This window comes from Physella acuta, unplaced genomic scaffold (genome assembly GCF_028476545.2).
Source record: "Physella acuta isolate Inbredline_101_S28 unplaced genomic scaffold, ASM2847654v3 ptg000132l, whole genome shotgun sequence".
Classification (NCBI taxonomy): domain Eukaryota; kingdom Metazoa; phylum Mollusca; class Gastropoda; family Physidae; genus Physella; species Physella acuta.
Window position 1 is genome coordinate 129,352 of NW_026731651.1, and position 72,089 is coordinate 201,440.

The 72,089-nt window shown below is 39.9% G+C and overlaps 2 protein-coding genes, 4 non-coding genes and 1 pseudogene across 9 annotated transcripts; 4 read left to right on the plus strand and 3 right to left on the minus strand.

The window, feature by feature from the left end:
- Positions 1-14,222: 14,222 nt before the first annotated feature.
- On the minus strand, positions 14,223-43,297 carry LOC131935124 (thiosulfate sulfurtransferase-like; annotated as a pseudogene).
- Trnal-uaa (transfer RNA leucine (anticodon UAA)) lies at positions 28,994-29,076 on the plus strand. The gene has a single exon. It is a non-coding gene; the product is annotated as a tRNA-Leu (tRNA).
- On the plus strand, positions 29,338-29,420 carry Trnal-uaa (transfer RNA leucine (anticodon UAA)). Its single transcript has one exon. It is a non-coding gene; the product is annotated as a tRNA-Leu (tRNA).
- Trnal-uaa (transfer RNA leucine (anticodon UAA)) lies at positions 30,257-30,339 on the minus strand. Its single transcript has one exon. It is a non-coding gene; the product is annotated as a tRNA-Leu (tRNA).
- On the minus strand, positions 30,846-30,928 carry Trnal-uaa (transfer RNA leucine (anticodon UAA)). Its single transcript has one exon. It is a non-coding gene; the product is annotated as a tRNA-Leu (tRNA).
- Positions 43,298-61,490: 18,193 nt separating the features above from the next.
- LOC131935121 (mediator of RNA polymerase II transcription subunit 8-B-like) lies at positions 61,491-62,369 on the plus strand. Its single transcript, XM_059291457.1, has one exon. It carries the CDS (start codon positions 61,519-61,521, stop codon positions 62,299-62,301), a length of 783 nt encoding a protein of 260 aa, XP_059147440.1. The 5' UTR covers positions 61,491-61,518; the 3' UTR covers positions 62,302-62,369.
- Positions 62,370-65,563: 3,194 nt separating this feature from the next.
- On the plus strand, positions 65,564-71,641 carry LOC131935129 (gastrula zinc finger protein XlCGF7.1). Of its 4 annotated transcripts, none has more exons than XM_059291476.1 (2): positions 65,564-65,640; positions 70,082-71,641. In XM_059291476.1, the coding sequence occupies exon 2, from the start codon at positions 70,094-70,096 to the stop codon at positions 71,354-71,356; it is 1,263 nt and encodes a 420-aa protein (XP_059147459.1). In that variant the 5' UTR covers positions 65,564-65,640; positions 70,082-70,093; the 3' UTR covers positions 71,357-71,641. The 4 variants fall into 4 exon arrangements, with proteins under 4 accessions (XP_059147459.1, XP_059147461.1, XP_059147458.1 ...); XM_059291478.1 differs by lacking the exon at positions 65,564-65,640 and adding an exon at positions 68,975-69,033 and having other exon boundaries at positions 70,340-71,641; XM_059291475.1 differs by lacking the exon at positions 65,564-65,640 and adding an exon at positions 69,053-69,173.
- The last annotated feature ends 448 nt before the right edge of the window (positions 71,642-72,089 follow it).

Below are 72,089 nucleotides of genomic sequence, written 5' to 3' on the forward strand. Positions count from 1 at the left end.
CTGATTTCTGCGCATTTAATGATCTAATTATAGGGGGGGGACAATTTTCTCTCATAAAGATATACATAAGACCACCTGGACGTCACCTGATGGCAAAGTAAAGAACCAAATTGATCACATCACAGTTTCCAGAAAGTGGAGAAGAAGTTTAATGGATGTTAGGGCGAAACGAGGTGCAGATGCAGCCTCAGACCACCAACTCGTGGTTGCAATACTAAAATTAAAACTAAAATCCTACAGGGATCGAGCGGATAAACCGCACTTTAAATTCAATACAACATATCTTAGAAGTCCAAAAATAAAGGAAGACTTTAACTGCGCAGTAAAAAATAGGTATGAAGCACTCTCAAGCCTGGCAGAAGAAACAGTAGAGCAAAAATGGCTAGGAATACAGGAACTATGGAAGTCAACATACACTGACATATTGAGGAGAAGAAATAAATTAACAAAAAGAATGGATCACAACAGAAACATGGGCCAAAATTGAAGATAGAAAAGAGATAAAGCAAAAGATGAACAAATGTAAGAATGAAAAAGAGAAAACAAACCTCAGAACACATTATTGTGAAGTAAATCGCATGGTCAGGAAAAGTGCAAAAGAAGACAAAAGACAGTTCATACAAGAGATGATAGCGAAGGCAGAAACTGCAGCACGACAAGGAAAAATGAAGAGGCTCTATGAAGTAACCAGGACCCTATCAGGCAAAAATATTAATCCCAACAAACCAGTGACGGATAAAGTAGGAAATATCTTATCAAGTGACACAGAACAGAGAGACAGATGGGTACAGCACTTTGATGAGATTTTAAACAATCCTCTCTCATCAAACATCACTGATATACCACCCGCAAATCACCTTCTAAATGTGTGTACAGATCCACCCACAAAGTTAGAAACAATAAGAACAATAAAGAACATGAAAAATGGCAAAGCAGCTGGCCCGGACGGCATACCACCAGAGGCATTAAAAGCAGACCCAGCCATATCAGCAGACATACTACATCCTCTACTTAAGGAGATTTGGGAAGAAGAGATAATCCCATCTGACTGGAAACTGGGATAGAGACAATCTCATCTGACTTGAAACTGGGATAGAGATAATCTCATGTGACTGGAAACTGGGATAGAGATAATCCCATCTAACTGGAAACAGGGATATAGATAAACCCATCTGGCTGGAAACTGGGATAGAGATAATCCCATCTGACTGGAAACTGGGATAGAGATAATCCCATCTGACTGGAAACTGGGATAGAGATAATCCCATCTGACTGGAAACTGGGATAGAGATAATCCCATCTGACTGGAAACTGGGATAGAGATAATCCCATCTGACTGGAAACTGGGATAGAGATAATCCCATCTGACTGGAAACTGGGATAGAGATAATCCCATCTGACTGGAAACTGGGATAGAGATAATCCCATCTGACTGGAAACTGGGATAGAGATAATCCCATCTGACTGCAAACTGGGATAGAGATAATCCCATCTGACTGGAAACTGGGATAGAGATAATCCCATCTGACTGGAAACTGGGATAGAGATAATCCCATCTGACTGGAAACTGGGATAGAGATAATCCCATCTGACTGGAAACTGGGATAGAGATAATCCCATCTGACTGGAAACTGGGATAGAGATAATCCCATCTGACTGGAAACTGGGATAGAGATAATCCCATCTGACTGGAAACTGGGATAGAGATAATCCCATCTGACTGGAAACTGGGATAGAGATAATCCCATCTGACTGGAAACTGGGATAGAGATAATCCCATCTGACTGGAAACTGGGATAGAGATAATCCCATCTGACTGCAAACTGGGATAGAGATAATCCCATCTGACTGGAAACTGGGATAGAGATAATCCCATCTGACTGGAAACTGGGATAGAGATAATCCCATCTGACTGGAAACTGGGATAGAGATAATCCCATCTGACTGGAAACTGGGATAGAGATAATCCCATCTGACTGGAAACTAAGATAGAGATAATCCCATCTGACTGGAAACTGGGATAGAGATAATCTTATCTGACTGGAAACTGGGATAGAGATAATCCCACCTGACTGGAAACTGGGATAGAGATAATCCCATCTGACTGGAAACTGGGATAGAGATAATCCCACCTGACTGGAAACTGGGATAGAAATAATCCCACCTGACTGGCAACTGGGATAGAGATAATCCCATCTGACTGGAAACTGGGATACCTGATAAAATTTCCAAAGAAGGGAGACCTGACACAATGCAAGAACTGGAGAGGGATAATGTTTCTTTCAGTCCCAAGTAAGGTGCTAACAAGAATCATCCTAGAGATAATAAGAGATGCCTTGGACAAAAAGCTGAAATAAGAACAAGCTGGTTTTTGTCAAGACAGGTCATGTACTCACCACATTGCATCATCATCGAACAGTCCCTTGAGTGGCAATCCCCCTTATACATGACTTTTGTCGACTTCGAAAAGGCGTTTGACAGTGTGAATAGAGATGCTATCTGGAAGTTAATGAGCCACCATGGAATACCCAAACATGCATATCTATCAAACAGAAACTATTTGAAGACTCCACCAGTCAAGTAATACACAAGCGAAAACTAACAAAACCGTTCACGGTGACGACGGGAGTAAGACAGGGATGTATGCTATCACCAATGATATTCTTGATGGTAATCGACTGGATCATGCTGAAAAACACAAAAAATGACACAGGAATCCAGTGGAGTTTCACCAAAATGCTGGAGGATCTTGATTTTGCCGATGACATCTGCCTACTATCTCACAAGCATCAATATACGCAAGCCAAACTAAATCTGCTACCTGAAGAAGCCTCCAAAGTTGGACTAAAAATAAATAAAAATAAAACAGAGGTCATCAGAATCAATAACAGCCAGGACCTGCCCATACAGCTAAATGGAGAAGATTTACGTGAAACGAACACATTCACATATCTGGGAAGCGTGATCAATAAGGACGGGGGAGCAGACGATGACATAAAATGTCTTATCAACAAGGCTAGATGTGCCTTCAACTCACTGCGCCCGATGTGGAGGTCCACCGCCCTGTCACTCGGGAGCAAAATTGGGATTTTCAACTCAAATGTCAAGGCAGTGCTACTCTATGGCTCGGAGACTTGGAGGGTCACGAAGACAAATACTGATAAACTACATGCAATCGTAAACAAATGCTTACGACATATACTTAAAATAAGATGGCCAGACAAAATATCAAACAATGACCTGTGACGAATTTTGAAGCAACAGCCAATAGAGAGAGATTTCAAGGCCCGAAAATGGGGATGGATCGGACACACATTGAGAAAGGAAAAAGAAAACAACGCAAGGAATGCTTTAGACTGGAATCCCCAGGGAAAAAGGAGGGTGGGCCAGCAAAGGAAGACATGGAGAAGAACAGTTGAAGAAGAGGCGAAAGCAGCTGGGCACACATGGGCACAGATAGAGGGGGCAGCCCAAAACCGAGTCCGATGTAGATGTGTGGTTGCAGCCCTTTGCTCCCCAGGGGCCACAAAGGAATGATGATAATGATGATGTAGACCGACACACACACAAACACACACACACTTATATATATATATATATATATATATATATATATATATATATATATATATATATATATATATATATATATATATATATATATATATATATATATATATATATATATATATATATATATATATGTATATATGTATATATATATATATATATACTTTTTTCTTTGGGGAGAAGGGGTTACACAACGAAATGCCGCACCGGGTGACACCCGACCAAGCGACGCCACTGCCTTCATGCTCCACTGGAAATAGTGTTGGCAATGCTTCCTGTCATGATGTTTATAAAACTATTTGGGGGTCCATCGCTTTTATCGTTGTTATTGTTACACTTTCTTTGTATTGCCCAAAGTACGAACCGATCATAATCCAGCAATACAATATTTTCTGCACATATAATTTTCACCACAAAAATACGATAATCAATGACAAGTGACGAGTCATTACACTGTCTTGACTGAGGGCCGGTCTACTGACTTGATCTCAGGATTCGACTTTACCCGAGACTTACGGGTTAGCAGGCTAGCTCTCTACCTCTAGGCCACTCCGTCCAATAAGTTGTTGGTCTTGATTATTTTCTTTTGCGTCGGATTGTGTCTTTGTCATCACTGTCACTAGACTTATCTGATCCCAAGGTATTCTATTCATCTAAGTTATCTATTAATACGGTTGCGTATTCAAGTTAGGCTTTTTTTTACACCAGTATCTGCAACTGACTCCTCCATACTTGCTTATTCTGAAGTCTTCTCTTTCTGTGACCCTCCATCAGATTTATTAACAGTGTTTCTTTTCTTTGCCTTTCTCACAATTTTCTCTGGAATCCTCCCCCCTCCCGTCCTTTTAAGACATGTAATTTAGTTGTTGAGGAATTAATTAATTTATTTTTTTCTAGATAAAAATAAATATTGGTCACAACAGCCAAAATGACTCATCGCTAACGCATCGTAATAAATTTCTCATTTAATATATTTAAAAGACTTGTATTCAGAACAGACTCAAGTGGTAATTTACAAAAAAAACAAAAAAAAAATGAAAAATCAATTCAAAATGGAATACACATTTAAAAATAATTTAACAATAGTTTCAAAACAATATATTTTTAATGAAGAGGTTTAAATATTTTATTTTAATAAACTTAGGAACAAATTGTCTCCTTCGATTTACCTGAAAGTGTTTAATGAGAATGCTTCTGTGTGTATTACGCCAATAAACATATATCTTTTGGTTAGCAAAGGTCTAGTATCCATTAATTAGCTTTAAGTTTATTCAATTTTAATTTTAATTAAAACATAGTTGCAACTTTTTTTTACAAAAGTATGCTTCCGCAGAAGGACTAAACATTGAATCTATTTTGGTATAGTATTACATCACCTGGATAGGATAACCGGGTCGATTAAATCAGGAGACAGTCTAGACCAGAAGTTCCTATCCAGGACGTACTGATTAGTAGATGCGTGTACTATCGCTGGATCACACCGTCCTCTCCAAATTAATAAAGACACGTTTGCGTTTGAAGAAAATTTATAAGTTTGTCGTCATTTGTGTCAGGTAGGCAATATTAATTAAACTGAGCATTCCCTATTTACATATTACTCATTTAATATATTTTAAGGGGTTTAATATCTAGAAAAGAGTCAAATAGTAATTTTCAAAAAATGAAATATATACATTGTTTACAAAACAATATATGTCGAGCTTTAGTTTCCGTTGTATAAATGGTATATTTTATTTTAATGAAATTTGGAACATAGTTACAGGTTGTCTCGTCTGAAAAATGGGAAGTAACTAATACAGTTATAAATTAATTTTCAACATTTTAATTAATCAAATGTGAAATGCAAAAAAAATAAAAAATAAAAAAAAATAAAAAAAAACATACACACAATAGTTTTCATTTGTGTGTATGTATGTGTGTGTGCGTACGTGGACGTGTGTGGGCGTGGGCGTGTGCGTGTGAATATGTGTTTGTGTATGTGATCACGCCTGCGTGTGTGTATGTCAAAAAGGTTTGATGTATTTACTCAACGCGTGCTAACTTCTTAGAGCTATGACAGAATGATACTTTGTATTATTCCGATACACAGATATCTATTGGTAAGCATAGGTCTAGTGTCTATTCTTTAATTTTAAGCTTATTCAATTTTATTTTTATGTTGGTAGGCGCGTGTCCTACCGTTAGATCACACGGTCCTCTAAACATTGATACATTCTCGTTTGTAGACGAAAATAAAATTAAGCCGAAGCTCAGCAATTCAATTACACACTGATTTAACCGAGCACTTTTTTATTAATTAATTACTTGTTTAATATATTTTAAGGGCTTATATATAGAAAAGAGTCAACTTGTAATTTAAAAAAAAAGAAATCACTATTTAACATTTATTTAAAATTTTAAAAGTTATTTTTAAAATAAGGTTTTAGCAAAGAATAAATGTTAAGCTTTAGTTTACTTTGTGTACAGTGGAATAATTTATTTTAATAAACTTTGGAGCGTAGTTACAGGTTGTCTCCTTTGATTTACTCTAAATTATATAAGGGGAAGTAAGTAACACATTAAGTAATGATTTTTCAGCATTGCTATCAATTAACTATTAAATATTGACAAAGAAAAATACACCCGTTTGCATGTGTGTACGTGTTTATGCGCGCTGTGTGCATGTGTTAAAATAGTTTTACGTATTTACTCAACGTGGAATTGCGATCAATTAAATTTAAAAAAAAACACTCCAGGATAAATAATCTATTTAGGTAGAGCAATACACAACCTAGTTAAGATAATAGGGTCGGTTTATACCGATAATAGAATCTTCTTTTAAAAAAGGGTCGCACGGTCACTGGTAGTTAATTAAAATACACACATGGCTTGCTTAAGCCAATGCTTACCATATCCCTAACCCTAACCCCAACCCTAGTCCTACCATATGCCTAACCCTAATTTCTAACCATTAAACTAGACGAGATTACCATACTGCTAACAACCCAACACACCTATTTTATGGAAGAGTCTATTTTGGGGACCACGGTATCTAAAATCATCGAAAAACGCGGATTATATCCGAAAAACAAAAAGTTTACAAAGGAGTATCTAATAATGTGGAGCGAAGGCTAAATGTGATTAAGCTTTAGGACACGTACTTACTAATTTATAACCTGAATTCAGATCTCCGGTCTAGACAGGAACCAACCGTATCATCCCAACCAGTTAATGTAACACTCTACAGAACTAGATAATGTACTCAGTGGTGTAGGCAGGGGTTTTAGTGGGGGGGGGGGGTCAGAACTCCCCCCCCCCCATAGACCCCTCGGTAGATACATAAAGGTTGAGCGGGGGGGGGGGTGCAAAATCGAAAGTCTGAGGGGGTGCAAATGAAAAGTTTTTCCTCGGGGGCCGTGGAGAAGACACTACGCCTCTGATATATACATTTATGATGCGGGAAAAAAAATTTGAATCCCCCCCATGAGACGATCCTGGCTACGCCACTGAATGTACTCCGGAGATCGGCATGTGATACCTATGTAAAACAAAGCTAAATTGCCTCTTTTAAAAATTAAAAATTTAATTGAAGAAACTTTAAAATACTAGACCAATGCTATCCAAAGGATGTCTGTCTATCTGTATAAAATACGAATCATACTCATGAATTCGGAACTCGGGTCTAGACTGTCTAGCGAAAGTATCAGACACTATGTACTAGCCAGATGGTGTAGTACTATATCGAAATAGATTGCATTTAAAATCCTAGTGATTGCACTGCGGCAGCTTACTTCAGTAAAACAAAACTTAATTGCAATTGTTTTAAATTTAAAAATTTAATTAAATAATCTTTAAATTAATAAGTGGAGACTAGACGACTTTATTTAAGCAAAGGATATCTATTTAATGTTAAAAAATATTCAGTTTTAATTTTTTTAATTTTTTTAATTAATAGTTTTAATTTTTTTTTAAATGTATTTCCCTTTCCAAAATTTTTTAAATTTATTTTTCCCCAAATTTTTTCAAGTTTACGCTGTTGTGTATATCAGACCTGACTCTTCAATAGCCGTCAAATCTTTGACCATTACCGAAGACGTCCTGTTCTGTGCTCTGTAATAAGTGCTCACATCAGATTTGTTGAACATCAACGTGACGTTAAACGTGACACTAAACGTGACCATAACCGCTATATTGTTGTACCTCTCCATCAAAACAAACGTTACTACTAACTTCTGGTCGGAAATCATACTCTCAGTGGCATACGAATTTAACACTCGTTGAGTAAATACATTAAATTATTTTAAAAAACACACCGCGCACATAAACGCGTACACACATGCAAACGGGTGGTTTTTTTTCAATTTTTATTATTTAATTGATCGGAATGCTGAAAAATCATTAACTAATATGTTAGTTACTTCCCATTTTATATTTTTCATTAAAAAGGAGACAACCTGTAACTATGCTCCAAAGTTCATTAGAATAAAATATCCCACTGTACACAAAGTAAACTAAAGCTTTACATTTATTGTTATTTTAAAACCTTATGTAAAATTTTACGGAAGAAGTTATCGCGCGTTTAGTAAATACTTAAAACCTTTTTGACATCCACACACGCACGCGTGATCACACACACACCCACATACCCACACACACACACACACAAATACACACCCACACGCACACGCACGCGCGCTAACACATGCACTCACGCACATACACACGCACACGCCCACGTCCACGCACGCACACACACACGCACGTACGCACACACACACACACACACACACACACATACACACAAATTATTTTGTGTATTTTTTTATATGTATATTTTTTTGACATTAGATTGATTGCAATGTTGAAAATAAATTTAATTAGCCGACGCCGCTATTTAGTTGTTTTATTTTCTACTTTTCAGTCATTCATAATTTGTAAATTCGACTTCCACATAATATATTTGCTTTAAAACACTCAGTAGCTCGTACACAATGGAAACTAAAGGCGTAAAGGTCGACATTTCTTGTTTTGTTAAAAAGTAATGTTAAAACTCTGTAAAATTAATAAAACAGCTAAATAGCGGCGGGTCTGCTAGTTAAATTTATTTTCAACATTATAATCAATCTAATGTCAAATAAACCGGGAGTGATCTCCCCTAAACTTTCTCGAATATTCTTATATAAAATAACAGGGGATGGGAACTCGGGCTATAGACATGATTTTTCATCCATTTTAAATACTTAAAGTTTTAAAAATAGAATAAAATCTCGTAGACAAAAGAATTGCTCATCAAGCGAACGCCAAATAAAAAAGTGCATAATAGTGCGCAATATTATTAGTACTTTAAAAATTTAAATTAGTTTTTTGAGAAATCGGAAGTAGCGTAAATTACTACTTCCGGTCAACGGAAATTACTGAAAATTTGACAGATGGTAGCGAATTAGATCTTATGCTTACATGTGAAATTTCATTTATCTATCTGAAATAGTACTCAAGTTATAGGCTTTTGAAAAATTCAAAGTAGAAAAAGTACCACTTCCGGTTATCGGAAATCGCTCAAAAGTTGATACGGATCTACGATTTTGATAAAATACTTATATATGAAAGTGGGGGTGGGGGTGGTAACAATATGCCAAGAGAGCGGGGTAGGAAAAGTTAAGCCCTTACGAGCAGAGTTTCTTCCAAATTTTTTACCGCCCCCCCGAACGAAATGAAATTTATATAATTTATATAGAAAATATATACTTTTAACAGTGTCCGCCCCCCCGAAGAAAGTCTACCGCCCCCCCGAAAATTTCAAGTGCCCCCCCCGGAGAAAAAAGTCTGGAAGAAACACTGCTTACGAGGTGGTGTCTCGCATGGTCCCCACGAAGAGAATTGTATATATAGATGCTGTCCGTCGAAATTGTATGTGTATTGACTGAGTATGGATCTAAGTTTCGACTTAAAGATTTCATTGACAGCTTTGTCTGTATATTTAAATCCGTCATACTTAATCTTATTTCGTAAATATTTAAATATTTTCTCTGTAGAAGTTCCCAATATCATTCCCTACATAATGTTGTGTTGTGATATTAAATTTGAGAATATTCTTTATTTTAAGCCCTATATAGCATTGAGCCAATGGGTGGTTGTGTGATTCTATCATAATTCTGTCTTAAAGTTTTAACCTCAAGGCATTGATTTTTGTATGTCGGGCCTTTATCATGTAGCCCTATTCCACTATTTAGCCTGCTTTGTATCAATTATATTTGTAGACGAAAAAATTGTTTTACTTTTTGATGATATGAACGGAATGTTTGTTACATTAAACATTTGCTTGTGAATGAATTACTCATATAATATATCTAAAAGGCTTGTGTTTAGAACAGAGTCAAATGGAAATTTAAAAAACAAATAAAATATCAATTTAAAATGAATACACATTTTAAAATATTTAATTTTTAGTATTGAAAAAATACATTTTTAATGTCAAGCTTTAGTTTCCGTTGTGTAAAGTAGAAAATTTGATTTTAATGAACTTATGAACATAGTTATGGGTTGTCTCCTTTGATTTGATTGAAAATATTTAATGGGAGGTAACTAATACAGTAATGATTTTTTTTTCAACATTGCTAACAATGAAATGTTAAAAAAACAACAACAAAAAAACAGATGTGTGTGCGTGTGTGATCGCGCTTGCGTGTGTGTTTGAGTAGGTGTTAACAAGACATTTGATGTATTTACTAAGCTCGTGTTAGATTCTTAAAGCTCTTAGAGTAGGCTATGCTTCTGTGTTAGTTTTAAACCGATAAACTACTATCTTCTTGTTTGCATACGTCTAGTATTCATTCATTAACAATAAGTTTATTTAATTTAATTTTCAATTAAAATATTATTACTACTTTGTTTTACAAAAGAATGCTTCCGCACTGGGACTAAATATTGAATCATTTTAGGTATAGTATTCTATCACCTGGTTAGGATAATAAGGTCGATTAGGTCAGAGGCGTAGCGAGGTGGGGTGGGGGGGTGGGGGGCGGGGGGTGCTGACCGCACCGGGTGACACCATTTAGGGGGCGGGGGTGACACCAAGGCAAAAAAATATCGAAATATATAGAGAAAAACTTGAGGCGGGGTGCAAATCGAAAGTTTGAGGGGGGGGGGGTGCAAATCGAAGATTTGAAAGTTTGTCCCCGGGAAGGGTTGCTACGCCTCTGGGGGGGGGGGGTGACACCATTAAGTGCCGCACCGGGTGACACCCGACCTCGCTACGCCACTGGATTAGGTCGCGAGACAATCTAGACCCGAGATTTGAATTCATGACTTACAGGTTGGTAGTTGAGTGTCCTACCGTTAGATCAGTGGCGTAGCCAGGTCGGGTGTCACCCGGTGCGGCACTTAATGGTGTCACCCCCCAGAGGCGTAGTGACCCTTCCCGGGGACAAACTTTCAAATTTTCGATTTGCAACCCCACCCCCCTCAAACTTTTGATTTGTACCCCCCCTCAAGCTTTTCTCTATATATTTTGCTATTTTTTTTGCCTTGGTGTCACCCCTCTAAATGGTGTCACCCGGTGCGGTCCGCACCCCCCGCCCTCCCCTGGCTATGCCTCTGCGTTTGATCACACGGTCCTGTCCACATTAATACATATTCGTTGTTTTTTTGTGTGTGCCTCAGACAAATAATTTGCTTTAGTATTACAATTTTCATCATCGGCTTGTGAGGACTGATACTGATTTACAATAGTAATACTTCTTTCTGACATGTACACTCATTCCTTTTTTTTTTGTTATATTATGTATAATATTATTTTTCTTTACTAATCAAACATTTATTACAGCTCCACTTATAAGCCCACCATCAACTGACTCCACCGAAAAAAAAAAAGAAAAGAGAAACAAAAATACCCAGATCGTTGAGTACCCGTTTAATTACACATCTGAATTTTTAGAATTTTTAGGTTTAAACAAAAATTGTAATTAGACGTTTGTAAAAGTAAACCATCTTAAGTGAATGAAAGTACATGACATACTCGTTTGCAGACTAATTTTTTTTTTTTAGACTAAAATAAATGTTAGCGAACATTCACAAGTGCCAGAAATCATTGGTTAAACTGAATATTCAAATCTTAATTAACTACTCATTTAATATATTTAAAATGCTTAAATCGAGAAAAAAGTCAAATAGGAAATTTTAAAAACTAGAACATATTTGTATTAAAAATGGATTCAGAATCTTATATTTTTCTAACATTAGGATTCAACAACACAATAAATGTCAATCTTTAGCTTCCGTTGTGTAAAATGGAATCTTTTATTTTAATGATCTTTGGAACATAGTAACAGGTTGTCTCCTATGATTCATCAGAAAATATAAAATGGGAAGTAACTAATACAGTAATGAATTATATTTTTTTTCAACATTGAAGTCAATCAAATGTAAAAAAATAATAATAATTTTAAAAATGTATAATTTGTATGTGTGTAGGTGCGTGTTTATGAGGGGCGGTGTGGGGGGGGGGGGGGTTACTTGTTTCAATATAAAATTTCTAAATGTGTCTTACATTTTTTTCTTTCTATTTCGTTCAACGATGATAGGAGGCACTGCCCCACCCCTTTTTTCGTCGATGGAAATACCTGTAAGAAACTCTAATGACAAATATGATAAGGTTACTTTAAGCCAACTTGCTAATACTCCGTCCCAAATACTGCCACCTTGCGCCTAATAATGTATATAACGTTAATCAGCAGTTTAACTAGCTGTGGAAAAAGTAGACACTCGCATTTAAATTAGTGTTTCCTTTTGGTGTCATCCTTTTAATGTTGTAGACCTGTGCATTCTGCCCGTTTACCACCCCCCCTCCCTCATTTTTTTTCAATTCAAACTGTCTTATCCGATGCTGTCTTGTTTAGTCAAACTGTCTTATCCACTGTTGTCTGTAGTTGTGCGAGATTAGGATGAGGGGTGTCTTGTATAGTGCTGTCTTGTGTAGTCAAACTGTCTTATCCACTGCTGTCTTGTGTAGTCAAACTGTCTTATCCACTGCTGTCTTGGGTAGTCAAACTGTCTTATCCACTGCTGTCTTGTGTAGTCAAACTGTCTTATCCACTGCTGTCTTGTGTAGTCAAACTGTCTTATCCACTGCTGTCTTGTGTAGTCAAACTGTCTTATCCACTGCTGTCTTGTGTAGTCAAACTGTCTTATCCACTGCTGTCTTGGGTAGTCAAACTGTCTTATCCACTGTTGTCTGTCTTGTGTGAGATTAGGATGAGGGGTGTCTTGGGTAGTCAAACTGTCTTATCCACTGCTGTCTTGGGTAGTCAAACTGTCGTATCCACTGTTGTCTGTCTTGTGTGAGATTAGGATGAGGGGTGTCTTGGGTAGTCAAACTGTCTTATCCACTGCTGTCTTGGGTAGTCAAACTGTCGTATCCACTGTTGTCTGTCTTGTGTGAGATTAGGATGAGGGGTGTCTTGGGTAGTCAAACTGTCTTATCCACTGCTGTCTTGGGTAGTCAAACTGTCGTATCCACTGTTGTCTGTCTTGTGTGAGATTAGGATGAGGGGTGTCTTGGGTAGTCAAACTGTCGTATCCACTGCTGTCTTGGGTAGTCAAACTGTCGTATCCACTGTTGTCTGTCTTGTGTGAGATTAGGATGAGGGGTGTCTTGGGTAGTCAAACTGTCTTATCCACTGCTGTCTTGGGTAGTCAAACTGTCGTATCCACTGTTGTCTGTCTTGTGTGAGATTAGGATGAGGGGTGTCTTGGGTAGTCAAACTGTCTTATCCACTGCTGTCTTGGGTAGTCAAACTGTCGTATCCACTGTTGTCTGTCTTGTGTGAGATTAGGATGAGGGGTGTCTTGGGTAGTCAAACTGTCTTATCCACTGCTGTCTTGGGTAGTCAAACTGTCGTATCCACTGTTGTCTGTCTTGTGTGAGATTAGGATGAGGGGTGTCTTGGGTAGTCAAACTGTCTTATCCACTGCTGTCTTGGGTAGTCAAACTGTCGTATCCACTGTTGTCTGTCTTGTGTGAGATTAGGATGAGGGGTGTCTTGGGTAGTCAAACTGTCTTATCCACTGCTGTCTTGGGTAGTCAAACTGTCGTATCCACTGTTGTCTGTCTTGTGTGAGATTAGGATGAGGGGTGTCTTGTTGTTTGACGGGTGTTGCTGTGATTGCTGGTGTTGCTTCGTCGGATGTCTCTAGTTGAGGTGTGCTGCTGTGCACTGTGGTGTTTTTGATGTTGCTGTGACATCCGATGCTGAAGTTGCCTGTTGTGGCGGGTATGGATGTAGCTGGTTGCAGTGGTTGTTTTAGTCTGGTTTGGAGGTATAGTGGTGACATGCTTGTTTCTTATGATGATTTTAGTTGTATTGTCTTTATAAATTTTGTTTGATTTAGTATTGGGTGGGAGATGTTTTATATGTTTGTTTTCTAACTGTTGAAGGGTTCCTTTGATGCAGTCTTTTTTGTGTTTAGTGCGGTGGCCGTGTATTTTTTGTGTTGTTGTGCATTGATGTAGTGTAGAGTGTAGAGTAAAAAATATCTGTTGCGAATTAAGTATGTAATTTATAGTGTTTTTTTTTGTTGTTTTTTTTTTGCAAGTTCAAGGTCAGAGCCAAATGATATTTTTAATAAAATAGTAAAATTAATTTCTTAATCATGTAGGCATTAAATATTTGACCTAGACTTGTTAAAATGACAAACTTGTAGTTTACTTAGGAACATTTAGTTTGAGTTGAGCAGGTGCATAGTGGTACCACTCAGTCCATGAGCCATCGTAGACAGCCACATCTTCTTTACCCAGCATGGCTGCACATAGTGCCAGAATACATGCAGAGATTCCTGATCCACAGGAAGCAACCAAAGGTTTATTTAGGTCAATTCCAGAATCTTGAAACAGTTTTTATAGTTCTTCAGGTGTTTTAATTTTTCTTTCATTTAAATTCATTGTATTCATGAATGGAATATTGATGGAGTTTACTATGCACCCAGGTTTGGTATCTGGACGAGGTTCTGGAGCTTCTCCTTTAAAACGCCCATCTGGTCTTGCATCCACTAAAGTAAATTCAGGCTTCTCAATATTTCTTTTGATGTTTTCAATAGATTTAACCAGATGTTTATTTAAGTGTACAACAAACTTCTCTTTTTGACACTGAAACAGTTTCATTAGTTGTCTGCCCTCCTTCAGACAACCATTTAGGCAAACCGCCCTCTAAGATGCATACTTTTTTATGCCCAAATAATCTAAAGGTCCACCAAACTCGTGCAGAAAATACGGGAAACTGGGAGTTATTATCGTACACTATGACTTGAGTATCATTGTTAATTCCCAGAGATCCAACATAGTCACCAAATTCTTGAGGGGATGGTATCATATGTGGTAAGTTTGTTAATTTGTCAGCACATTCATCAATTCAAAGAATAAAGCTCCTGGGATATGTTTTTCTTTGTATTCATTAGCAGCTATTCTACCTGTATTGGGCAGGTGCCATGAACCATCTAAAATTCTAAACTTGGATGAGCTTGAAAAATGTCTTTAAGCCATTTAACAGACACTATATGTGAAGCATTAAGCATTTTCTTTAATGAAAACTTAAAGAAGTAAAAGAAAATGTAGATCTAGATCTATGTTCTTGTTTTTTATTTTTTTATTTGCACAGTGTAGAATCTACTTGAAACTTATTTTATTTAGAGATAGAATCATAGAACTAGTATCTAGAAATGATTCTAGACTAGGTTACGGCAGGGGTCGGCAACCTTTTGAAGCGGAAGAGCCAAATGTTAAAATTTTCAAAATTTCCCTGGTTTTAAAGAGCCACTAACATTTTTTTAATTCAAATATTTTATTTTTTTATTAAGATTATTAGTATTTGTGCAAAGAGCTAGAGAGCCGCATCTTGATATCAAAAGAGCCGCATGCGGCTCGCGAGCCGCAGGTTGCCGACCCCTGGGTTACGGCGATGATTTGTTGACCATTAGATTTTTTTAATTGTAATACTTAAGAATGACTTTCAGTCAGTATACACAAGTAACGAATAAAATGAACAATTGTTTACGTATAAACTAGCTTTTTAATGTATGCAATAGTAATATATTTAAAATAGACTCAAATGATAATTCTATATGAAATAAAAGTTTAAGCTTTGTAAACAGGTACTATAGAATTGTTTATACCCTAGTTTAATAGAACAGACAACCTTTGAACTTTAATTTCAGTTTTGCTACTGTAGACTATTTTTGTATTTTTAATAAACTTTGAATTATAGTTTAGATTGTCTCCTCTTATTATTTGAAACAATAAAATGGGAAGTAACTAACAGAAAAGAAAATTATATTTTAACATTGTTATAAATAAAATAAATTCTAAATTCTAAAATAGTTTATCTATGTGGGAGTGTTATTTATGTGCTCAAAGTGTGTTAAAACGTTATGCTACTCGTCTGCGGGTCGGTAATTTGGATTTGAAACTACGGTTGTTATGGTACTAATGTCAGAAGTACTTGATTATATTTGATGAACTAGTGTGATAATTATGCTCAACATTTAAAATTGAAATCATTATTCAGCTATTAATTGCGGATTCAAGAACATTTAAAAATTCTGTAAGATTCTTTTGATGTGGATATATTTGGAGTCTAGATTTTCATAGGTTTAATAAAGGTTTTATTTTTTAAACGAATTCTGAGTAAATAACATGAATTTTTTAAAAGGAATAAATCTAGTAAAAATGTGTGGGGGGGGGGGGGGGGGGGGGGGGCGGGGGGGGGGGGGATAAATGTTGTAAAGTGACTAGCAATTCTAAAAAAGAAAAAACAAACCACAAAATGAATAGAACTGCACCACACCAGGTGATGGATACATAAATATCACCATGCACCGGATCAAGTGATGGATACATAACTATCACCATGCACCGGATCAAGTGATGGATATATAAATATGGCCAACAATCAGAGTTTATGGATGGGATTTGCTGGCGGTCTTGTCTCTGGTTTCTGTCATTTTGGCTGGTGGGGTGAGGCAAAAATCGATACTCACGGCTTCTCTGGGGGTGGGAGTGAGGGTGCGGCTGGGTGAGGGGTGAGGCGATATTATCTGATTAGTTTTAGATTAGGGTTATGAAGAGGGGGAAATACGCGGGAATTTATTTCTGGGTGTGGTTGGGGTGACGGGTTTGGTTTGTGGGGTTGTGTGGGTGACGGTCTGTGGGGTTGTGTGGGGTGACGGTCTGTGGGGTTGTGTGGGTGACGATCTGTGGGGTTGTGTGGGTGACGGTCTGTGGGGTTGTGTGGGTGACGGGTTTGGTTTGTGGGGTTGTGTGGGGTGACGGTCTGTGGGGTTGTGTGGGTGACGGTATGTGGGGTTGTGTGGGGTGACGGTCTGTGGGGTTGTGTGCGGTGACGGTCTGTGGGGTTGTGTGGGTGACGGGTTTGGTTTGTGGGGTTGTGTGGGGTGACGGTCTGTGGGGTTGTGTGGGTGACGGGTTTGGTTTGTGGGGTTGTGTGGGTGACGGTCTGTGGGGTTGTGTGGGTGACGGTCTGTGGGGTTGTGTGGGTGACGGTCTGTGGGGTTGTGTGGGTGACGGTCTGTGGGGTTGTGTGGGTGACGGTCTGTGGGGTTGTGTGGGTGACGGTCTGTGGGGTTGTGTGGGGTGACGGTCTGTGGGGTTGTGTGGGTGACGGTCTGTGGGGTTGTGTGGGGTGACGGTATGTGGGGTTGTGTGGGTGATGGGTATGGTCTGTGGGGTTGTGTGGGGTGACGTTCTGTGGGGTTGTGTGGGTTGACGGTCTGTGGGGTTGTGTGGGTGACGGTCTGTGGGGTTGTGTGGGTGACGGTCTGTGGGGTTGTGTGGGTTGACGGTCTGTGGGGTTGTGTGGGTGACGGTATGTGGGGTTGTGTGGGTGACGGTATGTGGGGTTGTGTGGGTGACGGTATGTGGGGTTGTGTGGGTGACGGGTTTGGTCTGTGGGGTTGTGTGGGTGACGGTCTGTGGGGTTGTGTGGGTGACGGTATGTGGGGTTGTGTGGGTGACGGTATGTGGGGTTGTGTGGGTTGACGGTCTGTGGGTGGGTTGACGGTCTGTGGGGTTGTGTGGGTGACGGTATGTGGGGTTGTGTGGGTGACGGGTTTGGTCTGTGGGGTTGTGTGGGTGACGGTCTGTGGGGTTGTGTGGGTGACGGATTTGGTCTGTGGGGTTGTGTGGGGTGACGGTCTGTGGGGTTGTGTGGGTGACGGTCTGTGGGGTTGTGTGGGTGACGGTCTGTGGGGTTGTGTGGGTGACGGGTTTGGTCTGTGGGGTTGTGTGGGTGACGGTCTGTGGGGTTGTGTGGGTGACGGGTTCGGTCTGTGGGGTTGTGTGGGGTGACGGTCTGTGGGGTTATGTGGGTGACGGTCTGTGGGGTTGTGTGGGTGACGGGTTTGGTTTGTGGGTTTGTGTGGGTGACGGTCTGTGGGGTTGTGTGGGTGACGGTCTGTGTGGTTGTGTGGGTGACGGTCTGTGGGGTTGTGTGGGTGACGGTCTGTGTGGTTGTGTGGGTGACGGTCCGTGGGGTTGTGTGTCTGACGGTCTGTGGAGCTGTGTGGGGTGACGGTCTGTGGGGTTGTGTGGGTGACGGTCTGTGGGGTTGTGTGGGTGACGGTCTGTGGGGTTGTGTGGGTGACGGTCTGTGGGGTTGTGTGGGTGACGGTCTGTGTGGTTGTATGGGTGACGGTCTGTGGGGCTGTGTGGGGTGACGGTCTGTGGGGTTGTGTGGGTGACGGTCTGTGTGGTTGTGTGGGTGACGGTCTGTTGGGTTGTGTGGGGTGACGGTCTGTGGGGTTGTGTGGGTGACGGTCTGTGGGGTTGTGTGGGTGACGGTCTGTGGGGTTGTGTGGGTGACGGTCTGTGTGGTTGTGTGGGTGACGGTCCGTGGGGTTGTGTGTCTGACGGTCTGTGGAGCTGTGTGGGGTGACGGTCTGTGGGGTTGTGTGGGTGACGGTCTGTGGGGTTGTGTGGGGTGACGGTCTGTGGGGTTGTGTGGGTGACGGGTTTGGTCTGTGGGGTTGTGTGGGTGACGGTCTGTGGGGTTGTGTGGGTGACGGTCTGTGGGGTTGTGTGGGGTGACGGTCTTTGGGGTTGTGTTGGTGACGGTCTGTGGGGTTGTGTGGGTGACGGGTTTGGTCTGTGGGGTTGTGTGGGTGACGGTCTGTGGGGTTGTGTGGGTGACGGTCTGTGGGGTTGTGTGGGGTGACGGTCTTTGGGGTTGTGTGGGTGACGGTCTGTGGGGTTGTGTGGGTGACGGTCTGTGGGGTTGTGTGGGTGACGGTCTGTGGGGTTGTGTGGGTGACGGTCTGTGGGGTTGTGTGGGTGACGGGTTTGGTCTGTGGGGTTGTGTGGGTGACGGTCTGTGGGGTTGTGTGGGGTGACGGGTTTGGTCTGTGGGGTTGTGTGGGTGACGGTCTGTGGGGTTGTGTGGGTGACGGTCTGTGGGGTTGTGTGGGTGACGGTCTGTGGGGTTGTGTGGGTGACGGTCTGTGGGGTTGTGTGGGTGACGGTCTGTGTGGTTGTGTGGGTGACGGTCCGTGGGGTTGTGTGTCTGACGGTCTGTGGAGCTGTGTGGGGTGACGGTCTGTGGGGTTGTGTGGGTGACGGTCTGTGGGGTTGTGTGGGTGACGGTCTGTGGGGTTGTGTGGGGTGACGGTCTGTGGGGTTGTGTGGGTGACGGGTTTGGTCTGTGGGGTTGTGTGGGTGACGGTCTGTGGGGTTGTGTGGGTGACGGTCTGTGGGGTTGTGTGGGGTGACGGTCTTTGGGGTTGTGTGGGTGACGGTCTGTGGGGTTGTGTGGGTGACGGGTTTGGTCTGTGGGGTTGTGTGGGTGACGGTCTGTGGGGTTGTGTGGGTGACGGTCTGTGGGGTTGTGTGGGGTGACGGTCTTTGGGGTTGTGTGGGGTGACGGTCTTTGGGGTTGTGTGGGTGACGGTCTGTGGGGTTGTGTGGGTGACGGTCTGTGGGGTTGTGTGGGTGACGGTCTGTGGGGTTGTGTGGGTGACGGTCTGTGGGGTTGTGTGGGTGACGGGTTTGGTCTGTGGGGTTGTGTGGGTGACGGTCTGTGGGGTTGTGTGGGGTGACGGGTTTGGTCTGTGGGGTTGTGTGGGTGACGGTCTGTGGGGTTGTGTGGGTGACGGTCTGTGGGGTTGTGTGGGTGACGGTCTGTGGGGTTGTGTGGGTGACGGTCTGTGGGGTTGTGTGGGTGACGGTCTGTGTGGTTGTGTGGGTGACGGTCCGTGGGGTTGTGTGTCTGACGGTCTGTGGAGCTGTGTGGGGTGACGGTCTGTGGGGTTGTGTGGGTGACGGTCTGTGGGGTTGTGTGGGTGACGGTCTGTGGGGTTGTGTGGGGTGACGGTCTTTGGGGTTGTGTGGGTGACGGTCTGTGGGGTTGTGTGGGTGACGGGTTTGGTCTGTGGGGTTGTGTGGGTGACGGTCTGTGGGGTTGTGTGGGTGACGGTCTGTGGGGTTGTGTGGGGTGACGGTCTTTGGGGTTGTGTGGGTGACGGTCTGTGGGGTTGTGTGGGTGACGGTCTGTGGGGTTGTGTGGGTGACGGTCTGTGGGGTTGTGTGGGTGACGGTCTGTGGGGTTGTGTGGGTGACGGGTTTGGTCTGTGGGGTTGTGTGGGTGACGGTCTGTGGGGTTGTGTGGGGTGACGGGTTTGGTCTGTGGGGTTGTGTGGGTGACGGTCTGTGGGGTTGTGTGGGTGACGGTCTGTGGGGTTGTGTGGGTGACGGTCTGTGGGGTTGTGTGGGTGACGGTCTGTGGGGTTGTGTGGGTGACGGTCTGTGTGGTTGTGTGGGTGACGGTCCGTGGGGTTGTGTGTCTGACGGTCTGTGGAGCTGTGTGGGGTGACGGTCTGTGGGGTTGTGTGGGTGACGGTCTGTGGGGTTGTGTGGGTGACGGTCTGTGGGGTTGTGTGGGGTGACGGTCTTTGGGGTTGTGTGGGTGACGGTCTGTGGGGTTGTGTGGGTGACGGGTTTGGTCTGTGGGGTTGTGTGGGTGACGGTCTGTGGGGTTGTGTGGGTGACGGTCTGTGGGGTTGTGTGGGGTGACGGTCTTTGGGGTTGTGTGGGTGACGGTCTGTGGGGTTGTGTGGGTGACGGTCTGTGGGGTTGTGTGGGTGACGGTCTGTGGGGTTGTGTGGGTGACGGTCTGTGGGGTTGTGTGGGTGACGGTCTGTGGGGTTGTGTGGGTGACGGGTTTGGTCTGTGGGGTTGTGTGGGTGACGGTCTGTGGGGTTGTGTGGGTGACGGTCTGTGGGGTTGTGTGGGGTGACGGTCTTTGGGGTTGTGTGGGTGACGGTCTGTGGGGTTGTGTGGGTGACGGTCTGTGGGGTTGTGTGGGTGACGGTCTGTGGGGTTGTGTGGGTGACGGTCTGTGGGGTTGTGTGGGTGACGGTCTGTGGGGTTGTGTGGGTGACGGTCTGTGGGGTTGTGTGGGTGACGGTCTGTGGGGTTGTGTGGGTGACGGGTTTGGTCTGTGGGGTTGTGTGGGTGACGGTCTGTGGGGTTATGTGGGTGACGGTCTGTGGGGTTGTGTGGGTAACGGTCTGTGGGGTTGTGTGGGTGACGGTCTGTGGGGTTGTGTGGGGTGACGGTCTGTGGGGTTTTGTGGGTGACGGTCTGTGGGGTTGTGTGGGTGACGGGTTTGGTCTGTGGGGATGTGTGGGGTGACGGTCTGTGTGGTTGTGTGGGTGACGGTCTGTGGGGTTGTGTGGGTGACGGGTTTGGTCTGTGGGGTTGTGTGGGTGACGGTCTGTGGGGTTGTGTGGGTGACGGTCTGTGGGGTTGTGTGGGTGACGGGTTTGGTCTGTGGGGTTGTGTGGGGTGACGGTCTGTGGGGTTGTGTGGGTGACGGTCTGTGGGGTTGTGTGGGTGACGGTCTGTGGGGTTGTGTGGGGTGACGGGTTTGGTCTGTGGGGTTGTGTGGGGTGACGGTATGTGTGCAGTGCCGGCGCCAGGTAATTTAGCGCACAAGGCAAAGTTATTAAAACGCCCCCTTTCACACACATTAATTAATAAAACATTTGTTTTAAAAAATAATTTATTAAAAGTAACATAAAATTTTACATGCCCCTTCGTCTTATAAAAAATCAAACAAGGGCAACTGCATAAGGCAGGTGTCGGCAACCTGCGGCTCGCGAGCCGCATGCGGCTCTTTTGATAGCAAGATGCGGCTCTCCAGCTCCTTGAACAAATATTCATAATCTTAATAAAAAAATAAAAAAATTTAAAAAATGTTAGTGGCTCTTTAAAACCAGGGAAATTTTGAAAATTGTAACTTTTGGCTCTTCCGCTTCAAAAGGTTCACGACCCCTGGCATAAGGCATAAGACATTCATAGAATTATTGATTAAATGTAAAAAAAAAAACATTATAATTTGAAATAGCAGTCTATAATTTATTTTCTACTTTTTAGTGCATTAGTACATAAAAGCTTGTTATTAAAACGTTTTTTATGAAATTTGTTTTTAGTACTTTACATGTTTTTATTTACAATAGAGTTACATGACTAAAAACCATTGCGCGCCTACTGAACGTGATGACGCGCTATTGCACATGATGACGCGTGTGGAGTAGTTTGATAGAAATCCCTACTAATTTGGTCAACATTTTAATTAATTCATAAAAAAATTAATTAGGCATCCAATTAGGTCAGATTGAATGTCACGATGCATTGTCTTCATGTCTTGACCCATGTTCCAACTAAGAACCGTATCTGTCAGGTAGAAGTGCCGGCAAATTTTGCTCGGCCGTTTCGATCTAGACAGACAGACTGACGAGGAAGTGAGTTAAATAAAAGCTTGTAAAAAAAAATTCATAAAAAACGTTTTAATAACAAGCTTTTATGTAACGATGCACTAAAAAGTAGAAAATAAATTATACACTACTACTTAAATTACTATAAAGAAAAGCTTGGGTCACTTTAGTACTTTAGTACCTATTGGATACCTTTACTAATATTTGAGAAGAGACACACGCTTTTCTTTATAGTAATTTAAATAGTAGTGTATAATTTATTTTCTACTTTTTAGTGCATCATTACATAAAAGCTGCGTTTCGATCTAGACTGACGACAGACAGACTGTCGACAGAATGTCGACAGACTGTCGACAGAGGAAGTGAGTTAAATAAAAGCTTGTAAAAACTAAAGATTTTTCAACTAGAGAACGCCTACATTTCTTGTAGTGTGTTCCGTAATTAATTGAAATAATCTAACTTACGATAAACTCGACTACTCGATATACTCTACTACATTCAAAACACATATCAAACTTCGATACCTAAACATAACTAGACTCGATGCTCCAGAACTACGACGCCAACTCGTTTAACTTCACCAAGCTCTAAACGGTATTCCCAATCAATAAAGATTTCACTGGACCTACTACTACACGTTAACAGTCAACACAATTCGATACCTTAATACCACAAGAATCAATACTCCCGAACTACGATACTTCATCACCTGCATTCTCATTTCTTTATTACCAATCAAATTCCATTAGACCTACAACGACAAGACAGCCGAATAAAAATTATGACACTTTAACGCTTCGATACTTTATACCTACGAAACCATATCAGCAACAGCGTTCCGCCGTTACTCTCAAATCTAAACGATTCATCAAAACTTACCAAACAAGTGACAATACTTTGAACACCCTGTCATTACACAACTTTCCACCATAACAGATTTCTAATTCAAAGTCAGAGAAACCGAGACTTACAAGTCCTATTAAAATTAGATAACCTTTTGAAATGTTCGAAATTTAAATTAAGAACTTATTTAATCGTTTTCTACATCAATTAGAAAGGCAAAGCGACTGGTAAAAAGCGCCCCGACCTTTCCAAATTAGGAAGGTGGGGTTGCATGTTCACCGTCGCAAATAAATATAGGCCTATATAGACCTAATTTTGGGGTGGGGTGCAAAATTGATAGTTCGTCCTGGGTGCCGAAATAGATCGCTACTCCTTTATAAAAGTTATTCATTATTAGGTACTTTTTGATAATAGCGATTAATTTTGCGCCCCCTAGGGATGGCGCCCTAGGCGACCGTCTAGTTTGCATTATAGGTAGCGCCGGCCCTGGTTGTGTGGGGTGACGGGTTTGGTCTGTGGAGCTGTGTGGGGTGACGGTCTGTGGGGTTGTGTGGGTGACGGTCTTTGGGGTTGTGTGGGTGACGGTCTGTGGGGTTGTGTGGGTGACGGTCTGTGGGGTTGTGTGGGTGACGGGTTTGGTCTGTGGAGCTGTGTGGGGTGACGGTCTGTGGGGTTGTGTGGGGTGACGGTCTGTGGGGTTGTGTGGGTGACGGTCTGTGGGGTTGTGTGGGTGACGGTCTGTGGGGTTGTGTGGGTGACGGTCTGTGGGGTTGTGTGGGTGACGGGTTTGGTCTGTGGGGTTGTGTGGGGTGACGGTCTGTGGGGTTGTGTGGGGTGACGGTCTGTGGGGTTGTGTGGGTGACGGTCTGTGGGGTTGTGTGGGTGACGGTCTGTGGGGTTGTGTGGGTGACGGTCTGTGTGGTTGTGTGGGTGACGGTCCGTGGGGTTGTGTGTCTGACGGTCTGTGGAGCTGTGTGGGGTGACGGTCTGTGGGGTTGTGTGGGTGACGGTCTGTGGGGTTGTGTGGGTGACGGTCTGTGGGGTTGTGTGGGGTGACGGTCTGTGGGGTTGTGTGGGTGACGGGTTTGGTCTGTGGGGTTGTGTGGGTGACGGTCTGTGGGGTTGTGTGGGTGACGGTCTGTGGGGTTGTGTGGGGTGACGGTCTTTGGGGTTGTGTGGGTGACGGTCTGTGGGGTTGTGTGGGTGACGGGTTTGGTCTGTGGGGTTGTGTGGGTGACGGTCTGTGGGGTTGTGTGGGTGACGGTCTGTGGGGTTGTGTGGGGTGACGGTCTTTGGGGTTGTGTGGGTGACGGTCTGTGGGGTTGTGTGGGTGACGGTCTGTGGGGTTGTGTGGGTGACGGTCTGTGGGGTTGTGTGGGTGACGGTCTGTGGGGTTGTGTGGGTGACCGTCTGTGGGGTTGTGTGGGTGACGGGTTTGGTCTGTGGGGTTGTGTGGGTGACGGTCTGTGGGGTTGTGTGGGTGACGGTCTGTGGGGTTGTGTGGGGTGACGGTCTTTGGGGTTGTGTGGGTGACGGTCTGTGGGGTTGTGTGGGTGACGGTCTGTGGGGTTGTGTGGGTGACGGTCTGTGGGGTTGTGTGGGTGACGGTCTGTGGGGTTGTGTGGGTGACGGTCTGTGGGGTTGTGTGGGTGACGGTCTGTGGGGTTGTGTGGGTGACGGTCTGTGGGGTTGTGTGGGTGACGGGTTTGGTCTGTGGGGTTGTGTGGGTGACGGTCTGTGGGGTTATGTGGGTGACGGTCTGTGGGGTTGTGTGGGTAACGGTCTGTGGGGTTGTGTGGGTGACGGTCTGTGGGGTTGTGTGGGGTGACGGTCTGTGGGGTTTTGTGGGTGACGGTCTGTGGGGTTGTGTGGGTGACGGGTTTGGTCTGTGGGGATGTGTGGGGTGACGGTCTGTGTGGTTGTGTGGGTGACGGTCTGTGGGGTTGTGTGGGTGACGGTCTGTGGGGTTGTGTGGGTGACGGGTTTGGTCTGTGGGGTTGTGTGGGTGACGGTCTGTGGGGTTGTGTGGGTGACGGTCTGTGGGGTTGTGTGGGTGACGGGTTTGGTCTGTGGGGTTGTGTGGGGTGACGGTCTGTGGGGTTGTGTGGGTGACGGTCTGTGGGGTTGTGTGGGTGACGGTCTGTGGGGTTGTGTGGGGTGACGGGTTTGGTCTGTGGGGTTGTGTGGGGTGACGGTATGTGTGCAGTGCCGGCGCCAGGTAATTTAGCGCACAAGGCAAAGTTATTAAAACGCCCCCTTTCACACACATTAATTAATAAAACATTTGTTTTAAAAAATAATTTATTAAAAGTAACATAAAATTTTACATGCCCCTTCGTCTTATAAAAAATCAAACAAGGGCAACTGCATAAGGCAGGGGTCGGCAACCTGCGGCTCGCGAGCCGCATGCGGCTCTTTTGATAGCAAGATGCGGCTCTCCAGCTCCTTGAACAAATATTCATAATCTTAATAAAAAAATAAAAAAATTTAAAAAATGTTAGTGGCTCTTTAAAACCAGGGAAATTTTGAAAATTGTAACTTTTGGCTCTTCCGCTTCAAAAGGTTCACGACCCCTGGCATAAGGCATAAGACATTCATAGAATTATTGATTAAATGTAAAAAAAAAACATTATAATTTGAAATAGCAGTCTATAATTTATTTTCTACTTTTTAGTGCATTAGTACATAAAAGCTTGTTATTAAAACGTTTTTTATGAAATTTGTTTTTAGTACTTTACATGTTTTTATTTACAATAGAGTTACATGACTAAAAACCATTGCGCGCCTACTGAACGTGATGACGCGCTATTGCACATGATGACGCGTGTGGAGTAGTTTGATAGAAATCCCTACTAATTTGGTCAACATTTTAATTAATTCATAAAAAAATTAATTAGGCATCCAATTAGGTCAGATTGAATGTCACGATGCATTGTCTTCATGTCTTGACCCATGTTCCAACTAAGAACCGTATCTGTCAGGTAGAAGTGCCGGCAAATTTTGCTCGGCCGTTTCGATCTAGACAGACAGACTGACGAGGAAGTGAGTTAAATAAAAGCTTGTAAAAAAAAATTCATAAAAAACGTTTTAATAACAAGCTTTTATGTAACGATGCACTAAAAAGTAGAAAATAAATTATACACTACTACTTAAATTACTATAAAGAAAAGCGTGGGTCACTTTAGTACTTTAGTACCTATTGGATACCTTTACTAATATTTGAGAAGAGACACACGCTTTTCTTTATAGTAATTTAAATAGTAGTGTATAATTTATTTTCTACTTTTTAGTGCATCATTACATAAAAGCTGCGTTTCGATCTAGACTGACGACAGACAGACTGTCGACAGAATGTCGACAGACTGTCGACAGAGGAAGTGAGTTAAATAAAAGCTTGTAAAAACTAAAGATTTTTCAACTAGAGAACGCCTACATTTCTTGTAGTGTGTTCCGTAATTAATTGAAATAATCTAACTTACGATAAACTCGACTACTCGATATACTCTACTACATTCAAAACACATATCAAGCTTCGATACCTAAACATAACTAGACTCGATGCTCCAGAACTACGACACCAACTCGTTTAACTTCACCAAGCTCTAAACGGTATTCCCAATCAATAAAGATTTCACTGGACCTACTACTACACGTTAACAGTCAACACAATTCGATACCTTAATACCACAAGAATCAATACTCCCGAACTACGATACTTCATCACCTGCATTCTCATTTCTTTATTACCAATCAAATTCCATTAGACCTACAACGACAAGACAGCCGAATAAAAATTATGACACTTTAACGCTTCGATACTTTATACCTACGAAACCATATCAGCAACAGCGTTCCGCCGTTACTCTCAAATCTAAACGATTCATCAAAACTTACCAAACAAGTGACAATACTTTGAACACCCTGTCATTACACAACTTTCCACCATAACAGATTTCTAATTCAAAGTCAGAGAAACCGAGACTTACAAGTCCTATTAAAATTAGATAACCTTTTGAAATGTTCGAAATTTAAATTAAGAACTTATTTAATCGTTTTCTACATCAATTAGAAAGGCAAAGCGACTGGTAAAAAGCGCCCCGACCTTTCCAAATTAGGAAGGTGGGGTTGCATGTTCACCGTCGCGAATAAATATAGGCCTATATAGACCTAATTTTGGGGTGGGGTGCAAAATTGATAGTTCGTCCTGGGTGCCGAAATAGATCGCTACTCCTTTATAAAAGTTATTCATTATTAGGTACTTTTTGATAATAGCGATTAATTTTGCGCCCCCTAGGGATGGCGCCCTAGGCGACCGTCTAGTTTGCATTATAGGTAGCGCCGGCCCTGGTTGTGTGGGGTGACGGGTTTGGTCTGTGGAGCTGTGTGGGGTGACGGTCTGTGGGGTTGTGTGGGTGACGGTCTTTGGGGTTGTGTGGGGTGACGGTCTGTGGGGTTGTGTGGGTGACGGTCTGTGGAGCTGTGTGGGGTGACGGTCTGTGGGGTTGTGTGGGGTGACGGTCTGTGGGGTTGTGTGGGTGACGGTCTGTGTGGTTGTGTGGGTGACGGTCTGTGGGGTTGTGTGGGTGACGGTCTGTGGAGCTGTGTGGGGTGACGGTCTGTGGGGTTGTGTGGGTGACGGTCTTTGGGGTTGTGTGGGTGACGGTCTGTGGGGTTGTGTGGGTGACGGTCTGTGGGGTTGTGTGGGTGACGGGTTTGGTCTGTGGAGCTGTGTGGGGTGACGGTCTGTGGGGTTGTGTGGGGTGACGGTCTGTGGGGTTGTGTGGGTGACGGTCTGTGGGGTTGTGTGGGTGACGGTCTGTGGGGTTGTGTGGGGTGACGGTCTGTGGGGTTGTGTGGGGTTTGGTCTGTGGGGTTGTGTGGGTGACGGTCTGTGGGGTTGTGTGGGTGACGGTCTGTGGGGTTGTGTGGGGTGACGGTCTGTGGGGCTGTGTGGGGTGACGGTCTGTGGGGTTGTGTGGGTGACGGTCTGTGGGGTTGTGTGGGTGATGGTCTGTGGGGTTGTGTGGGTGACAGGTCAGGTCTGTGTACTGTGTGGGGGTGAGGATCTGTGGGGTTGTGTGGGGTGACGGTTAAGTAGGACCTACTTAATAAGACAGGTGTTATTTTCTTAGTGATGACAATATACATTGTTGTGTGGGGTTGACGGTCTGTGGGGGTGTGTGGGTGACGGGTTTGGTCTGTGGGGTTGTGTGGGTGACGGTCTGTGGGGTTGTGTGGGTGATGGGTTTGGTCTGTGGGGTTGTGTGGGTGACGGTATGTGGGGTTGTGTGGGTGACGGTCTGTGGGGGTGTGTGGGTGATGGGTTTGGTCTGTGGGGTTGTGTGGGTGACGGTCTGTGGGGGTGTGTGGGGTGACGGGTTTGGTCTGTGGGGTTGTGTGGGTGACGGGTTTGGTCTGTGGGGTTGTGTGGGGTGACGGTCTGTGGGGTTCTGTGGGGTGACGGTCTGTGGGGTTGTGTGGGGTGACGGGTTTGGTCTGTGGGGTTGTGTGGGTGACGGGTTTGGTCTGTGGGGTTGTGTGGGGTGACGGTCTGTGGGGTTGTGTGGGTGACGGTCTGTGGGGTTGTGTGGGGTGACGGTCTGTGGGGTTGTGTGGGTGACGGTCTGTGGGGTTGTGTGGGGTGACGGTCTGTGGGGTTGTGTGGGTGACGGTCTGTGTGGTTGTGTGGGTGACAGGTCAGGTCTGTGTACTGTGTGGGGGTGAGGATCTGTGGGGTTGTGTGGGGTGACGGTTAAGTAGGACCTACTTAATAAGACAGGTGTTATTTTCTTAGTGATGACAATATACATTGTCATTCATTCACCAGAGCACGATGGCCGAGTGGTTAAGGCGTTGGACTTAAGATCCAATGGAAATATTTCCGCGTGGGTTCGAACCCCACTCGTGCTAAAATTTTTATAACCAGTTAATTACATTAAAACATTTTTATTTATTCCAGATTTAGGACCAGACTCTATATGCTTTCCATCTACTTTATGAATCAGAATTTTCAAGTTATATAAGTATATAGTTCAAAAATATTTTAAAAATAATAATATAACTAATAAAACAGATTAAAGCTTTGTCTCTGTATTTTAATAGTTGAGAAATCACACGAATTAAGACAATGATCTAATTTGTAGAAATTCTATTTCCTGATGCAAATCAGGAAGCACGATGGCCGAGTGGTTAAGGCGTTGGACTTAAGATCCAATGGAATTATTTCCGCGTGGGTTCGAACCCCACTCGTGCTAATAAATATTTTAGCGAACTTTTCGTTGCTTGAATTTTCGACTTGACTAATTTTTCTTTCTTTGACTATTATGATTTAATTTTATTTATATAACTAAGAATTCATGCTTTTCACAGAAATCTGTTATCACTTTTAAAATATTATTTTTCTAACGAGCCGACCCGCAGCGTATCATACGCCGCTATTTAGTTGTTTTATTTTCTACTTTCAGTAATTCATAATTTGTGAATTCGACAGTACCAATGCTGCCACTGAAAATATTTGCTTTAAAACACTAACCCCCCCCCCCATTTCCCTAACCCGACCCTACACCCCCCCCCCCCCCACCCCCCCCCCCCCCCACCCCCCCCCCCCCCGTGAAAGCAGCCTCCTCTTAGTTACCTCCACTAAGTTTAAAATAGTTTCAAACTGAATTATCTGCCCCTAATAGCCGTCACCAAAATAAACATTTAGCGTGAACTACAACTCACCTGACCATGTGAGGGGGGGGGGGGGGGGGGGAGGGGATGGTAGCGATAGAGAGGAAGAGAGGGGACTGCAAGGCGCGCGCTTGCAGCTTGTTTTCTAACGGCTCCCAGAAGAGAATTATATACATAGATTCTCGTTTTGCTATACATTTAGTATAGGTAATAAATTTAATACAGTATTAATTGAATTTGAGATATTTTTAAATTCGAATCAGAAAGGAATTTATCGAGAGTGTTAAAAAGAAATTCAAGCTTTTCTTATTTAACTATTAACCCAGCATACATATACATGTAGATATTAGTATATTAGAATGTTTATAAGTTAGAAATTGTATAGGAATTATTACTGTGACGAATTAAAATTAAAAGTTAGCACGAGTGGGGTTCGAACCCACGCGGAAATAATTCCATTGGATCTTAAGTCCAACGCCTTAACCACTCGGCCATCGTGCTGTTGCGTCAATACCAAAATCCTGTTTAGAGCCACCGATCCATTGGGCAGATGGAGTAGAGTTCATTTGGTTCTTGGCCTTTTCATGGTAACGGAGGGTGTGGGCAACATTTTCCCCTGCATGTTACGTTATTACTTTACACAAATTTTAAATTGATGAGTTTTGCGTGATAGTTATTTTACGCAACTATAAACACGTGTTAATTAAAATAATTAATTTACTGTAATCCGTTGTTACATTGGAATGTATAAATGTACTGTTGTGATATCAACTTTATTGTCCACTAGTTTGGTTGCCGGGGCATGCCGAGCACTGCATAAAACAAAAATTTACACAAAGAAATTCCGATTCTAAATAAAATATTTAAGTACATTGTTTTAAAAAAAAAAGCATTCAACTCAATATACTATTGGTAACGGACTTTAAAATTTCATTTTCAGCCGCGTTCTTGTAGGTCTGTTTCATATTGTCTGTCCGATTTTTAAATGTGACAAAAGCCAAAAAGACTAGCACGAGTGGGGTTCGAACCCACGCGGAAATAATTCCATTGGATCTTAAGTCCAACGCCTTAACCACTCGGCCATCGTGCTGATGAGTGTAAAATGTAAGTGCCCATAAATATTATTTCAATTAAAATTTAGACGAAAATCTTTGCCGCTTTCTTTTATTATTTGTGAGTTCTTTGAGTGTTTTTGCTTGTGTTTATCAATCTTTAATACATAGCTCAGCTTTTAAGTGAGTGTTTTCCTCTTATTTTCGCTTTGTAGTCAAATGGCAAAGCTGTCGATCTTGACTATTACAAATATCTCTTAAATGTATACTTAACAAACGTGATTAATTTCGGGCCTAATAATAACTAATTAGATTTCAGTGACACGCTTGAAAAAAAAACACTAAAATTCCTTTTTTTCGAATTACAAGGTTAGTGGTGTGTGCTCCTAATGTAGGCCTTACGTGTTTCATCAGCGCCTTTTGTATCTATTTTTAAACAAGTATGTTAATTTCTTCAAAACACAGTTATCTTGAATCTCTAAAAATTTAAATCCAACATTCTAAGTAACCTTAATATTGATTTGGTACTGATTTATATGTTGAACACACAGAATACGCACGTAAAAAATACCATCAAAACTTCTAGCTACTTTTAAGTTTGTAAACAAATGTATAATTTGTTCTCAATACCCAATTTTTTAGAAGGAAAACTGTTTATTCTTTGTTATATATTATTCTATGTGATGATATTTTAACCCTTTTTGTATCATTTTTAACGCATTACTTGGACTCGAGTCTCTCTCCTCTCACACTAAATAAAGTTTAGGAAAAAAAAAAACCTTCATATAATGTTGATCAATTTCAATGTTTTGCCCGTTATGGTTGTTAAAATCATATTGCTGTAAAAAAAAAAAAAAAATTAGCCCACCCCCCTCCCACTCTTAAAGTGTGGACAGCCGTTCCTATGATATTGCTGTGGGCTGTTTAACCAGTGTTTACAGCAAACACCACGCTGAACCACTCTAGCACTTCGGCAATCACCCCCCCCCCCCTGCTCGGGGCACCCACCCCCCTCTTTCATATATCCACTCCACCCCCGGACCTCCATCCCCTCCCCCACCCCTAATTGTCAGAATGTAAATATTAAAAAAAAATACCACCTTAAGAAAAAAACCCACCCTGTGTTTTACCACCCATAGCGTCCATCACTGACAACACAGAAGTCTTGAGTAAACAGATCCGCCATCTTGAATCTGGATGGACCGTCAAAAATAGAATCTCGTTTGGTCTAGCAGAGATGAGAAGGGAAAGGGAAGGTGGCGGGGGGGGGGGGGGGCTGTGTGTGATCTAGCAGAGATGAGAAGGGGGGAGTGTGTGTGTGGGGGGGGGGGCTGTGTGTGATCTAGCTGTGTGGCGATTAGCGGCGTATGAGTCTTCTGAAATTCACATAGGTTTGTTTGCATTTGTTTCACAGCTCTTCACTGGCACTCTACCATCCTACCATTCTACAATTTTACCAGTATCCTACCCTGACCCTACTATCCTATACTACCATCCTCCAATCCCAGTGTTATTTAATTCTAAAATCCTACCATCCTATCGGCCTCCAATTCTATAATCCTATCGGCCTCCGATTCTACCATCCTACTATCCTATCGGCCTCTAATTCTAATATCCTACCATCCTACCATCTTCTTTTTCTAATATCCTACCGTCCTACACCAGCATCCATACAGAATTATCCCATCAGCTCATCCTACCAGTCTCAAGTTATACTATCACCCCCCCCCCCAACTCACATTTATACCATCTTACCATCCATCCATTCTCCCATCTTCCAATCCTACCATCATCCCATCCTACCACACTTTAATCCTACCATCCCCCTCTTCTCCCCCCATCCTACCACACTCTAATCCTACCATCCCCCTCTTCTCCCCCCATCCCACCCATCTTCTTTCATCCCCTCTCCCAACAAACAATCCTCCCAGGGTAACGAAAACGTCTGTAAACAAACTTTTGATCCCAAATCGCTCCTTAGAGGAATCCAGTCATCAAAAGACTCACACAATTGATATTTGATAAAACTCAGACCTGCTATTCCCAAGTTGTTGTTTTTAAAAGTGTCTTCATTTTTTCGATACAAATGTTGCAAGCGACAGATGAATTGTTTGTTTTCCCGTATTTTCAAATCGCTTCAACAGAAATGGAGCACGCGCAAACGCGCATAATGTAAATACGATTGGCCTTGACGGACACGCCTACCGTTCCCATCAAACCCCTGGGTCAATACTGTAAGAGGGTTGGGATGTAAGAGAGGTGAGGTTGGGTCAGGTGAAAGAGGGGGGGGGGGATTAAGGTCGTGTTCGAACTGGGTTGTCTTGTCATGGATGGGTTATGTTCTTGGGACCCATTTCCCGTACCCGACACACACATACACGCACTCACAAACGAAGACACTCACTGTCATATGCTCACATACATACACACGCGCATACTCACTCACACACATTCCCTCTCCCACTCCCCCCCCCCCCCACACACACACACGCAACCCCTCCCCACCTGCCCTACACACAACATAAACACAAACATCGAATTTCAAATTTTCAAAGTTTTTTTATGGTATTTAAAACCATTAAATTTAGCATTAATTTTAATGGTATTTCCCCATTACCAAAATTTAAAAATTAAACAAACTAACTTCTAGTCTTTTCTGTTACAAAATCTAGCCAGCTGACTCTATTAGTGTTAGGATCGATGATTATATGGTCAATGTATGTTAGTTTTTGAGCCTTTAGAACTCAACAGAAGCTTATTTTATTCAAGATGGCCGCCGTTGCCATGGCAAGCATATTTTCAAAAATATTTTCCTTTTACCCTAACTTAGATATACACAAATAAATCAATAAAACGTTTTAATTAAGAAGTTCGTTTTTTCTGGAGCCTACCCCCTTAATTGCTTAATTGAAAAAAGGAAGTTACCCTAATTTTTTAATAAAAGCAGGTAAAGTAGAGTTCTTCTAAATATAAAGAGAGAGTGGAGAGATCAATGTCATTACCAAACCGTTTAACCTGAAGCCTAATTTGTAACAACAAAACTCTCTCATCTCTTTAGAGATCGATCGTTTTAAATTACATTTTCATTCAACCATTGTTTCGCCCAGGGGAATATTTCATCAATCTAATTCGAGAAGATCCGGTTATTTAAGAACCGTAAAGAGAAATTCTATTACCGTGGGAATTAAATATTTAGCGAATCGCGAATGTTATTTGCTTTGTCGCAGATAGCGTTTAATGAATCAGCGCGGCATTGTTTTCTGGGAAAATAAATAATTAATCGTTTAAAGGTTAGGATGACACAGTTGGGACACGATGACCTGGGGTTTGTTTCCTGGGTTAGTTTGCTGGGGGCGGTTGGGTCTGGTCGAGGAGAAGTGTCTCGTGTCGTTTTCTAGATGTCGGGGTTTTTATGGACAATTTGTCGAGTGGGTAGGGGAGACTATTCTAGAAGACGGTAGTCATTAAATTTGATAGTTGGTATTAGAAATGTTATGAGAATTAGAATAAAAAAATGTGTAACATCAGTGTTAGATAATTAGTGTCGGTAACTTCTGCAGTTTCCAAATGGCTCCATATTTTCTCATGATGTTTTTTTTATTTCCAAAGTGTTTAGTAAACATCAATTTAAATAATAACATTTAATGAGTTAACTTTTAACATGCAGGGGTGAGTGGTTATGACTTGAGGAGGTGTGGCATATCAGAAAGTGCTTTCTAAAACGACTGTTGGATTTTGTAAGGGTTAGGTTTTGATGATCAATTTCTATAATGGTAAAGCCAAGTGATCTACGGTCTGTTTTTATTTGCGTTACATCCTCTCCTTTATGTAATATCTTATCGCCTACTTCTGCAATGAAAGAACGTGTAAGAAAGCTACGAGGGTCATGTCGAATAGAAACCTCGTTAGGCCTTGTCATTTTAAACTTCAACGCGGATAATGTATAGAATTTAAAGCACATTTTATTCAAAGCGTCAAACAATGCTTCACGGTCAAGTTTGTTTGCTGAAACCATTGTAGACAAGTGTCGACGACGTATTTTTAATATACAAAATTAATATACAGACATTTAAAAAAAAACAGATTCAGCCAAAACTATAAAGGTATTTTATTAATTGTAGAAACAACATAAAACAAAATAAAAAATGCTTCAACAATCTTCTTCTTCCTCGTTCTTGATCTCAATATTGAAAGATATTTCTCCCAACATAATGAAGCATGACGTGTCAAAATGTTATGCGACGTTTCACGTATGTTCAGTTGACTCCTATTACAGCCTGCATTTCTATCTGGATTTGCTTTCATAGTCTTAGTCTACCCTAGAATAAACTGCAAGGCAGCTGTTGTTTCGTCTATTTTGGAGCCTTCTCTCCTAGGTGGGTTGCTGTGCACAGCTCATTAGCATCATCTGCCCGGGGGTCTATGCTCCGAAGATCTTGAGTTTAAACCTGTGTTCGTAGGAAGTTCCTGAGTCAACCCAGCTCTGATAGGTACCTGGCCTACGTTGGTGAAAATAAAGGCGGCTGAGCAAAGTCATGACCACACCATCTTTTCACATGCCAGAGTCAAGTACATATGAACTCTACTTCATCTAGCCAATGGATCGCTAGGTTTAAAGAGAAATTGAGAAATCTTTAATAATACAGCTATTGCATGAAATGTATCTACTCGAAGGGTATCATGCTGACTTTATTTAGGATATAAAAATTATCAAAACAATCAATACACTTCACTTATGAGTTACTGCTTCTAAAAAAACATCGCTTACGTAAGCCATCTCCATTAGATTATTCCATAAATTCTATCCACCCGCCATTTTGTTTCTCATGCATTGATGACGTACATTTCTCAGAAAGTCCGCAGCTTTATGCGCGTCCGCCCCCATAAATATGCATCTCATTCATCGCGATGTGAAAATATTTGTCTCCCCTCCCGTCCTCACTCTTTTAATTCTCAAACGGAGGGGATTAAAAATCCAGGCAATAAACCAAAAAATCCTCCCTCCCCTTTAAAAAAAAAGGCGAATTTCCTGTCCACACTATGGAAAAACTTTTGTCTTTAAGAACACGGCGATGCTTTCACCACTCGGCGCCAGCCTCGAGTTTCTTGACACGGTAGAGAATCAAAGAGGAATGTCGTAAACCATCGTCCATTGTCCGCTAAACATTACCGGAAACGAAACTGGCCCCTTTTTTATTTTTAACAAACCCGTGACCGATTTACGACATTGGAGCATTTGGCTGGGTGAACAGATGGTGACCACCGAATACAGCGAGCACTTCACGTCGTTTTAAGCCTGGAAGGGGGGGGGGAGGGACAGATCTTAAGGACACAACAACATAAATTTTACATGGTGTTTGGCCCATAAACCATAATCCATAAACCATAATATTCTGTACTGTTGAGAGCACAGCGAGGTCCGGCCATTTAAGGTAATTAATGAGTTTATCATTGTAGGGTGTTTAAATATAATGGGGGACCGGAAAGGGATGGGTGGTTAAGGTGTGATAACTCTATTAGTAAAATCTTTGTATTTGTCTCACTTGAATTAATCATTTTATAAATAGAACAATTGATACAGCAACGAGGTACAGATGGTCAAGATATTCACACACAGACACACACGTCCACACACACTATCCCCAACCGCCTTAGTTTTCCTAAAGTCAAGCTCGCATCATCAGAGCTGGGTGGACTCTAGGACGTCCTACAGACTTAACCCGAGATGCGAACACGATACTTTCAGGTTAGCAGTCATATGCTCTACTATTCGACCACGCTATGTGGATGTAATTAATTGGTCAAAAAAATATCTTACAATAAATAACAGATTTGTAAAAAAATATAATTTACGTTTGTTAAATATCTCTACACAAATATTTTAATCAGCACTGTAGTTATTTGTAAATGCTAATGTAATTTTTCGGTAGAAAAACGATCGCGAAAATAGAATCTTGACCTGTCCAAAATACTCCACCCATAAACCAACGAGCTGGTTGTAAACATCCATTCTCTCATTCACAATTAACTCGCACCGTTCAGCATTATTCAAACGCCGCGCTGTTGAACGCTGTCCGCAGCCTTCAAAAATAGATCGGGATTACCCGAAGACGAACTACCGAAGCGCTATCGTAAATCCTGCGTAGCGCGTTGAAAGAAGACCACTGGTCGGTTTCTCGTTCTAATGACGTTCGGCAGCTCGACTTTCCTCGGGGAAAGAATGGAAAGGTCATTTCCAGGGGACATAAATACCAATGATTTTCAATCTTTGGTGCGGGGAGACAATTTATTCTGGACTAAGCTGGACTAGGCGACGACTGTAGTCACGTTAGCTTTCTGCGGGACTGTGATTTAAGATAGAGCTGTGACTACCACTGAAAATGGGATTTTGTCCTTTTGCAAATACGTCAGATTAAAGTTTTTTTTTCTCCCGCGAAAGCTAGAAAAAAAGTATTCAGATGTAAATAAGGGAAATATAAGTCAATATTTTAAAATATTCATTAGCAAAATATTTTAAATTTTATTCTTTTGTTACATTTTTTCCAAGAAGGAATCTCTATAGTAACTGTAATAGACCCAAAAAGTTTAAGTTTTTAGTTTCCATCATATAAGGAGTAGGCGGAGGGAATTTTGTTTGAAATTATGAACGTAGTTTTGTTATTTTTGTCTGTATGTGTGTCTGTCTGTTTGCGTATATTATCACAATAACCTGAATACAGTTTCAGTGAGGTGGACTTTTCATACGTTTTTAACCCGCTTTCATGCAATTTTTTAACTGTAGTCAGTGCTTCTTTCAGATTTTTTCTCCTGGCGGAGGTGGGGGGGGGGGGGAGTTGCGAACTTGAATCTTTCGGGTGAGTGGGGACGGACATAATTTTCCGAGGGGGGGGGGGGTGGCGAACACAGGTAAACATATATTTTCTATATAAATTATATTTCGTTCGGGGGGGGGGGGGCGGTTAGACGTACTTCAGGGGAAGAGGGGCACTGTCGAAGAGATGCCTGAAAGAAACACTGGCTGTAGTATACATTATATTTCTATTTAAAAAGTGTAGACGTCTTTATTTAATATCTAAGTGTATATATATATATATATATATATATATATATATATATATATATATATATATATATATATATATATATATATATATATATATATATACTTAGTTTACGGATGAGCAATTGCATCGTACTACTTGTACAGTACACACGGACAGTGGTCAAAACTGAGGGGATTTCAATATGTAAAGAGAGTCAGGGTAGAGTCAGGACGTCACCGGGATCGTAAAGCACCATAAACGTTTGACGTGTTGGCGTGAAGATATGAACGAGTCCATACAATTCCGTTAAAAGAGCACCCAAGTGAGCACTATAAACAACACGGCTCTAAGACCAGGAGCGGATCCTTTGATAACAGGGGCGTACACAGGTCTGGGGTTTTTTTTCAATAGGAGGCCCCGGTCGTAAAACACTATATGAAGTTGACATGGAGTTTGAATTGATGAAAGGGCCGTTATTGTGCTGCTCTAGCCGCCCTCGACCGCAGGTAGGACGGGGTTTCGGTCAAAGGCCTTCGTTGACAGCCATTACACCTGTCCCGTGGTCGGTTCTATAGAATTTGTGAGAGGGGGGAGGGGGTTTGTATAGCGTGCCGAATCTGGAAATAATCAGACAGAAACGCATAAATATAATGTAAAATATGATGATGAATTGGTTTATTGGAAGAGTTAGCTCGCTCGAACAAACAAAAAACACCAAAAATTTTAATTTATGTAATATTTACAATTACATTTTAAATAACTCATCAGTTATTTGATTAAAATAACAACACATAATCCATTACTTAGTTTCTTCTTGTGATAGTTTTCAAATATTTCTTTTAATTAAAGATGAGTAAAGAAAAAAAAGTACATATAGATAACTTTTTCGAAGAGAAATCAACAATGAGTATTTATTCTGTTTTTTTTTTTAAATTTATTTTTCAAAGTTATAATTTATGACTTTTGAGTATAAACTAAAGTAAACTAAAATAAAAATATTAGTTTTTACCTTTGCTTCTTGTCTTAATAAAGCACAACTTAATTGTTGGATGGGTTTTATGTTTAACATCCAAACATTTGAGTCGGCAAAATATAATAGGTAAAATTCCAAGGACGTCACTGAGTACTACCAGCTCTAATAGGTACCTGACTCGAGTCGGCGCGAAGTCAGCTGGGCATATTGCTGACTGTGATATCTTCCCATAATATATCTATATAAGATAAACTGATACTCTCTACATAATAGACTCTATGGACCGTCTGGTCTTAAAATGTAATCACGATTTTCAAGAGGAAAAACTACACCCCATATATTATCAGATTAATCGCAATCCCTCGATATTTATAATGACCTAACGACATAAAGCTTTGACCTTCAATGAACACATTGTTCCTGGCCAGTGTCTCACACACCACACACACCACACACACATACAAGCACACAACACACACACACACCACACCACACACACAGACAAACCACAATCACACGCACACACACCACACCACACAACCACACACACACCTAACCACACACACAACCACACGCACACACACGCACACACCACATACACAACCACACACACACCACAAAAATACAAACACAACCACACACACACCACACACAACCACACACACACATACACACACATACACAACCACACACACACACAACACACACACACACCACCACACACTCAACCACGCACCCACACAACCACACACACACACACACACGACACACACAAGCACACGCACCACACACACCACGACACATACACAACTACACACTCAACCACGCACACGCACACACACACGCACGCACGCACAACCACACGCACAACCACATACACACCACCACACACAAGCACTCACACACCACCATACATACACAACCACACACTCAACCACGCACACGCACCCACACACACACACCACACAACCACACGCACACACACATCGGGTCAGACATCAAACACGGAGCTGCACAAAGGATGTTCATTTAGCAAATTGCGCCCGTGTCGTCCGTGTAATTATCAATCAGCCGGTGGTGGGGGGAAAATTGACGTACCGGACAAATTGTGCAAACATTCTGTGGTGCTAAGTAATCGACTGGCAGATGAATTTCCTTGAGGGTGGGGGGTGAGGTTAGGGGAGGGGGGGTTGATTGTTTTGGTATGAATCGCTATTCATTAATTATCTTGACATGTAGTTTCTTTGTAAAGTTATTGTTTTGCTACATAAAAGATTGTTAGATTATTTAATAAAATAATCTCGGCATTTTGTATTCATGTTAAGTTATTGCTTTGTTGCATAAAATATTTTTTTAAAATTATTTATTAAATAGCTTAGGCAGACGGTATCACTGTAAAGTAATGTTTTGTTATAAAAGATTGTTTTACCCTTTAACTTTCTAACGAGTACAGCACGGGTTCCCAACCTGGGGGTCGCGACCCCCCTGGGGGTCGCGAAGGGCTTTCTGGGGGGTCGCCAACTGGTATACTAAACGTTAGTAATTTGAAACAAAACATGAATATTTAGAAGAATTTTTAAAATTCGGCTTTACTAACTGTAACAGTTAAATGTAGATGAATGTATGTTTCAAGTGTGTATCTTAAAAAGGCGATATGAATATAAAATATAGGATGGGTGTGCGCATGCGCTAAGGAAAGGAAGCAGAGAGAGGTAGAGAGAGCGCGAGAAGATGACGAAACTGAAGTCGTGGTTATAGTAGTGTAGCTGCTATATTATCTGATATCAATAAAAGACTGTAAAATCACCAATAATGTGGTTTGTATTTGCCTTTAGTTTGTGCCATGAACCCAGTCATACAAAAAGGCTGTGACACTAACATCACTGGAAAGGGAATAGAGAAGAAGCAAAGCGTACTGTACAAAGTTGTTCTCAGTCACGAGTTTATGAAATCTTCAAAACTAAAACGTCATTTGACACGAGTCATTCGAAACACACCAAAAAAGTTCTTTCGTCGGTATGAAGCTAGTTGCAAACGTCAGAGACTTGAATGCACAGGAAGTTTTCACCAAGAAAACACACCATTAGTGCAAGCATCACATGAAGTCGCGGCAGAAAATGCCAAGCAAAAAAAAAAAAACACAATAGGAGAAAATCTCATCAAACGCTGCATGTTGAAGATGGTAAAGTTAATTCTTACATGTCCGTAGATGTTAAAAAACACATTTTTATTGAAACTAAGCTTTCACCATTGTTTGCTTTTCAAGTTTATAAATCAACAGACGCGAGTTCGTATTCGCAGTTGCTAGTCTTTGTCTATATTTATTTAGATGATAGCAAAGAAGAGTTGCTCTTTTGTGAAGATAGCATGGAGAAAATAAATACGTTTTTTTAATTGGATGATTAAAATAGGTTAAAACGGCTGGGGCACCATCTATGTTTAGGTCAAAATCGGGCTTTCAGAAAGCAGAAAAGATTTAGCTCCGTAACCACTACCCTCATCAATCGCCATCAAGACTCCATTGCTAGTATAAGTCGTAAATCATATAAAATCTGGAGCCTTCAAAGAACTGAGCAAAGACCTGAATAAAGATCACGAGGTTCTGCTCTTCTACACTACAGTGCGCTGGCCGTCAAACGAATTGTTGTGAATCGTGTTTTTGAATTGAAATCTGAAATCAAATTGTTCTTGGAAACGCAAAGGAAACAAGAACTTTTAGTATACTTAAAACGACATAGAGTGGTTGGAGAGAGTATCATACCTAGCAGATGTGTTCGAACATCAACATAAGCATAACCTGAAGCTTCAGGGAAAATGAACGAATATTATCACTTTCCATGATAATCTCGGGGCATTTTTATCAAAACTGCAAAATCGGCGAAGAAAATAAATCTTGGAAGGATTGTAAATTTGAGAAACATTATGCAGTGTGGTAGATGAATCTAATTGTGAGATAATTAAAATTTTGAAAGAAGAAATTTCTGAGCATCTTGAATCTATTGAAAACGAACTGCATCGCTATTTCTCAGAGCTGAAAAAAAAAAGAATCTGCATTGACGCATTATCCATTCTCTTCTTCTCTTGATGTTGCCAGCATTCCCGATGAATTACAAGATGAATTCTTTGATTTGTAGAATGATTCCGCGTAAGATGAAAAACTTCAGACACAATTTTAGTGTAGTATTAACCATTTATATCCAAAGGTAAAATTGATTGACTTTTCGAGAATATACTTTTATTCTGAACACTATTTTTCGATTAAAAACAAAATTAAGATAATGATAAAGACATAGGTTGGCGTTAACAAAAAAAATACTTTAAAAAAAAAATAACCGCGAATGTTTTGTGAATAGTATGCAATTTTACTCATGGTATTAAAACAGTTATCAAGAGTAGTTCATATTGAAAGTCTACTAGAAAATCTTATTTTAGTGCTTATTAATTTACATACTAATTTCGGCTTTTTAATTCTATGAGGGTCGCGGCTCACTTAATTTTTATAACAGGGGGTCGCCACTCGAATAAGGTTGGGAACTACTGGAGTACAGAATATCACTTGTGTTTACGATCACTTTTCATTTCATTTCAAGTTTCCTCAGTGTAGCCTACTTTACTTGTTAGTAGTTTAGGGTACCTGTCGCAATATGCACTTGGACTTACCAATCAACAAAACAACATCGCGAAAAAAAGTTGTAGGGATTGCTAATATTGATCAATAGGAAAGATATAAATAAATGAACGCTTACACATAGCATTAGGGGTGGGGAATTTGAAGATATCGGGAACTAAGTTCCATCTAAGGGGAGAAAGGTCGCAATGTGTGTAGTTCAGTGAGCGGTGTTTAAAAAGTTGTATACATGGATATATGTTTTTTACAAAAATGAGGTAAGAGGGAACATTACTCGTGACACTGACTTAATTAAAAAGTTGGGACATTCATTACACTTGAAATCTTTTCATAGCCTAATCATAGGTTAAATTGTTTAACTTTAACTATGTAGTATGGGATGAGGTTTGCCTGCCCAATCTACTTAAAAGTAACACAGCCCATTTATTTTACTTGGCATTTCTATAAAAACCAACCCTGACCCTAGCCCTAACCCGGAACCTGTTCCCAACAATAAACCTAACCCTAAACCCAACCCTGTCTTGTTATCCGACAAAAGCTAACACTCCTTCAATTAGAAGATGACGAATGGAGCGACGTTACTCCAGTGTCTCAAGCTTGTAACCTACAAAGTGCAGTTTTATGGATGTGATTAAACGCAGAGACTGAGTGACCAATCCTGTAGCAATCATTTTACCCGACAATCACTGCGGCAGGCCTCAGGCACGGAGCCCCCATTTTTTAGACCAGCGTCATAACTTTCAGCGGGCAATGAAGTTGGCATGTCCGCTCACTATTGCCTTTGGACGGGCCGCCATTTCCATAATGACTTTGACCGCGGTGCCGGACAAGGCATTTGGTCTGGTCAGCAGGGGCCAGCGCTGGTCAGTCGAGGCGTCAATTACAACCGTTTGCGCGGGTGAGTTACGACCAGATATTGACCCCAGGCTGCTGCAGAGGGTCGGGGGAGTGGGGGTGGGAGAGGGGAGAGGGGGGGGGGGTGAATGGAAACTAGCCGGGAGTGATTTTAGTCGCCTTCGATTATTATTTTTTTTTGTTGAGTTAAGTGACTTTATCTACAAGAATTTACATGTGTTATGTAAAACAAACAAAAATGTAAAGAATTATTTTTTTTTATTCTTTGAGTGTTCCAGTCTACATCCTACAACCAAACCACCCATCCACCCTCAGTTGTTTTTTTTTTTTTTTTTTTTTTTTTTTTTTTTTTTTTTTTTTTTTTTTTTTGTTGAGTTAAGTGACTTTTATGTAAGATTTTACATGTGTTATGGTAAGACAAATTAAAAATGTAAAGAATTTTTTTTATCCTACGAGTGTTCCAGATGTACATCATACAACCCAACCACCCATCCACCCTTCTCCACCCGCGCCTTCTAGCTTTCAGCTTTTGATGATAATTATAATCATACGCCGCTATTTAGTTGTTTTATTTTCTACTTTTCAGTAATTCATAATTTGTGAATTTTGACACTACCCTCCCTTCCCCCATCGTGTTTTAAATGACAGTATTAAAGAAATGGCAAATTTTACTGGACCTGACTGACAGGGTGACCTCCCTTGCATAAAAAAAAATTATGCGGGCGATGATGCGGGCTTTGATTGCGTGGGAACTGTTGGGGAAAATGTCGGGATGGCTGTGGTCATCAAAGTGGTTCATGTCTAAATTAGAACAGGGGAATTTCTTAAAGCTAGCAATACTTGAACTCCAGGCTAGCTATAGGGGAAATCACATGAACTTTAGGCTAGCTATAGAGGAAATCACTTAAACTTCAGGCAAGTTATAAGGGAAATCACATGCTAGCTGTAGGGGAAATCACTTGAACTTTAGGCTAGCTATAGAGGAAATCACATAAAGTTATAGCTAGCTATACGGGAAATCACATGAACTTTAGGCTAGCTATAGAGGAAATCACTTGAACTTTAGGCTAGCTATAGAGGAAATCACATGAAGTTCTGGCTAGCTATAGGGGAAATCACATGAAGTTCTGGTTAGCTATAGGGGAAATCACATGAAGTTCTGGCTAGCTATAGAGGAAATCACATGAAGTTCTGGTTAGCTATAGGGGAAATCACATGAAGTTCTGGCTAGCTATAGAGGAAATCACATGAAGTTCTGGTTAGCTATAGGGGAAACCACTTGAACTTCTGGCTAGTTATAGGGGAAATCACTTGATGTTGTAAATTGGAAGGAAAGGCGACTAGCAACAATGCTGGTTGTACTACCTCCGTCATATGCAGAGGCTAGAGAAAAAGATTAACTCTACTTCAACTGCACTACAAAGTGTCTGGTTTAAAAGAATACTTTATTATCTAAAGCATAAGCTACTTACAGCTGGCTAAAGTAGAGTTCACTGAGGCAAGTTACAAACTTACACTGGATTCTTGCTAGCTTTTGAGTAAATCTAAGTGTAGTATATCTCACAGACTCTAAATTCGTTATTTCTCTAACCCTAAAGTTTCCTATCTAAACAGTTTTTTGTGCCGTTTTCAGTTATAAAATTAAAACCAATGCCAACAAGACACATAAGAGAAATTAAGTTTCCTAAGACAAAAATTGTTTCAATGTATTTGCTTACGCATCTTTCGAAAAATAAATCTGACCAGATAATACATTTTTAATTGCTTTTGGCCGTTAAAATATGAAACTAGTAAATCTAGTACTTTTTATTTTATATTTTATTTCATTATATATATATATATATATATATATATATATATATATATATATATATATATATATATATATATATATATATATATATATATATATATATTGAGAAAGGGTGCTTGTTGAACTAGTTGGTTAGCCGTACCATACTAGAGTAAAAGAGTAAATCATATTTGAAAATTCATTTAGCAATGCAAAACCACAATACGGAAGAAATAAAAATTGTTGTTGTGACTTTGAACAATGAAACGGAAGATTGAAAATAAAGTGCCGGACATTCAATGCGTCATGCGGACATTCAGTGCGCCATGCGGGACAACTGGCCAGGGGTCGGGTTTCGGCGCTTGACCACAGACGTGAAAGGGGAACGTGCCGTGCTGTGTGGACACGGGTATCACGTGGTCAGAGTGCCAGAATGGACTAATGACATGAAACGCCGGCAGTCACAACCGTGGGCAAAAGTCAATAAGGGCGTGTTAGGCGGTTTTCACACGGTTCTAGTTTGCAGCGTTTGGCATAGGTTTCAAAGAGAAATAATCGACTCAGTAAAAAATAAAACCCCCTCTAGCATTTATTACATTATTGTTTAAGGATAAAAGGAACTGCATGGTCAAATGTTAGAGCGTTATCTGCTTACACGAAAGTCTCGAGCTCGAATCTACAGCAAGGAAACTCTACTTCACCTGCCCCATTAACCGTTGGGTTCAAAATGGGACTTATCCTTTTTTAAAGGATTTCTGAGTTATATGCCTTATAATTAAATGAAGATAGTTATAACATTTTATTTAAAATTTGCAATACTGAAAGTTGCAGCTTCGTTAGGTAGGAGTACGTACGTGTTGCAGTTGGCTATATCTTAGCAAACAAACATTATTATTTTTTTTTTGTATTGCGTTGGGAAGTTGAAGGAATATTTGTTGACCTTTAAAGAAAATATTTGTAGATTCGTAATATATTTTCATATGTATAGCCTTCCTACCTCCACCAGCATACACATACACATACACACCTTTCACAATGACATTAAGGGCCATTTTTAACTACGTGATATTTTTTTTAAAACCATGGTCTAAATACAGTATGGGGATATTTGAATTCTAAACAGCCGTTTTCACTCAAAGTAGGTCGACGTTGCTGCCGGGTTGGTAAACCGAAAAGTCCCGGGTTCGAATCCCCCGGCAGATAAGGCAGTAGAAGAGGGGAAAAAATACCAAATCAAACAACATCCTTCTTGGATGGTAGCAAATCCAAAAGGAAAAGTAGGCTGAAATCTGAGTTATATGGCACATTAAGAAGTTGACTCGTAGATCTAATAGTTTTAGAGGAAATCCAGTCCAATATTACAATTAAGAACGAAAAAGAATAGCTAAAAGTTAAGTATTTTTGGTGAGTCAAATAGGCCTATTTTTAAAAAAAATATTTTAATTGGATTTCAGAAATATTTTTTAACTTGAGAATATTTCCTTTTTTATGGGCTTCTGTGCTTTTAGAAGCAATACATTACCAAACAGTTCAATTAACTTCATGAATCTTTGATTAAATTGCAGGTTTAACGGTGCCCTCAAAGTGCCAACCCAATCTGTCACTCTTCTAGTACGGGGGGCTGTTGGTGACTGACGTCAAACTTCACCCCGCAGTTACGTCCCATCTAGTCTGTGCAAACCGCAAAAACCGAAAGTAAACATAGGGAAAACCCGATGGATTGGGGAAAGCCCGATCACGGCCAATGACGGTTTTGATAAATTAGTTTCCTTAGGAAAATATTGCAGCCTATTGCTAGTGAAACTTCAGAACGTTGACGGAACGGCGGTCAGGGGGGGGGGGGGGGGATCTCGTTAACGGTCAGCGAATGACGGACTGTGGTCATGGTCCCCCAGGGGAGGGGGGTGATGGGTTGATTATATTGCTGATGAGCTTTCGTGTTGTTTTGTGCTGTTGTGTAAATATACATTGTGACAGAGAGCGAGAAAGGGAGAGTTTGTGTATGTTTGTGAGAGATAGAGAGTGTGTGAGAAAGAGAGAGAAAGAGAGGATGAGAAAGAAAGAAAATGTTTAAAAAGTCATTAAAAAGTCCACTTTCCAAACTAAATATTAAAGATAAACCATTATATTGTTTTCAAATTAATTTATTACTTCATTCTTAAATATATTAGAGTTATCTTTTGTTCCCGTTCTACCCTCTCACTTATCCCTTCTTCCCCCCCCCCCTTCCAAACACAACCGTAGCAGACGACGAACGATGAAAACGTAATACACAGTATTACGAAATTTCCACTTCATACAAAAGCTTTTTCGATTAAAACACGAATATTATTTTTACTGTAGCCAAATCTCTACTACTCCCATACCAAGATCCCTCTATGGAGAAAAAGCTAGTTTACATCTTGTATTTTTGTTCACGGTATTCTAAAAGTCTTATACAAGGATATAATAAGTATTTTACAAAATGACTGCGCGGCAGGTTCAAAACAACTGTACGACCGCGCAACCTCGCAGCTTAGAGGGAGCATTTCTCCCATCCCTTTTTCTGCCCCCCCCCCCTCCCCCTTCCCATAAACGTTGCCTACAAAAGTGTCGCTTAGTGTGATCACCCCTTCTTGTCATCAAACACAACTCTACCAGACGTCAACGACAAAGACTTAACACTCTGACAATCAAACGAAATTCCCAACTTCTCACACAAGTATTTTTTGTAAATTACGAGGCTAAAATTTCGTGTCAAGAAAATACAATGGCACCTCGCCGTGGGAATGACGTCAACGGATCCCATTTCATCAGCACCCACGCAACAACAAACTCCCCAACCCCCTCATGCGTGTGACCCCCACCCCCCACCCCCCACCCCCCACCCCCTACATCACTCCCACTCCGTGTGACGACATCTCTTCTGCAAGAAAACCTTGTCCTCATCACGCAATTATTTAAAGTAATTAGTTCTCCAAGACCTTGCACAAAAGCTGACATGTTTTTATCCCCCCCTCTCTGTCTCTCTCTCTCCACACGCCCTACCGATCTAACGGGTCAGAGGAAATTTCTGGAATTAATTTCTTCTGTTTATTGGATTCACTGCGCTCGCAACACGGTTCCAACAATACCAGCATTCAAGGAGTAAAGGGGAAGTAAAAAAAATCATCCCCAGAACGTAGAAGGGAGAGCATCGCGAGAAGCAAGCCCATGTCAATTTCATTAAAACGCCGTCAAATCGAAACCGACATGACGGCCAAACCGCCTTGACCTTCGATACTGTATCCGGTTTGTCGTGACCTCACGTGACAGACCGCACGAGATTTTTTTTTTGTCTTCCGGGTTTTTTGTGTCGTTGTTACCCCTCTCCCCACCCCCTCCCTCTCTCCTCATCGATATGCGTTTCCTCAAATCCGATGCACTTGGAGTGAATCTTGTATTCATTCACTCATCCTGAAATTAGCCTCAGAGGAACAAATTGCTTGTTCTTTTTCAACCCCCCACCCCACCCCCTAAAACCCACTCCCTCACCCATCCATTTCTTCTCTTACATCTGTGTTAGTATTTTCCTCCTCCGCCTCCACCCCCAATCTAGTGACCTCCCCCCCTCCCTTTTGTGGTCCCGGCCATCTGTGTGATTGGAGACTCCCAATGACCCTCCCGGGGCACCAGCGGTGTTCCAGACTTTACGGGTATTTACTTAGACACCCCTAGGGCCACGGAACCATTGAAACGCCCCTCACTCCCCCACCCCCTCCGGAACAAAAGGTCTCCGTGCTCATGGCCCCGGCCCTCGAGTTTCCCCCCACCCCTGATGAGGACATGCCAACATGCTGGGAGAGACATTAGTCCGGCAGCCATGAAAGAATTATACTGCCAATCGAGAACTCTAAACAATTACACCCTCACTCTCTCGCTTCAGACATGTAAACTCACACATTGCTCCATTATAGTAGGGATGGGGGGGGGGGATAGTGCGTGCGCGTCCGGTCATATGGGGTACTTTAAAAGTAGTTTTTTCTTTTTTTTTTCAGGGGCGTGAGTATAGAAAGGGGGTGGGGAATTGCACGCCCCCTCTCGACTCACTTTAGCTCCACTTTTGAGTGTTTGTTTATCAAGTCGTGGAGTGGGGGGTGAACTATCATCAAACTATTATAACAAATGTTTTTTAAATGTTATTTTCTTTCTTTCTTTCTGCAGTAGCGATGGTTTGGTGAGGTTTGAAGTGCTGTTTGGGTTATACTCGTTGCCATGGTAGCGAAAAATATAACAAAAAGTGAGTTCGTTGGCGGAACGTGTTTTTGCATTTCTTTGGGTTGCCACGTGCATTTTTTTTATTTTGCTAGGCAGAAAAATTAATGGCCGTTTTCTTTACTGTTGTGTGTGTGTATGTGTGTGTATTTGTGTATGTATGTGTGTGAGAGAGAGCGTGCGTGCGTGTGTGTGTGTGAGCGTGTGGGGGTAGGGTTTCAACAGTAGTATGTTGTTTTTTTTTTTGGAGATAATTTGTATTGTTGAATATGTTTATGTAGAGCTACGCGACGCGGCAGTTGGGCAAACGACGTTTTGTGTTAGACAATAGGGCTTGTAAGCAGGTCACCAACCTCTCGTTTTCTTACTTGCCAGCTAGAACTTTTCAAACCAAACCTGAATATTTTTATTAAATTAGTTACAAAAACTAATTGAGAATTTACAAGACAAGGCATTCCATGGAATCTACAAGGATTAAGAAAAACACTTGATGTTATAAGTTTGAAAAAAAGACATGAAATTTATTGGAAAGATCTAGAAAGAAATTGAAAAATATTTAGCAAACGACAGAAAACACGGAGGCGACTTATCGAAAGTTCAAATTGACGAAAAAGAAGACTGATTGTTGGTGAATATGAATTATATAGGCTTAGCGTTAGGGTCGGGGTTAGAGTAGTTCCCTTTTCGAACCTGACGGTCTATGTGGGAAGTGAAGTAGAGTTCACCTGTTTCTTTTAACTCGGCATCTGAAGGGATAGTGTGGTCAGCTTTATGCCCAATAGTTTTTACTGTCCTTAACGAACTCGAGTCTTTCGGCTTAGCAGTCAAACGCTCTACCGCTAGGCCACAAGGATTAGAGCACCGTTAAAAATCGTCTTTTTATCAAAGCTCATTCGACGAGTTCCGAACTGAACCAAACAAGAAATTATTTCTACACTGGACCCGTTTAAGTACTAATTTATAATTCTGTTATAAATTCACGGCAGAAAATGTTTGGCCAGTTCTCATTAAATTATTCCTTCCGGCTACTCCCCCTCCCCCACCACACCTTGTCCGACCAGATTTCTGATTAGTATTTTTTTCCACCGACAATACGATGCACAGTATCGCTTGTAAACAGACATTGTCCCCAATATAAACGGAAGTGTCAACATTGTCTTCTCGCGAGAGTTGAAAAGTCTCGAGACTTTTCTTCACGCGGCTTCGAGATTATCTTCACCGAATGAAAGCGCTTTAGCATCGGCGACTTCAAAAGGCGCTCAAGATCATCTTTTTAAACTAACACTGCGGTGACCTCTAGCGGGGGGGGGGGGTTGAAAAGTAAAGCCTCGTTCTGAAACCTCACTTTAATGATCTCTTGACATAGTTGCTGTTGAATTCACCCACCTGTAGTGGTCCCGATTTTTTTTTAGGGGTGGGCGAAGGGTTAAGTCCCCGTGTCGAAATGCGTGGAGAGGAAGTTCTTAGAGTGTGTGAAAGGATGGTTCTATAAAGATGACACAATGTCTTGGTGCTAGTGTTGTGGGAGGATGCGTTGAGGCTGAAGGCAACGATACAATGAGATGAGGATAGTGGAGGGGGGAGGGGCGGGGGGAGATTAAGATGGACCTTTACATAGTGGGAATCTATGGCTAATTTTCGACTTTAATGAAACCCGGGTTTCTGAAATTTTGGGGATTCGGCTAAACACCTGGACGGAGGGCACCTTCTTAAAGTAACTAGTTGAACTGGATTGTTGCTACCTTCTTAAAGTAACTAGTTGAACTGGGCTGAGGATACCTTCTTAAAGTAGCTACTTGAACTGGTCTGTTGCTACCTTCTTAAAGTAACTAAATGAACTGGACTATGGCTGTCTTTCAAAGTCCGCTCATACTACTAGACAGTAGGGACAACCTAGTTCCTTAAAAGAATATTGACAAAAGTGAATTTGATTACCTTGGTGTTTGTTTTTTTTTTTTTGTTTTTTTTTTTTAATTATTTTTTTTTATGTCGGTTTACAACAAAATGTAACTAGCGAACTTTGTTCATTACGTACAATGAAAAAATTGTAATATAAAGTATCTAACATTTGTTTCGTTTATTACGTACAAAAATATTGTTGTATCATCATCAACATCATCATTATCATTGAATATCATCATCATCATTCCTGCGGACCCCTTGTTGACCATATGGACACAACTATACCTCTCAATCGTACTCGGTTTTTGGGCAATTCCTCCAAGTTGGGTCCAGAACATTCCATCTGCTTCTGCTGTTGTTGTATAAAGTAACTAAAATGTGCTATAGTAAGGAAAATGTGATGTATTCAAGTGGGGAAAAGGGTGGTAAAATACTTGCCTACACAAAGTAAAAACAAGAGTTAATAAGTTTATTTATTTTACAATTTAATCATAAATACACCTATTGGACATTACTTACAAAATATGTGACCTGCTGGTATTAATTACAGGCGTTTGTCGTGTAACTACAACCAGATATTGGAATATTCCCTAACACTGTTACCACCGCTACAGTACCATACTTTTCGATCAACTCATAGCTTTAACTGTTCTTTCTATAATCAGGTAGATGAATGATGCAAACATGTGTAAAGCTAATCTATAAGAACCATAGTAGATTTTTTTTAAAAATAATAATTACAATTAAGCTAAATTTAATAACCTATAGAATTGTTATGATTTAGAAAAATGATGGACGCGAAAAACTACAGACCTGTTAATGGAAAAAAGTACCCATTCATGAATTCATCTCTCTATAAAGAATTTAGATCACTATCTCCTTTATTGGGGTCAAGTTACCTATGTATAGCTTAAACGGCTTTATATAAAGGAAGCTTTGACTCTTGGTCTAAGTCAAAGCTGATTCATTTTCACGTGTCAATTTTTTTTTTTAATATTAAAGTTGAACTGTGTTAGATGTCAATAGAAGATTGACAAAGGAAGTTGTCAAGGGGAGTTAAGCGTGGTGTCCAGCCGTCAAGTCAGATTTGGCCAGAGAAAAATGTCCAAAGTCGAATTTACTTTTTGATCCCTAACAATAACTTTATAATGGTCATACTAAATGTCAGCCTAGCTGTCTGTCAGTCCGTGTCATGTCACTTGACAGACAGACAGACACGCTCTTCACGAAGGACTCCCCGCATCCCACCTCCCACAATCCCACATCCCGTCCCCCCACACAATAGACCCACCGCACAAGGGGGGATAAATATTGTGATAAGGGCACAATACCAGATGCCGCAATGTTAAGACGCCATTTTGACCGGATGTGTTATTAATGTCAGATGATGGTGGTAGTATCAAAGGGTCTAATTTCCAATTTCGCTTATTTAATAAAGAACGTTCCTTGAACGCGGAATAAGCCCTTCGTTTTTATAAAGTGGATCAGTTTAATAATAGAGAATACACCTTCGTTGTCAAAGGTGATTTATGCGTGATAGACTAAATTTAAAATAGTGAAATGGGAATCCCCGTTCTTAAGAAAAATAAAGGACCGAAAGTACTAATAATTTTTTAATAATTATTTTTAATTGAGTAGCAAAAGGTTGAAAGGTATTTTTAAGCGTTTTTTTGGGAACTACTGTAATCAGGCTGGTGTCGATAATTGATTAGTTATTGACTACTGACGGGAACAGTAATGAGATTAGATATCCGATTTCATTGTAGCTTTACTTGAGTTTTAGTTTCTGACTTTTTTTTTAGTATTATTTTTTTTTATTATTATTTTTTTTTGGTGGCTAATTCGAAATGCATAAATTTACTAATACTACACAGCGCACATAATGTTACCCGACCCATGTTCTACTCATTGTGTAGGGGGGGGGGTCTTAGGTAGGCTAATACGATAACATTTTGGATTTGGCAGAAGAGTGTAGCAGATAATTTTCTACGGCTGAGGGGATTTTAAATGTAGAATATTGCGCAGCCGCCTTTACATCTACCAACATATGCCAAGTACAAGTGAGAGCTGAGTTGACACGGAGTTGAGCTGTAGACTGGAATCCCAAGACCAAAAACAATTTTCAACCGATATTATACTTGGTTTTTTTTTTCGAGTAAATACGTCGAGCTCTAAGACGAACTCTTGGAAAAATATTTCCCTGGACTTAACCCCAGAGGCGTAGCGAAGGGGGGGGGGGGGGGCGGGAGGGGGCTACATATGTCCCCGAGCGCCGACCTTAGTGGGCGCCAAAATAGGTTGGAAAAACAAATTAAAATATCATTTTAGGTGCATCTTTGTATTATAAATATAGAAAATATATTGGGGGGGGGGTGCAAATCGAAAGTTTGAGGGGGGGGGGGGTGCAAATTGCAAATTGAATTTTGTCCCCGGGCGCCGGGATGGGTCGCTACGCCTCTGCTTAACCCACATAATCTATGTATATTGCGTTATTTCTATTTCTCTACATAATATTTGTATTTCATGTTATATTTCTCTGTATAAAACAGTATTTGTTTAAATGCGCTGGTTACATAAGGGTTTTCATCTCTTTATACTGTAAACGTTGTTTAAAAAGTTAAATAGTTGTTTATTAAAACATCCATTAATACTTGGCGTTGTTTACAAAATATTTATTTTAAAAAAAAACCTGAGCAGGAAAGAAAGGGTTAATGTGTATAAAACAACGACCGGGGCCCACATGGTTTGGTGAGCCGCCCCACCCCGGGGGCGATAATGGTGTTAATGGCCGGGACGCCGTGCCGACCCTTTGTTGCGTGGGGTGTGGTCAAACATGCCCGGCTGGTCAGCCAGCGCGTGAAAGGCAGACGAGAGGTCCAGGTGATGGGGAGAGACGGGCTTGAAGATGACCCCCAGACCTGGAGTGGGAGGTGAGTGGGGTGGGGGGTGAGAGCTATGGGAGACGGGTTTCTGAGAAGTGCACTCGGGTAAAATCTGTTAACCGTGGTGGTATTGGATTTCATTGGCCAAGCGTCGGGCTATTCTTCTGCGATTACTCCCCTATTTCTCTATTACCCTCTTCTCTTTCTCCCTGGTGGGCGCTTTCCTTCTCTTTCTTTCTCTTTCACATACTTTTTCTTTTTTTTCACTCTCGTACTGTCTTTGTGGAGCGAATCTTTCTGCACTTCTATTAGATTCAATTAGAGTTTTAATGCAGCTAATTCTCGTTAGTTTTTTTTTCCTGAATAAAAAGTATCAGAAATTATCAGATAACATAGAATTGAAATATTTGTAAACTGTATTCATACAAATAGCCACTATTATAACATTCAATATGTATTTAATACTGGTAGGGAATTTTATAAAGTACGGAATGTATCCAAGATTGAGGGTGATGTTAGCTTAAATTATATGTAGCTTATATTTGGTATCAGGTTAATACTAGCGTAAATTAACTTTACTCAGCACGTAAGACTGTTTAAAGCCTCCCTTGGTCACCACTTAAGACTGGTATAAGCCTATTTTATTTTACCACTAAGGGTTGGTGTAAGCCCACGATATTCGCTACTTAAGACTGGTATAAGCCTATTTTATTTTACCACTAAGGGTTGGTGTAAGCCCACGATATTCGCTACTTAAGACTGGTGTAAGCCTATTTTATTTTACCACTAAGGGCTGGTGTAAGCCCACGATATTCGCTACTTAAGACTGGTGTAAGCCTATTTTATTTTACCACTAAGGGCTGGTGTAAGCCCACGATATTCGCTACTTAAGACTGGTGTAAGCCTATTTTATTTTACCACTAAGGGCTGGTGTAAGCCCACGATATTCGCTACTTAAGACTGGTGTAAGCCTATTTTATTTTACCACTAAGGGCTGGTGTAAGCCCACGATATTCGCTACTTAAGACTGGTGTAAGCCTATTTTATTTTACCACTAAGGGTTGGTGTAAGCCCACGATATTCGCTACTTAAGACTGGTGTAAGCCTATTTTATTTTACCACTAAGGGTTGGTGTAAGCCCACGATATTCGCTACTTAAGACTGGTGTAAGCCTATTTTATTTTACCACTAAGGGTTGGTGTAAGCCATATTTTTTCAACACTAAACACTGAAGGAAGCCAAACTTTGGTAACCACCTAATGCTACTTTAGGCCCACTATAAGACATTGCTGTTCGCATACTTTATTTTTAACACATTAAACACTATCCAAAAAATTTACGTTAGAGACAAAAATAAGTAACACATCAAGATCTCTAAACGAATTAGAATTTATTTATTTTTTAAGTCTTGGCTTGATAGATTAAGTCAAATTGTCGATAACTTTCGTTCTATTTTAAAATTTATTTCGGCCAGTAAATTACTTTTTTTAGAGCCTGCATCAAACTTAATTGATGTGTTTTACAACTCATTAAAATACATTACAACAAATCGTCCTTTCTGGATCCCCTAATTCTAAATAATCCCGTTAATTATCCATGAAACATCGGAGATCTGTTTTCCTTTCAAATGCCTTAACGGCCCTTTTGCCCTCGTTTTGGACTTGAATTAGATCCCATTCGTCTTGCTCTTTATAAATGTGCTTTCCTGACATGAAGCCTTTTTTTCCTCAGGAAGATTCATTCTTCTGTTTTAGGAAATTAAGAAACCGTTGTATTTTTTTGTTCAAAAAGTATCTATTCGTCTGCTTCCCTCTCGTACGTTCGCCGCTCAATCACGTGACCGAAAGTGACAGCTAATCACGGCTGCACGCATGCGCGGTGAAATTAAAGGGGAGGGCTAATTGAGAAGAATAGTGAAAAATGACGCGTGGGTGGGGGGTGTGAGCAAATTGGGGAGTTGGTGGATGGAGAGACGCTCCTGGATTTATTTTTTTTTTTGGGGGGGGGGGGGGGGGGGGCACGAGCAGAGTTTCTTTCAGGCATCTAGTCTTAGTGGATAAATGGGTTTTGTCACCGTATTTATCAAAGCACAGATACACAAAGCATGCTGGGAGCTGAGTCAAAAAAAATAATGTACATAGGTCTATTATTTATCATCATCATTTCCGCCCGTCACCCCTTGCTGGAGTATGGACCGCCAACCAAAGATCTCCAGAGTCCTCTGTCCTGCTGGGACTTCGTGTTGTGCTAGACTATTACGTAATGAGATGTTCTTTTTGCAGTTCAAAATATAACTTCCTTAGTAAATGGTTATTAGGTAAAATATTTGATTATGTGACGTAACTAGGTCGGGTGTCATTCTGTGTGTTAACTGAGAGTGTCACTCCACTCCCATACTGAAGTTTTTTTTTTTTGCATTCTCGGTTCGGTGTCACCCCTCTCCCTTCTGTTTTTAATATTTTAACTGGATATGTCATTGTTTTGTCAGTCAATTTTAAGAATTTTCAATTTGGTTTCAACCACAATCTGATATCACTTGATACGAACCGCACCCCCCCCCCTCCCCGCCTTAGCCTGGTGATACTACAAATTAACACTTGTAACACACGAGTACTTTTGTGTTAAAGTTTACCAGTAACAATTGTGTAACATTCTAAATATAACGCAAATCATTTAACCAAGATAGTAAAATAACAAAATTAATATAACAAAAATCAACAAAAAACCTTTTTACCACCTATTGAAAAACAGTTGTTGAAATAAAACCCACCTTTTAAACTAAAATCCACCACTTCCCTTAATCAAACCCAACCATTTTTATCACCAACGGTAACTCCACTCCCAAAACGGAAATCAAATTTTATTAAAAGTATTGGGTTCGAGAGTTGTCGGTCTTCTCCCACTGAACCGGCACGCGAAACTGCTGTACAGAATACTTATCTTGTCGCTGTTTCGTCGCATCTTTCGGGATGAATGGGTTGGAGAGTAGTGTTGTGTTTCAAGTTTGAAACCTCGGCTGATAGGCGGAAGTACGGCCTGTGGGTGGATGGTATGGGGGCCTGATTGGAAACGTTGAGATCGATAACTTCGGAAATGGCTTGCCAATCGTACTGAGGTTTCTTTTATTGTTGATAATAATGTTGATGTTGATGTTGAAATCACGAAAAACTAATGATAAGGATTAGTTTTGAGCTATAAAGTATAAAGCTGTTATTTTTATCGAGAATGTTACTCGTTCGATATTCTTTGCATTAAAAAATGTATATCTTATGGTTTTGCAGTGTGCCCTAAACAGAAAACAATTGCCATCAGAGGAATATAAAAGTACTTGAACTTGAACCTGTTCAACAATATAAACAATATATAGACAATTTAGATCGCCATGTCACAACCTGGCATAACAAGTGCGTATGAGAAGAAGAATCAAACCACTTGTCTAAAACAATATGCCAGATTTTTTCCCCTCTTACAGCCGAAATTTAAATCCAAGGGGTGCTTTCTATTTAAAATCGAACAATTTAATTGTAATTACTCAATTGTATGCAAATCTGCGCCAGTCGTTCTATGACGTCATCTAATCATCCATAATGAGCCGACCATCGGGGAACGAATCAAGGCTATCAGGGCCAGGGTAAAAAAAAAAAAAAAAAAAAAAAACTCCACGGGGATGAAAATTTGCATGCAGTACAAAGCAACCAATCAGTGACCTTGTAACGTGAAAGTTTTATGAATTATGATTGATAAGGTTGGGATACGCACTGTTTGTATCGTGGGAGGCTGGAGGAAGGGGGGGGGGGGGAGGAGGGTCACAACGGAACGGGAATATCCGTTGTTTTGTGTAGGGTAGGGGGAGGGGAAGATTTGTGGATAAGACCGCGGGTGACCCTGTTAAAGCTAGTATTTCACACTAAAAGTGTTTCTTCCAGACTTTTTTCTCCGGGCGGGGGGGGGGGGGGGGCACTTGAAATTTTCGGGGGGGGGGGGCGGTAGGCTTTCTTCGGAGGGGCGGACACTGTTAAAAGTATATATTTTCTATATAAATGATATAAATTTCATTTCGTTCGGGGGGGGGGGGCGGTAGAATTTTTTTCGGAGGGGGGGGGGGGGGGGGGCTTTCGAAGAGATGCCTGGAAGAAAATCTGCACACTAAAGCGACATAAAGTTAGGACACGAAGTTGCTTTCGATTCACAAAACAGTGTTTTTAAATCAGAAGCGGTTTCTGATTTTTAAAAAGTAGATCTTATATAGGTTATTGAATCAGAAGTGGTTTCAATAAAAAAAAAAAAAGGTCTAATATCGGTTTTTAAATCAGAAGTGGTTTCAATTATTGTTTTTTAAAGTTGATCTAATATTGGTTTTAAATTAGAAGTGGGTTCAATATTTTTTAAAGTAGATGTAGATCTAACATTGTTTTTAATTGCTGTTGTTTTTTTAAACGTTTTCTTATTGTTTGGAAAATTAATGTTCCAATTAAAAATGATGAAAATGAATCTCATTAGCAGTAAAGAAGCAAAAAAAAATTAAGTTTTTTTTTTTTAAATGTCGTATTAATTTTTATACTCTAAGGCATCGAATGTAGGTTGAATAAAGCGATACAGTTATTAAGAACCTTGGTTGTCTAAATTCATCATTTTGTATTTAAGTTTGCATGTATCGTTTCTTTTATTAGATCTCCAGTCTTCCAGTACCACTGAAATAATAAAACTTGTATATGTTCACACTGAAGACAGTTCTAGCTTAAATTGTTGGATTTCTAATGATTATTACATGTTAATTTAATTAATGCGGTGCTTAAAGCTCTTTTTTTTACACCAGCTTGATTATAATTCTCTAATAAAAAGAAAAAACCCAAATCAAGGCTCTTTGCAAAAACCGAGTCTTGGTTGTTCGAAGATGTTTTAATCTAAACCAACGATTAATCGCTCGCAGGTCGAGTTTATCTCCCTTTGCGCACAAGGGAGATTAATGAATCAATAAAGGGAGACAAGTGGGTTACTGCGGGCTGAAGGTTCCGCTTGTATTGATCGGCTGATAAATAGAGGATCCGGTGGCTGAGGGCGGTAGAGATTTATCAAAGACACGGTGTTTCACATAGAGAGAGAGTGCTGATACGTCTGTTCGTTGTTAGCTTGGTTTTAAGACAATGTAGAGAGAAAAACAAATGTATTTAGTAGCTTGACGAATACCCAGTGGCGTGGCAAGGACGCTTGACACCCTGTGTGGTAACCCAGTTGGTCACCCCCCCCCCCCGCCCCTTCACCAACGACGATATATTAAAGTTAGCCTGTCGCCCCTTTTGGGATACAGGCCGTTGACAAGAGCTTTTCAGGCATCTCTGTCCTGGGCTAGTCTCTCCAACTGTCGATGTGTCCAATTTTCTTGGTGTCTTCTTCCAGGTCACGGTCTCCAGGTCTTTCTTTTCCATTTGCCCTGTAGATTCCAGGAGATGGTAAAAATACGTTTCTCGTTAAAATTAGCTATATTTCTTTTTGGTGTCACCCCATCCGCCTTTACTTTCCCAAACATATGTTAAGTACAGACTTAGACCCGGATTCGAACTCGAGACTTTCAAGTTAGAAGCCTAGCACTCTACCGCTAAGGCCATGCCGTCCCAATTGGTTATTGTAACACTTTAAATCTTTAACACAATAAGAATATGATCTGTAAATTAACATACAGATATGCGTTAGGTTTTCATTAAAGCTGACCGCACCCAGAGAATTCTTAGCCTCAGCCAAAACCACCAGTTTGTTATAACATATTATGTAATACTTTATGTCTTAGAGTTCCGTTATAAACACAAATAGGAAAGTATAGTTTTTACCACCTTATAGAAACACGTATGACTGTATGTTTTAACCGTTTATCATACAGAGATTGTAATCTTCATGATACCATAAAAGCTCTTTTAACAATATTTACTTAATTAATGGGTGAACTTTGTCTTCTTAAACCTGCTTTCGTCTACTATCTATGTAAAATGTTTTTAAATTTCTTTTAACATTTATCTAAGTGTTTAAATATTCTACCATTCCACCCGCCCCCTCCCCTATCCCTCGCAGGGGACCAAAAGGGGACTGCATTCAGAAATCGGTTCTTGATTGAGTAGTGCCAAGAACGCCTCACGACAGCGGCTCCCGGGGGGACATCTCAAGATGATCGGGACGTATTGTCCAGGAGGAAATGGACCTTAATTTTTCTCAATTTACCCCCGTCCCCACCGGTGTAATCATTGTCCCTGGGTCGGAGGGGAAACTTGTACTTAGACATGGGAGCTTGGTGGTGGTAGGGGGAGTGGGGGGGGGGGGGGGTTGTGTAAATGAGGATTGGGGTGAGAAGGTCAACAACATGTCTACAGTTTGAAAATACATTTTGTAAGTTTTTTTTTTCTAAATGGCTTCTACCAACACAACGCCAGGTTCGCCCGCTACCTCCGCTTAAAAACATCAGTTTTATCGACGCTCCCCTCCCTCTTTATTATATATATATATATATATATATATATATATATATATATATATATATATATATATATATATATATATATAATTCTAACAGAAATTAAGTTGTTTATTGCTGTTGTATTTTTTTTTTTTAAGTAAAGTAAAATTGTTTGAGGTCACGTTACTGAACTCTTTTCCTCGCCGCTTAACCTCGCAAATCTCAACCGCCCCCCCCCCCCCCCCCCCCCCCCCCACCCCAACGTAGCTGACATCAATATCATGACGTAACAGCTGGAGTTTCAACACCAAACAACGCGCTAACAAATAGCACCCAGTCAGCGACATAAAGACGTAACACACGTTGAGCAAATAAATATAACGTATTTTAATTCGCGCACACACACACACACACGCACGCAAACACACTATTGTGTAAAAACATAATTAATAATTCGTTTAAAGGCAATTTTTTTTAAAATTGTCCTTCAACAATAATTAATCAATAAATTGCCAGTTACTTCCCATTTTAAGTTTTCAATTAATCATAGGAGACAACCTGTAATTATGTTCCAAACTCACAAAAAGTACTGTGATATTAAAACTAAAAAATGCATTTTTGTAATTTCTATTTTTGTAAAAATTTAGTTTTAAAAGATTTTATAATGTGCTTTATATTTAATGTTTCTTGAATATTTATCTGTTACTACGCTAATATAAAACATGTATTGGCATACAATAATTAATTATACAGAAGCTAAACTTAAGTTTTGTTATGTTTTTTTTTGCAGTCGCTTGAATTTGAAGGTATCTGAAACATATTTTATCAAGTGTCTAGCGTCAAGATCTAGATCTATTCTAGAATCTAGATCTGCAGGCATGCAAGCTCCACAGTCTAAAGAAGAAAAACAGCTTGATGCTTCATTGGATGATCTTATTCATCGTGTTAGAGAACTAAAGCAAAGTATACAAGGCTTCATCTACAAACTTGAAAATGATTATCAAAACATTTCATGGCCAAATATGATGGAACATTTTGGTGTCTTATCATCTGGTTTAAGCACTACAAAGAGATTGTTAAAAGCAGAAAAAATGCCACTGTTGAGAAATTATGTTTTGTTTCCAATTTTACTTTCACCTGACAGAGATCCACATTTGGAGAAACTTACAGAAGGTCGTGTTCTTGCATTCAATCATGAAGTTGTACCTGACTACTTGAGGACCAAGCCAGAGCCAGAGGTTGAGGAGAAAGTACAGCTGTTGAGTGTCAAAGCTTCTTCTATAACACCAGAAGTAGCACAGAAACAACTTACAGCATTGAATAAAATAACAAGCAACATTCTAGATATAATAAATGCTTCAAGTGATGAGTGGGAAAAAGATTCTAGTCAGAAAAATGCTCCTCCACAAACCTCATCTGCACAAGATACAGCATTTTTAATCGGTATGATAACAAAGGGAACTAATCTACGTCTAGATAACTCAGGAAAAATGCAACAAGGACCACCTATGGGACAAATGCAAAGTCAACAACAGCAGCAGCAACAGCAAATGCAACCACAAAAACCTATGATGCCTGGATCTGGCTTAGGAAGGGCTCCCAGTGCAATCAAGACCAATATCAAAGCTGCTATCACACCCCACCCCTACCAGAGACCTTAGAAATTCATTATGAATGAATATTTTGTATATACCAATTGTAGTTTGCTATTAAATATATTAACACTGAAAAAAAAAAAAAAAAAAATCAAGTGTGATGTTATTGTATTTAATTGAAAATTGAAAATAAAAGTATTTTTAAAAAAAGAAAGAAAAAAAGTTCCTGAGTCTACCCAGCTGTGATGGGTACCTAACTTACGTTGGGGAAACAAAGGCGGCCGGGCATAGTGCTGACAACACTATCCCTTCAAACGCTGAGGTCTCTGAAGCAGATGAACTCTACTTCATCTGCCCCATGTGTCTTGGGTACGAACGGGAAATGGTGATGTTAAACAACAAAAAAAAAAAACAGGTGAATAAACATATTTAAAAAAAAAAAACAACAACAAAAGAACACTAAAAAATAATTTTAAAAAAATAAGATTTTTTTTTCCTTTTATTCACTTGAACTGAACAGACCTGTTGGTAAGTGATACAACTACACCTCGGGGCTTTTGTGTGTGTGTGGGGGGGGGGGGGGGGGGTTATGTCTAGGGCCTAGTGGGTTTATTTCGGTAGGGGTGGGTTTGTCTAAGGGGTTTATCACTAGTGAATTATTGAATTTGGTTGACAACCTAAAACGGTTATTGTTATACTTAAATAATGTATACACCATTCGTTTACTGTTAAAGAAAGGTAAGAAGTCTACTACTTTAGGAAAAAAAAATAAAACAACTAAATAATTTTATATGTAAATCATTACCTCCCCTGTGATATATTTTGTAAACAGGGGAGATAGCTGAATTAAAACTTCTAATTTAATTTTTAAAATCTAAAAATTAGTAAATTTTATAAATTAGTTTTTGTATGCTTTAACTTAAAGCTAAAGTTTGTGTTCGAAACTATGTTTTCGTAAAAATAATGATTTTTGTGTTAATTATTTAAAAATTTAATTTAAACTATAAATATACTTCGAAATTAGAAACCTCCGTTTTATTTTGATATAATTTCTATAAGAAAGGTTCCTTTGTGCACAATGTAATTAATACAGCGTATCCTATGCGGTTTACACTTCTATTTTTCTTCATATTTTTTTATTAAATTTGTTTTAAGTAAAAAAAAAAAAATCAAACAAAAAAAAAAAATCACCACGCCGAGGGAAAAAAAATCCCTTGAATCATCATTTGCATTTTCAGGTTGGCTTTTAAATTTTTTACATTTTTATATTTAGACGTTTTGTAATAGATCTATGTCTAAGTAAACCATCTTAAATGAATGAAAGTAGGCTACAAGTAAGAAAGAAATTATATTATTGTAAATCTGTATCAGTCCTCACAAGCCGGTGATGAAAACTGTAATACTAAAGCGAACACACACACACAACTGTCGCTGTAAATTACATGTCTGAGGCAAAAAAAAAAAAAAGAGAGAAAAAAGAAAAAAAAATATTTTAAAAAAAGAAAGAAAGAATTTGAACAAATAGTATGGTCACTTTATCTCCCCATTCCTCAACCCACATCCAACTAAAACTAACACCTATTCCACAAATTAAAACACGGAACCACTCACCACCGGTGCCCTGTCAAAACGGCCCCGTTAATATGACCCCGTTAAATCGACCCCCGACAAAACGACCAAGTCAAAATAGCCCCGTCAAAAGGGCTCCGACGTATTGGCTCACGTCAAATCGGCTCCCGTTATATTCACTCGCGACATATAGGCTCCTGATAAATGGGCTCCCGATATTTAGGCTCCCGACAAATGGACTCCCGACATATTGGCTCCCGTCAGATAGGCTCAGGACATAATGGTTCCCGACAAATGGGCTCCCGACATATTGGCTCCCGACATAAGGGCTCACGACAAATGGGCTCCTGACAAATGGGCTCACGACATATTGGCTACCGACAAACGGGCTCCCGCCATATTGGCTTCCGACAAAACGACTCAGGACATATTTGCTCCAGACAAATGAATGGCATAACCACTATTGGATTAAAGGTAACCATTTTGTCCTACCTCCAATACCACTAAAACATCTTTTAAATGCTTGAATGAAATTGTTTTTCATGAACCAACATCAATTCACAAACAAATCGAGCCTTTAACAGCTAAATTCCACCAATTCTTAAGATTTGATAATGTTTAATTTAAAACAGTTAAGATATGTTGCTTATGTTCTATATAAATCCCTCCCCCCCCCCCCCCCCCCTGAAGATATGCCAGTAAGCAACTCTGATTTAGTGTAGACAACAGTTAAATAAGTCCGTAAAACCGAGTAATGATCTATTCTCCGTAGCCTCGACTGTGTATGATTAAGTAATCCAGCTCATTATTTATTTTTCTGCCCCGTTCGGCGCCCCCTTTATGTCGGCACCCGGAGCGGCCGGCACTACCCGCCCTCCCTTGCTACGCCTCTGAAAGTAAATATTTTCTATTTAAAATCTTTGGGGGAAGGGGGTCGGTGGAACGTGCGGGATGGGGGAACTGTACCCGGAATAATGCCTGGGTTCTGAGGTACTGGTCTGGTGAGAACTTAGCGAGAAGTTCTTTAAAAATGATCCACCTATCTGTTCACTTGTTTGTCCCCTACAGGTCTCTAGGTTTGATGAATTTTCCAGAGAGCCGTTTGGATGTGTCGCGGGGTGTGTCATGTTTCCATTGTATGCTGCCTGCTTCGCTTTAGTTTCGTTAAATTTGTTTTTCTAAATTGTTTCGAAAATTGTTTTGAGTTCAGTTTGCAACAATTTCAATTAGATGCCGATTAGCAATTTTCATACAATGGGAAACTACTCAGGTTATATTTTCGAGAAAAACATCCAAGCTTGGTTATCTCGCCTTGTTAAATTAAAATGTAGAGAGGGTTGTAATTTGTTGGTTATAGTATGACGTCCAGTGGCGTAGCCAGGATCGTCTCAAGGGGGGGGGGGGTCCAATTTTTACCCGGGGATAAACTTTCGATTTGCACCCCCCCCCTCAAACTTTTTCTATATACCGAGGGGTCTATGGGGGGGGGGGGTTATGACCCCCCCCCCCCTAACCCCCCCCCCCCCTGCCTACGCCACTGATGACGTCAATTTTATTTTTTAGGGTTGGGAGTTGGGACGGAGAGGGGGGAGGGGGTAAAGGAGGAAGCATGTCGGCTAAAACAGAAACCTAATCAACCCGTTCTAATTTTATCTTAGACTTATACATTTAAACAGCGGCCACCTGTAAATCAGAGTGGATTCCCCTGAATCTCTAACAAAAATTTCCGAAAAAAAACAACAACTTAATATGGCTGCTAAAGTTAAAGAGCTTTGTTACATCTGATGAAAATATCGCTATTATTTTTACTTGTTATTGAAAAGCTTTAATAAAAGTGTTGGTAATCTATCGTTTTAGGTACGTAAATCGGCCGAGGCTAGTAATGCGCGAAAAAGTTGCCTCATTTGTAAGGCTTTATTATTAGAAGTATATTGTGATATATAATTAGATTCTATATTTGTGTCGAATATTAGAGATAAGTGAATAGTAAATCAAAATCAATGGCTAAATATATTAATATTATATAGGCCAGAAATTAACTTTAAACAGCAGTGTTTGCGAGCAAGATTTGATATACAAACAGCAGCTATCTGTAAAATAGAGTAACTTCCCCTGAATCTCCCAATTTACAAAATAATTTTTTTTAATAAGATGGCTGCTGAAGTAAATGAGCTTGGTTGCATCTGATGAAAACATCGCTAGTCTTTATTTATTACTGAACAGTTTCAATACAATTATTTAAAAACAGGTACATAAATGAAACTTTGAAACATTTTTGTAAATTTTAAAACAGAAATCCTCCTAAAAGTGTGAAATAATTACTAAAATGTAAGGAGTCACCTGTTTTTCACATTACTAGTCTCGGCCGATTTTACGTAGTTTGAAACAGCATTTATTAATGCATACAAAAAAGATAATTTCTTTGTAAATTGTGTAGTAAATTATATAACCTATTTCACAGAGGATAATCTTTTCTTTTGGTGCATTTAAAAAGCACACCATCTAATTCTATATTATAAAAATATAATATTCTGTAGAGAATCATTATTCAGAACGGCAGTTAAAATAGCATTATCAAGTGCATACAAAAGATAATATTTACTTCCAAATATGTAGCAAAACATGTTCTTTGGAAAGCTTTTTAAAGTGACATCATCTTGTGCACGCCATGTAGAATCTATTTAAAATCCATCTTAATGGGCACCTGTTTAAATTGGCATCGTCAAGTACTTTAAAACAAAAGAAACCATTCTCTTGTTAGTATGGCTACTTTTATCAGTTCATCATATAATTTTACGATTTTAAAATTACATAGTATGGTGTATTAATTTATTTTCCAAAATATTCTCAAATCTTTCATCATAGTCTAAATTATGGAGATATGTCAATTTCTGACACGAAATAGACAATGATCTTATTTTTGTGTTGTGAGTGCATTTGGAAGCTACTTAAATTTCTTTCCTTTTAAATTTTGTTTCTACCAAAGTTTTGCCACAAACACAGAAATAATTGTCTTTGCATTTGTTGACTGTTGTTGATATAAAACTGTTTTAATAAAAAAAAATTAAAATATTTGTAAAGTAAGATTGTCAAGCTTCTTATCATTTTAAAATCAATCACACTGGTCTGTAATGTATGTTCTTTGCTAACTTTATATTCTATGGCCAAGTTTAAAAAAAGTTCACACAGGAAACCACTTACAGCTAATGAATATTTGTAAGAAGCAACAAGCTATTAAACATTTTACCAAGTACAAAAACAAGTCTGAAAGATTGAGATGAAAAATATATCGGAAATCTTTGATGTAGATCGATACTTAAATTTAATTCAAATTGAAACAACGGTTTTTTTAAAATTATATTTAGAGGTCATCCATAAATGACCTCACGGTTTTTTACCTCCACCCTCCCACCCGATTGTAGGAAAAAAAGTCACAGGAAAAAAAAACACAGGAAAAAAAAGCACAGAAAAAAAGTCACAGGAAAAAAAGTCACAGGAAAAAAAAGTCACAAATATATATTTGCATGGGATTTGTTAATACTTTTATGTATTAAATATTCAGAGAGTGCAAATTAACTTAGGATTAATTTTAATTAAATGTAATGTAATGTGTGTAGGTTGTATACGTATAGTAATTTTAATTAATTCATCTAAAAATATTTAGTATGAATTATGTAGATTGTAATTATGTTAAACATAATATTTATAGCATTTAATAGAATGTCCACGGTTTTCATCGTGTTTTTTTTTAATTAAATTACCGTGAAATGGTAAGGTCATCTGAATTACTGCCCTCAACTCATCGCAACAATAGTTATGCTTAGTTCAACCACCTTTACTGCCCACATTTATCACGCTCATTACATAACAAAACTTAGGATCAAAACAGAGAGCCGACCAGGTTCATAGGCTGTCATTGACACAAAACGTCAACAACACAAAATATGTTCGGACAATGCCGACTGAGGAGAGGCCGACCATAGAATAGCCTGCGGCAAAACCTATGCAAAACACAATGATGTGCCTAAATTTCTTTATAGTTAACTTTTCTACCGCGTATGTAACTAAATACGTAACAAAAGTTAAGATTGTTGTGTAAATTATCTTAGAGTATTTTTATTTTTACTTACAATTTGTATAAACCATAATGCTTTTAACGTCTATAAATAATTTAAGCTATCAAAAAATACAACCCACAACAATAAACATACACAATTTTACAATTCTTAACAAATTAATCAAAGTATTTCTATAAAGATTTGTGTGACTTTTTTTCTGTGACTTTATTTCTGTGACTTTTTTTCCGATAAAATTTTTTCCATTGTGACTTTTTTTCCGTGACTTTTTTTCCTAGCAAAAACTGTGACTTTTTTTCTGTGTTTTTTTTCCTGTGACTTTTTTTCCGTTTACCTCCCACCCATCACACATTATCACAAAAAGCCAGACCCCCCCCCCCCGAAAATGACACAACCCCCCCCCCCCTCCCCCTTAAAGTTGCAGTTGAATTTTTCTTAAAATACGATATTTTTCCAAAATTTCGTCTAAACTCTGTCAACATAGAGTATTTTAATCAATTTCAATTTATTAAAACGGTTTTCTAAAACGCGAAATAGCGGCTAAAATTCTTTTTCTAACATTGCTTTTTTATAATGCAAAAGTGTGAAGTCACACCACCTGAACTCCCCACCCCCTCATCACACACCGTCACAAAATTACGGACCCCCTCCACCCTACGAGTCTGACGTCATTTATGGACGACCCCCTTAGATGTAACTTTCCCAAAAGAAAAATTTATATTTTTACGGTAAACTACATTTTTTAATTAAGAAAAAGAAATTCCAATGAAAATAGAAAAAGGAAACTGTTAGGCCTAACCTATTTAAAATTGTTACTGCGCATAGACACGATCACTCGCTTTTACCTGCTGTTTTTCATAAAGCTATAAAGCTTTTTAGAGATTGCAGATTGGGGTAAAATTCAAATAAATAATCAATTTTGTTTTACTGAACTCCACTTTTTCCTTATTAGGAAAATTCTCAGACGAAAATTATTTATATAGGCTAGATAATTATCTGCTTTTTTTTTTAAAGCCAATAGTCAATGTATTTTTCCGTAGATTTTGTAAGAAAGAAAAGTGCGAATTGAATTAAAGGATAATTTTACTGTGTACGAAAAAAAAATTGAAACAGACATGCGCGAAACTTTACCCGTTAACACTCCACTTGTCAAGTAAATCTAGAATCTAAAATCTAGATTAGATCTACTGATCTAGATCTAGACTAGATCTAGGCCTTAACCAGGATTAATAATTTATAAACAACTTTTTAAAAAATCTATTTTTATTTAACACGTGCTTGATGTTAATTGTAGTAAGTAGATCTAGATCTAAATCTAGATCTTGGTATTTTATTCCCCGCTTGACTTCCAACTCCAGTTGAGCGTATTTAGTATTTTTATTTATTATTTCATCTAGATCTAGACTAGATCTATATATAGATTTACTAATATATACTACTAGATCTAGATCTACTACTAATATACTACACAACCAAAACACACAAAAGTGGCAAAAACGTTAGGAAAACACTAGATCTAGGCCTATATCTGATATCAGATATCACTCTAGATTCTAGATCTATATCTATTCCTACTTTAGCCTATTCTTTATGAACTTCGGTTTGGTTTTTTGATTAATTTTGTCAAAACTTGAGAAAAATTAAAATATCGAATGTGTCGGCCTTAAAGTAAGAATTATAACTTTTTTAAATAAAAGTTTATTCAACAAAATAAAGTAGGTAACTACAATAGCTAGACTTAATTTAAATTTACTAGAATTTGTGAACTATTTTTAGTGGTAATAGCTTTAGACATCAATAGACTTAGGTATAATAGTAATACATGCATATTAATAATTTTAAAATCTATGCATAATGATAAGACACCCATGCCACAATCCTGCCTACCCCTTAACATAGTAATCTTAGTTAGCAATATAATCAATGCAATTCTGTAATCCCCCCCCCTCCCCCATCATACTGACATTCATATAGGCCTAATAGTGAATTCTTTTCATCCAACCCAGCTGTTATCAATATTTTGATATTTACTATGTAGCTAAATATGTTACTATACATTTATGTACATTTATTTTTTTCACAAATATTGCCTTTTTCAAGTGTGATAGATCCACAAAATTTCTAAATATAGCAACAAGTTCCTGAATATTTTTTTTCCCTGAACTAAAATTGATACAAGACATATTTTACACTTCTTACAGACATAGATCTAAATGAAATCAGATTCACTCCCAGAAATTAATTTGGAATCGTCAAGTACAGCTGGGCAAAATGTTGCAAACCCTTCTTATTCAGAGTCCGTTTCAAGTCATACAGTTCTAGAAAGTTTATCAGAACACAATGTTTTTAAAAAGCTTGAAATTTGTTTCAAGACAATTGCAAACACTAATGTTTTACCAATTCAATCAATTGTTTGCACTTTGTGTAATCAAATTTTTGACAAGATGTTTATTTTAAAGATTCATCTGAGTCAGCATATTGAAGAGAATCCGTTCATGACAGTTTCTAAAAAGATCAGATTGAGGCAGCAAAAATGGTTGAAAACAAAAGAAAAAATGTACAACTGTGAAGTATGCAGTAAATCTTTTACTTGTATTTACCATTTAAAACAGCATATCTGTGTGCTTACAAAAAAGAAGCCATTTACTTGTGAAGTATGTAATAAATCTTTTATTCACCTTTGCAAATTGAAAGAACATCTTATGGTGCATACTGATGAGAAGCCATTTACATGTAAAGTTTGTGGTAATTCGTTTACACGAAAGAGCAATCTAAAAGCTCATTTTCAAGTGCATATAAAAGTAAAGCCTTTAACTAGGTTAACTTGTAAGATATGTAGTAAGTCATTTACTCGAAAGAGCAATTTAAAAAGGCATCAAAATATGCATACAAATGTGAAGCCTTTCGCTTGTCAAGTGTGTAGTAGACTGTTCACTCGCAAGTGCAGTTTGAAAAGGCATCAACGTGTGCACACATATGAGCGTTTCCCTTGTAACGTGTGTAGTAAATCTTTTACACGAAACAGTTTTTTGAAACAGCATCTTCGTGTGCATACTGAGCGCAACCCATACTTTTGTAATATGTGTGATAAATCATTGCTTCACATGGACTCTATGAAAGCACATATCCGTTTCCATACAAGTGGGAAATATTTCATTTGTTATTTGTGTAATAGATCATTTTATGTCAAAAGTTTATTGAAAATGCATCTTCGTGTTCATACAGAAGAGAAGCCATTTTATTGTACAGTTTGTAATAAATCATCATTGTATTATAGTAGTATAAGAAGTCATGTTACTTTGCATACAATAGAGAGACCATATTCTGGTAAAGTGAGTAGCAATTTGTCACAAAGGAATAGTAGGAAACTTCTACTTCTACATAGAAAGTATACTTGTGATCACTGTGGTAAAAAATTCACTCAGTTACGATTTGTAAAGCGGCATGTTTTTCTTCATTTAAAAGATAAACATTAGCTGGCTGTCATGTAGTCAACTTGACCTAGCAAGAATGTACCTCGACATAAATATCTCAAACACAATAGCTTCGTTATATCATACATCATTCTGTCAGTAGATTTTGCACATTCCCCCACTCCCCAATTTTAACATTGTTACAAATATCCAGACACCCCCCCCCCCCCTATTCCATGTTATACATAAGTGTAAAAAATTATAGACGTTGAAAAACACTGAATTTTGAATTTGTCATGTTATGATTGCTTTGTAAAAGTAAATTATTGTTTCTATAATTAAATTTGTTTAGCCCCATTTAGTGTTTGTTAATTTGTTCGGTTTATTATTGTTCGATATGTTTTTTTTTCATCCAACGGTACATTTTACATGGCATTGAATCATATCAAATCATTGAATTGTATGAGTAAACATATGCTGTTACAATCTATCAGTCGAGGGCTTTGGTGTCAACAAAATTCTCAATCTGAAAGCCGCAAAAAACATGCAATATTACATGCAGAAGAATTAGACATATCTAGATAAAAATATTAAACAAAGTGATTAAATGTTTTAGTTTATTACAATTAACTAAACAGACATCAAAATTTATTATAGATATATGAATTTTGAAACAGGTGGTTAACATTTTTTTTTCAAATGTATATGCGAGTAGGCACCCGTTACTGAATGAAGTTTACTGTTAGTTTGTGGGTATGCGGAGCTTTGACCATGGGTGGTTTGACCACAGAGGAGT

Bases quoted from the DNA above. Each gene is read 5' to 3' on its own strand.
- LOC131935121 (XM_059291457.1), top strand. From the start codon at position 61,519: ATGCAAGCTCCACAGTCTAAAGAAGAAAAACAGCTTGATGCTTCATTG.
- LOC131935129 (XM_059291476.1), top strand. From the start codon at position 70,094: ATGAAATCAGATTCACTCCCAGAAATTAATTTGGAATCGTCAAGTACA.